We start from the raw sequence: 72,089 nt of genomic DNA, 5'->3' as shown, positions 1-72,089 counted from the left end.
ATAAACGGTGATAGAATACTTTAGTAGAGGTGATAGTATGCAGCCTTGCCTGACTCCTCTCTTTATTTCCATTTCCTCAGATGTTTCAATTTTAACTATTTATAATGGGAAATGAGCCACAATATTATTAAAAAATGATTTTTATTTTTTTTATATTTAATGTGGCTCATTTCCCATTATAAATAGTTAAAATTGTAAAAATGCCACAAGAAAATAGCTTCAGAACAACACTCAGGTGTTTCTTTTTCAATTCTTACTATTGCTCGCTGATTGTAAATAGAGGTGTATTATTAGTCTTAAATGTCTTTCATTTAGTTTTTACAATAACTTCACTTGTGTTTTATGCATTTTGCTGCAGTCAAAATAGTCACATAGACACTCCTGAGCATAAAATTTACTCAACAAATTTTCATTTCGAAACCGAATGCATACCTGGCAATAGAAAGTTTTAAACCCGTTGACTATAAAGTCGTCAAAACGTTGAGAAGATTTGCATAAACTGATATTAAATAACAGGTATAACGGTATTTTGAAGGTAGTATCTGATCTGACACTGGGTCACTGATGTTATTTATGACAGTTTTGTCAGTAGGCTGACTAAATCTCTGCAAAACTGAAAAGTCTGAGTTTTACAATGAAACTAAATTCAAAGAACAGATACTTACTCGTAAATATTTAGCTAATATTTACAAGACATTTTCATAACAATAAAATAGAGTTTAGGATTATTAGAATTACCAATAAAGATCCTACTTACTTTCTAAGAAACAAAATGTACCTAATTTCTTTCCAGTTGCTTCCAAATACCAAATATTGTGTGTTTATTGTAAAATAATATATTTATGCTACGTTTGAAAATTATCGATAGTCCAACTTTTACGTCACACATACACAGTTGTTGTTTTTGATATTATGTCTTCTTCTTTTTCCTCTAGCACTACAAATCTCTGACGATTTTCGCCTATTCAATTGCATTCAATTGCAATCAATCCCATTTAATTCCCTTCTGTCTGTTTATTAAGAACATCAATTTGACTACCTCGTAAAAAATAATTAAAAATTAAACACTTTTCACATAAAAATACGTTAGAAAGCACAAATCCACAAGGAAAATGATTTTTTGTAGGTGGCTTTATTTATAGGTATACCATAGATCACAAAAAATCCATAATATATTACAAAAGGTATTTAATTTATTAATAACAATCCCTTGAGGAGCTACATTACAAATGCATAAAGTTTTCGATCTATTATAGATCATCATCAGTGCTGAATCATCAAATTCACATGCTATGCCACCAAAATTAAAAAACATGAGTATAAAAACGCTTTAAAATGTTACAAAAATGGCAAAATTTACATTGTTGATTTTAAATAAATAGATGTTTGAAATTATCCTAGATTTATCACTAGGCACCATTTGACTCCCACGTGAGTTGAACACCTGAGGTTCAGTGTCCTCACGTAATGAACGGTAGGTAACAACAATTACAAAGCAAAAGAAATAAACAATCCAAGAGGCGTTGAAAATTACTAGGAGCACTCCCGAATCATAATCCAAATCATGATTTACAAAGTTTATAAATTGTAAATAATGATTCGGGAGTGCTATAACGAGGCATATTTGGTTATAACGAGGAAAAATGAAATCGAAGAATATGTTTCTTCACCTGTTTTTGGCGTGGTGATGGCCATAAATAAATACCATAACTGCCTCTATACAGGAATGCCCAACATCTGTGTGCTTATTGAGACCAGTGCTGTAATAAATTCCAGCGCCGATAATAAACTTTTTCCTTCTTATTTATCTATCGACCGATATTTAATATTGTAGGAAAGGACATCGCACACATCTTATGGAAAATATAATGTCACTCAAATTCAATAAAATTTGTACGAATAGATTCGTTTTAAATTAACGGTCAAATCTTATCATTGCGCCAACTCTTAATTATGATTAATTACGGCGCAAATTGCAATTAAAGTTTATCGAAATCACATTTTTTGAATCATTAAAAGTGTCAGTTACAATTACTACTGCTCTGGGTGCTATCCACAAGAGCTTAAACCCCGCTGGGTCTAAACGGATTAGTGAAACTAATCCGCTGATTTATGGAGTACCGACAATTTGGGTATTTTAAAATATTTTTTCTCTCTCATGACTTATGTACCTACCCATTTGATTTCAGATTTATTTATATCAATTTGTGCTCTTATTATTGAAAATATAGAGTTGGCGCAATGATAAAATTTGACCGTTAATTTAAAACGCATCTATTCGTATAAATTTTATTGAATTTGAGTGACATTATATTTTCCATAAGATGTGTGCGATGTCCAAATTTACGATGGCCAAATTTACAATTTACGATGGCGAAATTTCATTGTTGAGGTCGACCAGCGACACCTAATAAACTACGTAAGAGGCATCAAAACATTTCAGTGGTGGTGGTATGCACAACATTATTGTTGTCTGATATAACGAGATCCGCTTATAACGAGGTAATTAGTCCCCCGTTTCAGTTCTCGTTATAGAGGGAGTCTACTGTATTAGCATCCCGACATTGATTGTCGGGATGCTAATCCAGATTTATTTTGTATTTAATTCCATAGTATTTGTCCTCAGTCCTCAGTGATCCAATAGTACCAGGTGCCTTAATATTTTTTAAAGAACTGATTATACTTATAATTTCATCTTCGGAAGGTCCATGAATTTCTCTCTCAGCTAATAGGATTATAGGTGTATTTTCCACCTCTTCAACATTCTCCTGATTTAGTAGTCTTTCTTTCTGCCTTCTTAGAATGATTTCACCATCAGTCAGGGTATTTTCTTCTTTATCCTTAGAAAAAGTTTTCCTAGGTTTAACTCTTTTGTCAGATTTTTTGTATTGTTTTTTTTTTAATTACTCGTCTCTACCACTTTTATTTTAAATCGTACTGCTTCCGTTTCCTTGTTCTCCATCCTTTTGTTGCCTCTCGACTTTTGATGTTCTACTCTTCTTTGTTACTTCTCGAACGTGTTAGTTACGTTCAGTATTCAGTGACTAGTTAATTACTTTGTGATTTAAAAAATTTCCATATTTTTAAAAGCAGTGCCGGTTTAACCTAACTTCGGGCCCTGGGCACTGGATATTTAGGGGCCCCATTAATTGCTATTCATTATCAGTTTTTTAACAAGAAAATACATGTATTAACTATAAGTGTTTATTGTAAAATCCATACAATATTTTTTTAAAACAAACAAAAAGAATAGCAAACGTAAAAAATATTCCAAAAAACACATTTAAAAATATAAAAAGAAAACCGGAAAGTTCCACAAAACAACACATGACAAACAAAAAAATATATTCCAAAAAATACATAAGACAAAAATTAGATCACTTTTTTTCTTGACTATTTTTATAGGCATTAGCAATCTGTCATATAATACTATCACAATTCAGTTGCTCCAATTTCGCTTAACATATTTTTTACGTCTTCAACAAATCTCAAAATATATGTCATTAATTCTATTTACTCCATTAAAATGTTACATTTTTTAAGCCATACCTTGCATTTGTTAGAGGAGTCAATTTTATTTCTTTAATGTGTAAGGGGGATCAGTAGAAGCTTAAGTTCAAGTTTTTGGGGTCGCCACCCTTGTCCCCCGGCCGCCATCTTGTAAATGGGGTGCAAAGGGTCCTCGCGCTATATCTCGTAAACTACCAACCCTACGGAAAATTCAATTAAACATAAAATGTAGCAAATTAAATTTTCTACAATTTTGTTTCTATTACTTTTTATCGTCAAGTGACCAACAAAAAAGATATAAACAAAAATATGTAAAAATTTTTTAACAAGTTTCCTTTTGGAGGGTATAACTTTTTTTCAGTTCATTTTAAAATAAAATAACATTATAGCAATTTTGTAGAGGGTTTTTCAGCGAACAATTTCCACTATAAAGTTGTTTAATTCTATTTATTTATATAGGTTTTACAGCGCTCCAAACTTGACCAGATTCTCGAATGCTCATAGGGATACAATAATAAAAAAGTTAGGCTTACTTTTCTATCTATACATATTTTTTATTCATACAATTTATTATCATTTTAACATTCCTATGCTATTATTAATCTGTTTTGGACCTTTCTCCCCACTATAAAACTTATAACCCTAAGCATATATAGAAAAGACCCAAGAAGTTGTTTGCCGGTTCAGAAGAAGAATGACGCAACCGCAAAATTCAAAATTCTTAAGAAGAGCAAAAAACGAATTTTTGATATCAAAATCATAAAGTATGATCAAAATTAGCAATTCACCCACACCGTGGTCAGGATCTCGAGATACAACCGTTTTTTGGGATGTGCCGCTTGTCTATGAAGTAACATAACTTTTTTCCTATTGTATATTTTGACTTAAAATTTTCCCAAAAACTTCTTCATGAATTATATTTTATTGTTGTGTTGGTTAAAATTATAAACTAAAAAATTTGTCACTCAACTTTTTTAAGTAAACATGAAACTAACGAAATATGATGACAAAATGTTTAAAAACTAACAACTCCTTTTCTAATGTGTTTAAACATTTTGGACAAATTCCATTGTTAGTTACATACTTCAAAGATGACACAGTAAAATTTTCAAAAGGAAATATTTACAGCGACCAAGGATACAGCGAAGTAAATTTAAAGAATCATCAAAACTGATTTTCGGCATTTTTGTATAAAATCTGATTTTTGAATATGTTCCACCAAATCTAGATAAAAATAAACTTCATATTCGGATTCAGCGACCTTGAAAACATAAAAATAGACCAAAATTGGTCATTCACCTTAAATTTGATTTTTGCGGTCGGCATAACGATTGCTGCCGCTCGACTATAGAAAAGTATTTTTTTTTATTGTATTCCTATGAGAATTCGAGGATCTGGTCAAGATTGGAGCGCTGTAAAACCTAGATAATAAATAAAATTAAACAACTTTATAGTGAAAATTATTCATTGAAAAATCCTCTACAAAATCGCTATGATGTTATTTTATTGTGAAATGAACGAAAAAAAAGTTATAACCTAAAAAAGGAAACTTCTCACACAATTTTCTCATATTTTTGTGCATAACTTTTTTTGTTGGTCACTTGACAATAAAAAGTAATAGATATAAAATTGTAGAAAATTTAATTTTCTACATTTTATCTATAATGAAATTTTCTGTAGGATTGCTAGTTTAGGAGATACAGCGCAAAAGCCCTTTGCACCCCTTTTTCCAATATGGCGGCCGGGGGACAAGGGTGGCGACCCCAAAAACTTGAACTTAAGCTTCTACTGAACACCCCTACACATTAAAAAAATAAAATTGACTCCTCTAAGAAATGCAACCTAAATGTAACATTTTAATGGACTAATTCCAATTGACACGTTCAAGTCCACAGTTTCTTCATCACGTTTTGCTAGTTGCATTAACTCGTTCCACAGTTTTTGTCCAAATCATTGTCAATTGAAGCTGTCTCAAAGGTATCCATTTTATTCTGCGGTGTCTTAGCTTCATTTTAACTGCTGATTTTTCGTCTCTGTTATTGCTTAACTGGAAAAAATAGGTTTAAGTTTAATGGGTTCCTAGTTTTTAAGTAAAGCATTTAACGCGTCAATAGTTTTTACAAGTTTTGATTTCATCACTTCCAAGCATTCATTGCAAATTTGGTGAGACAGATAGCTAACGGAACCTTTCATTTATTCGCATTCCGTTGTAAATGCTCAGCTAAGAATTTGTCCAATTTAGCCTAGTATGCAAAAAAACTTAAGTAATTTCCTTGAGTATGATAGTCCATAAGAAGCAAGTAATTTAGTAGTGACAACTTGACAACAACTCTTCTTTCTTGATTTTTCAAACCAGCCTGTATAACTACAATTAATGATGAACTTATTATTAAGGTAACCATAGAGTTCAGATGAAATTTACTTTCTTCGTGAGATTTCAGAAAACTATTCAAATGTTTCCAGTGGGTCCATCCAAAATCAGTTACACAATTTTTTTCAATTAAAAATAATTTGCACTGGTAACAATTAAACAGCTTTAACACTTGCGTTGTATATTAGCCAATCTCTCTTTTCTTTGCCTCCATTGGGGTTTCCTCTATAAAAGTTACTTTCATTTAATCTTCTATAATAAGCTTTGTCTCCATCTTGATACATTTTTTTACAATTTTCTAAGAAATCACTCTCTGGTTTAAAAGTTATCACAGTTCTTATAAAGTCATCAGTCTTAAAATCAGACCATTACGAAATCGCAGATATTTCGTCGTCTTTTCTCTATTTCGGAAAATATGTAGATTATTTAGCGACTTTACTTTTTTATTAATTAAAAGAACGGGCCCATACGGGCCCCTGGGCGCCCGCCCCAAGCGTCCAGTGCATAAACCGGCACTGTTTAAAAGTTAGTATTTTTCTCATTTTTTATCCGTTAGACCCGTTAAATTAGAATCTTTTAGATATATTTAATCTAAGATTTATCAAACAAAAAAGATTCACGCGGGTTTAAAGCATCTCAACTTCATTTCTGTGACCTACAAAAATACCTACCACTTCCCATAAGTGAACAAAAGAAGACATCACCATTCATTGGAACATTGAATAGTGCAAAATTTATCGCTGTGTTGACATCGTATTTACCCTCGAATTATAAAGAAAAGTGTGGGAGAACGCCAGTAAAGTAACCCTTTAGCCCTTTGAACGCGTGGCAGCTGGATTTTTGGATTTTTACAAGTTTTTGTGTTTTGTATACAGATCCCGGATTTAGATGACCATTTTACAGTTACGGCATGTGAAATAAGTATGTTTTAATATTAGAAGGGATAAAGTGACCACTGTCCAGTAGTTTTTACACCTGGATAGTCGCTTTAAAGCGAAGTATGTAACTAATAATTCATTCCCTGGGAGAAGGAAAAGTAATGTTTCCATAGTGAAGGAGATTATTATTTTCAAAGATATTAGATACATATCCATCAGAAGGCTAAAATATATAAGCAAAAAATGGAATATAAGTAAAGTACGCACAGAAGTAAATCCAATTTTATATATTCACTTTGAATTTAATTATTAAAATAGAATTATTTAAGAATTTAAATGATTATTAAAATAATTCAAAGACTAAATTTAAGTTATTTTTTCTACAACCGTGTTAAAAATGCTACTTTTCCGTCGACCGTCCATTTATGATCAATTTTAACACCCTCAAAATCATTGATTAATGACCCCTATTAATGAATGATTTTCTATTAATGAACGATTTCATTATAGGCAACACAACATACATTGCTTGCATAAATTAATTAAACGCTCTGTGATTGGCAATGACCTGTGGTGTAGGCAACCAAACATATACCTATTTATATTTCCACTAGAAAATTTAAAATAAAGTAGCCGCTGTTAGTACTATCTGTAATTGTATATTATTTACTTTATTGTTTAAAATTCTGTGTATTTGAAAAATCAAAAGATAGATATATATTTATTTCTGAAAAGTACGGTCGACGGAAAAGTTTTGTAACGAACTCGTGAAGTAAAATGGCGATTAACAATCTCGAACATTAACGCGCTCGCTCGGCTCACGCGTTAAAATATCTCAATTGTTAATCGCCCTTATTAATACACTTGTTGGTTAAATAACTATTAGTGCTTTAAAATTTTTAAGGCACTGCAGTTAAAAGTGAATTGTCAAATTGTGAAACGTCAAAATATTTATATGTATTTCATTTATTAATATTAATAGTACAACTTGCGAAATTTGAAAAAGGTGGTTTAAAAGGTTTTTTAAAATTTAATTTAAACTGTATTATTGCATTTTTAACGCGTTTGTAGAAAAAACAAGTTTATGTAACGGTATAATATTTTCGCTAAGAATTTTTAGACATTTCCCTCGAGTGTAGACAGCCAGTTCTACCTTTTACTCGTCATAGGCATAGGTTTCATGGTTTCAGCAATTAACAAAAATATTGTATTTTATAAATTTATAACGTTTGTAAAAAAAATGTTGTATAATATACGTGTTAAAAAGTACATTTTTAAGACACTCATGTGAAACTTTTACATGCGTGCCTTAAAATTGTACTTTTAACACTTAAATGTACTTTAACACATAAATAACTATTTTAGTGAAATTTAATGAACTAATAAAAAGTTGTTGATATAAAGTCTGGCAAAGTATCTAAGAGATTCATTAATATTCAGTTGAGCGGGGTGCTATTTATTGTCCGAGTCCCGAGTTGAGAAATTCCATAAACAATTGATCTACCTGTTGTATAAAATTATACCTTTGTTTATATAATTTTACAACTCGGACAATGGCACCCCGCTCAGCAGAACTATGTCATTGTTTAAAAAGTATCCTTTGTTTAACAATGACTATTGTATATATATAAGAGAGTTATTATTAATATTCAGCTCAGCCGGGTGCTATTCTTCAAGGTGTAAAATTCTATCAACAAGGGATCTACGTGTTTTATGGAATAATCCGTTGGGTATTTAAGTACACATTTCCATCAATAGTACCCCGCTAAGCTAAATATTCATGACTCTCTTAGTTTGCTTGCACAACTATACAATACGTGTACACGGACGCCCATATAAAATTTTTAGGGACGACAGACGTGAAGATGTTTTAGATTATGTTTTGTATACTTTGGATAACCATATATAGTTTAAAGCACCCGAAAGCCAGGGGGCACGGACTCTCCCCTAGCTTTGTAGGTATTTACAAAAGAAAAAGGCAAGTTCTTGGTAAATATTTTTAATAGACAGATAGAATAACTGAAAATATGAAGACTACAAAAAGATAACAAAAATAAATATACCTACATAGAATCAACAAAAGCGTTAAAAGACAAATCAAAAAAGCATAAAAGAAGAAGCAAAAAGAAGAAGAAATAAAAATGGGCAAAGGACAAAGAAACACATAAAAAGAAACACGACAGTTTTAATCTAAAATGAAAAGATTAAAGAGATAACACATATTTATAAACACAAAAGATCTGCAAAAGCATGTCGACGAAAACAACATAAATAATCAACAATAGATAAACACGAAGAAGCAGAAATAACGGAGAATCTACATAACGGAAGGTTTTGGAAAACTAACGATGGGCACTATTTTAAAAATTCAATTAAAAAAAGGATGAGGTTTCGTCCTTATCTGGGTTAAAAACAACAACGTAGGCACAGTATAATCTAGAAGGTTAATGCCCTGTAACGTTTCAGCATAGGATTTTGTGTTCCTACTGAGTAGGTGCATGTGGCATGTGGCCTGACAACGACTACGGTATTTTCAAGGGACAAATTTAATAATAAACGTACATAGTGTTATATTCCTATTTGACATGAGAAATAAAAGACTATATTTATATTTAAAATTCAAATTAAAATAAAAATATTCATCTTTCTCAACCACGAGCATATAAATTTTGAACACCCTGTATAAGACAAATTTTGTAAAATAGTTATAGCTACTTTTTAAGAAAGTGTTTTCGCAGAATTATTGACTAGCCCCATGAACAATGCATTTTCAGTAAGCAATTAGGATGCTGCATCAGAAAGAAAGCCGGAACGAGTACTGTACGAGGCATAGTGAGGAAAGGGAGAACGAGTTTGCAGAGGAGCAGGGACATTATTGGAAAACGTGGACGAGTTTCTTTGGATCGCAACACCAGCAAAGAAGGAAACGTGTTTTGTGTGAAGACATTGTCGAATCATCAGCAAAGGTCAGTTTTATTTTTTGTTGAGACAGGAATGTATGGTTTTGCGTATTAAATACCACAGTGCATATTGAACTACACATTTCACTATTATAAAATCATCAAACCTCAATCAATTTTGTTACTTATAAATCATTATAGTCGGTTTTTTATATACAATAATATTGATAAAATAAAATTTTTTATATAAAAAATTTTTGAACAGGTAGAACATCCTGCATAGCAGAGGTATAGACACGAAAACTGTCAGATTCATAGTTAATTATATTAAAAAAAAAATAAATTTGGACACAAAAAGAAATAAGATTCCTATTTTCCTAATTGTTAGATAAAATAAAGATAGAAGAATAAATAAAATTTGCAATATTAAACATTTATTTCCGTTTGATAAAATAAACGACTTTTATAATTTCTAATTGAAATCCATATCATATGTGTTATTTTATTCTCTATTATCTACTGAGAAATATTTTGAAGCCACGAAAGCAAGTATTGATAGCATAATTTAGCCCTGAGATTTACAATTTATTTATGTTTGATTTGTTTGATAAATGAGATAATTAATTGACTAATTAATCAAAGTAGATCACAACAAAATAGATACCTTCTCAGGGAGGCATAATGCTAAGTCATGTCGGTGTCTGATGCACAAATATCAAAATACGCGTAGCATCGGTGGTTCAGTGGTAGAATGCTCGCCTGCCACGCGGGCGGCCCGGGTTCGATTCCCGGCCGATGCAATAATTTTAATATTTTTCGATATAGAAATATTGATGTTTATCCAAACGCATCAAGTTATGTTGAACTTTGTAGGTTAGAAGATTAATTTGTTAGCTCCCAAATAGGCTATACTTAATTGGTTAAAATATCAGAGTTATAAACGAATAAAAACCTTTATGTTGATATTGTATAAAATGCCTCAAAAATTTAATTTACGCAAAGTGGCTAGCCCCTCCATACAGTTTTCTATTCTTTTTCTTACACTGCAATCCATGTAAACATTCTTAAAACCTTTGAACATTGAAAACAAATTTTCTTTTTCCGTTCGTTTCGCTCACCTCAGTCATCTCGACTATTTGCTTTCATAAATTGCTCACTCCGTTTAGTCCTCTATAGCAGTTGTGGATGGAATGTCAGGAAGAAACATACCTAGACATCTGCCTATAAACCTCGAATACAATGATCATTACAAAATAACGGCCGCGAAATAGTCCAGGGCGCATCTGTTTTGAGATGGACGTTGAGAGGTGACTCAAATGTTTTTGCAGTAATTGCTTGAAAATAACTCAAATAATAATATTTTAGTTATCCTCCCACTCAAAATGGTACGGAACATTGTTTAAATACTCAAAATGTCAAAATATGAAGGAAAAATTCGATTTTTTTATTGGTTTTTTGATTATAACTTTAAAACTGTTCATTTCTGAGAAAAGTTGTACTGATATAAAAGTTGGGTAATTAAATTTCCTACAACATAGAATTGGTTAAAAATTTAAAAAATAGTTACCCTTGTTGCAAAATAGCAATAATTGAGGAAAAAACCATACAAGAACAAGTATTGGTATTTTACGTTTTTCAACCATTTATGCTACACTTAGGACCTTCATATTTTACCCAGAAAAACTTTATGATATAATAAAACAACACTGTAAATTTCATTAGGATCAGTTTAATAGATTTTGCAAAATAAATTTTGCAATCCAGCTTTCGCAAAAAAATTCATTTTTTTAAAATGTTGCAGGACTGAAAATAAAGCAGATAGCAAGTTAATTTTTTTTGCTTATAGAAGGTTACTGTACCTTTCATTTGCAATTTGCAAAATTAAAATCGATTAATTACCACGGCGTCGGGAAATTTTATAAATAAACATTAATTTTTGGTGCTACGCGCAGGACAGCGGTGTTCGATTCACACAAGTTGATTTCCAACAAAATTTCTTTCAATCTTTATCTAATATATTATTTTCTTATTCTATATTTTGTTGTATTTTAATATTTTAATTCCACAAAAATCAAACTAATTTTATTATTGTTTGTGAAATATTGTTTAAACAATTGCATATGTTTAAAAATAATAAACTTTTATTCGCTAAGTTACAATATATGAACAAAGAAAGTTTTTGCTAAAAAAAGTGTTATTTCAAAGGATAGAGTATGTGTTTTTCACTTTAACTGCTCACAGGTATGTTGATAACCTATAGTCAGGCTCTGGAGAGGTGCAACAGGAAAAAATTTAGTTTTATTGCATGATAATGGACCTCTACATACCATTAGAGTGACTACAGACATCATTGAAGCAGAAGGTATCCCTTGTTTGGAGTGGCCTGCTTGCTCACATGAACTTAATCCTAACAAAATATCGCACGGTAGTACAAGCTGCTCTTAAAGGATGGAGCAACCTACCACAACAAAATGTTGATAATTTGATTAGGAACGTACCCACGCAAACTGATGCTTGCATAAGGACTAGAGGTGATAACACTGACTACCACAAAATACAAAAAAAATAAGTAAAAACAATTTAAACATTATTCGTTTTACATTGAAATTTTGTATGCTATTGACTTTAAAACAACTACTTTGAATTCGTTTGTTAAATATTTTACTGTTTTATTTAATTGTTATGTATTTGTTATTAAATTGCTTTAAAATAAATGTTATTTGACTTCGTGTGTTTGTTTTTTTAAATTCGCACGAAATAGTAAGAAATATCAGATGATTCCATATAAGTTTGGGTGTGTGTGTATAATGTAAGGTTACAGTTTGCAAAATATTATGAGAAATTAAAATAAACCATTATAAATGGTAACTATAGGCCTCTGACCTATAAGCTATTCTATTCATCGTGAGATGTAAGTCTCCCTTAGAGGTCTACCCATTTATTTGCATCTATTCGTGACTGGCCATGTCCTATATAGACCTATAGATAATAATTGACCCCTTAAAATTACGCTCATCCCCAAATCTGGTTTCCGGCTCTGGGGATTTTACTTAGCTAAGTCATGGTCTACTTATTCCCAAATTTTGGTGCACTATCTCAATCTAGCACGTCGCAGAAAACCCCTTATATTTTTTATATTCACACCTACCCCCAACCCTTTATCGGCCACGCAGCGTTCCACCCCTGGAGATTGTACTTAGTTACCTCATGACCTACTTATTCCCAAATTTTGGTGCAGTATCTCGATCATGAGCGTCACAAAAAAAATAATAAATACGGCGATTTTGACCCCTTATAACTAGCCCCTTATAACTCTGGTTTCCAACTAATCCTGGTTTATGCAATAGAATAGAAATTTGAGGTCCCGAAACATTTCTACTAGATACTACTGATCGGTTATTAGAATATCCCATTTATAGGTATACTTTTGCTTGGCACGAAGGCTATTCTAATAAGCGGGTTCGACTGTAATACTAACTTATGACAGGTATACCTACTAAAGCTACAGGAAAACCGACAGGTAGCATATAATAAAGGAACTGGGATGAAATCAAGGGAGGCCAACCCAAGTAGTAATTTTACGACCTGCAACCAATTTTGTCCTAATGGGACGTTAAATTTAAGGACAAAATTGGTTCACAATAAGCCTTAACCAAGGACAACGTCTGTTTTTCCTATGGACCAACGTTGCTGCTAATAAGTAATATAATCTGATGACCAACCGACATCGGGAATAACAACGTCAATTATTAGGATAAGGTTTGACGTTAAGCTGACGTCGGCCTTAACCTATCTGTAGTATAAGTGCAATTAAGTGGCAAACATCAACGACTACTCAACGTCGGGAATTACAACGTATTTTTTAGGATAGATGCCAACGTTCAGAGGACGTTGGTGTTTTATCGAGTATGGTAGACGTATTTTTCGGGAAGACGACAACGACAATCCAACGTTGAGAATACCAACGTTAATTATTAGGTTAAGGTTTAACGTTAAGCTGACGTCGGGTATAACCTCTATACTACAATGTAATCTACTGGAAGACATTTAACGACTGCTCAACGTCGGAGATTACAGAGTATTTATTAGTATCGAACCCAACGTTCAGAAGACGTCCGGTGTTTTCTCAGTAGGTATATGGTAGATTGCTGCGTGTACTTGCGGGAAGGTTAGAACGACAATACAACGTAGGTAATAACAACGTAGTTGTATACGGTAACCTGACGTCAAAGTTTCTTTTATAACATACCTGTAATTTACTAAAAAACGTCAACGACTATCCAACGTCGTAAAGTAAATTTTCGACAATTGGTTGTTTAGTTTCCAACTACAAAACGACGTAAAAATTTGCGGATTAGGGCCTATCTGACTTGACTCATCTTGACTTATATGACTATAATAGGGAGCGTTCAAGTATTACGTAACGCAGTTTGGGGGGGAGGGGGTTTTTGTAAAACGTTACGGCTCGTTACATGGGGGAGGGGGGTTCGAACAGCGCGTTACGTAACATTCTTTTTTAATTTAAATAAAAAAAAACTACATAATTTCTTTTATGTTTTACATAGACCCCTGAATTGTATTATGATTTGTCCACTGATTTTTCAGTAGACCTACCGATTTGAACTCCGATCTACTGAAAACTGTATAAAACCTACTGATTTGAACTCCAATCTACTTATCTACTGAAAACTGCATAAAATCAACCGAAAACTCTGAAAAAAATTCATTGCTCAAATATAAACCATTTCTCATTCATATAGTATACAACCCAAAGCCCAACATTCAACAGCGCATAATCTTCTTTCGTTTCACTTCACCTAAATTATATTTGATGGTAAAGTTAGCGACATAGGATTTTCAGGGTAAAAAATGATGTCAAGTGCCTAACCTAAGATAACAAGAGATTCTTTCGTTGAGAATTGTTTTGTTTTCAAAAGACCATGTGTCATATTGTGTTTCCAATATCCGGAACTGTTCCCTCGGACTTATTTATGGGTTTATCTGATGAATAGATAGGTAGGTACTTTATATTTTGGTAAAAATGAAATGGGTAATTTAAATTTAAGTCCATAATATGCAGTATCGTTTTCAGCAGTAGGTAGGTATTCATTAATGTTTTAAATACGCAAATTTTCAAATTATTTAAAAATGTCTTTAAATAAAAACCATTAAATACAAAACCCACTATATTTTAGTTTAGAAAAGTGATAGATATTTTAAAAAATAATACCCTTATTTAAAGTGTGATTCCTGAATTATTAATTTCAAAGTTTTACGTGATTAACATCTTGACGAAAATTATACATAATTTCAAAATTTCACCTTGCATTATTCATAATGGACCCTACATAATACATATTTTTGAGATGAGGTTGTTAAGCAGCTTCTAAAAACAAAAATATGCAGGGTGTTTAATTAAAATTAAAGATAATGGACTTCGCTAGGCTTGCATGAATCACCCTGTACATTTAAATTTATGTTTAAAAAGCACACATTTTTATATACGAAAATCTACAAGTCCCAGCGTTTTTTAAACAGCGTTTTTAAAATTTAAAACAAGGACAGAAATAATTTTATTCCATAAGTGCCTTCATATACAAGGTGTTTCAGAAAAAGGTAACACGATCTCTAGGATAGGTGAAAAATTAAAAAATAATTGGGGTTTGCTTACTAAATAATTTATGTAACGGCATGCGTTTTCACGATACAGGGCGTTGAAGAACAAAAAGTTTTCACATTTTTTTCACTATTTTTCCGAAACTACTGGTAACATCGTATATTATTCGTTATACAAAAATTTTTACTAAGCAAAATAAAATGTTGAAATAATAAATATGTTATTTTATTTTAAGCTTTTATTAAAAAAGATAAAATAGAAGAATGCATGAGAAGAACAATAAAGAATGAAACCAAAAATGTATGTAAGGATGGGGCCAAGTAGGGAAAATGTAAATGTAAAATTAATAATAAAAGATTATTATTGTAAGTTTTGAACATATTTCATGTCATGGGACATGAAATTACGAGTGGCAGGGATAACCAGACACATGAACTGAATAGAAGAATTGTTCTTGGGTGGGCAGCATTTGGAAAACTGAGAGAAACATTTAAAAGTGAGTTGCGCACATGCCTAAAGAGAAAGGTATTTGATCAGTGAGTAAAGCCTCGGCTACCAAACTAAGAGTAACGCAGAGAAGAATGGAGCGCTCAATGTTAGGAATAACTCTGCAAGACAAAATCAAAAACGAAGAAATCAGGAAAAGAACAAAGGTGACTGACGTCATCGAAAGGCTAGCCAGGTTGAAGTGGAGATGGGCAGGACACATTGCCAGAATGACAGATGGGCGATGGACAAAAAGGTTATTGGAATGGAGGTCAAGCGAAGACATGAGAAACATAGGCGTAACCAGGGGGGGGGGTTTTGGGGGTTGTAACCCCCCCCATTGGGATGTACTTTGAGCTCTATACGCTTAACACCATAGCCCTCAGAGACCTTCCAGTAGTTGTAACCCCCCCCTTTCAGGTAGTTGTAACCCCCCCCTTAGGATCATCCTGGTTACGCTTATGATGAGAAACGTCGGTCGACCGCCTACAAGATGGACTGACGACTTAAGAAAGCTAAATAAAAACTGGATGAGAGCGGCGCAGGATAGACGTGGTTGGAAACGAGGAGAGGAGGCCTATGTTCAGCAGTGGACATTTAAAGCTGAATGATGATTGTAAGTTTTTATTATTACCCCAAATGCCATTAAAATAATAACAAAGTTCTTTTACTGAGTTTCCGGTACTTTTCGCAACCTCGTTTTCCATTTAGGTTCAAATGGCCACTTGGGTGTTACGCAACGTTTAGGTAGAGGGAGGGGGGTACAGAAAAACGTTACGGTGCGTTACATTGGGGGAGGGGGGGTCAAAAATCCTCAAAAATTGCGTTACGTAATACTTGAACGCTCCCATATGACAGATATTACATTGCATAACATAACCTTACTTTTTTACACTTGGTTTTTCTAGTTTTTTTATAAACAGTATATTAACAATAACAATTTATTGAATGAAAAACCACCAGATTAAGGCGTGTTCACGACGACGACCCGTCGTCGGGAGTCTGTCGTCAAGACCAGGTTGTTTGCGCTTACTTTAGGACGTATTAGGTATACCAATAGGTAAATTCGAGGTGTGCAAGGTAAAAATAGGTTATACTAAAGGTCGGCAGGGGATGTCCTTGTCCAAATCAGTTAAAATGTAGTGTACTTTAGGTCGCGAGTTGGCAATTTTTTTGCTAGATTTTAATGAATATTTGATTTTAATTAACGAATTTTGTTTATATATCAGTCAAGGATAATTTTGTATGGGTCTAGACATAATAATATGTTTTTTTAATTACGATGGTTATTTCTATTTTTACCGTTTTGTTCGATTTAACCTGTAAATTTCTGAGGAGCTTTCAGTTTTTAGCAATTTTTATACCTAGTTTAACAGTACACTTCCTTGCGTTTGTAAATTTTCGACCGCATTATGCAATGAGGCAGATGATTAATAAAATAATTATACAAGTCACTTAGGTTATATTCTGAATAGAGTAGGAACCTACTTAAATAAGTATCAACAGGCCGTCATGCATCTTAGTTTCTGATGATTTAATATCCTCCAAGATTATTAACCTATTTGGTAAAAATGAAGTGTGTCGGCCGTACTTCTGTGGTAGAGAATTTTATACTATTACTTTACACGACCAAAGTCCTAAAAACTAACGTATTTTGACGATAAAATATCTGGAGCTGAGAAGTCGAGAGGGGGACGTCGAGGCAACCCGTATTTCTATTCCCCACTTAGGTGCAAATAGCGGTTTTCTGACCGTCGTCGCAACGTCGCGTATTAACGTTGGGGCATTTAATCCAACGTTAAGACGTCGTAATATTACGTCCAATTGCTTCTTGGGAATGTCCAAAAGCCATTGCAGTTATAATAAAGATGCCATGAATGTTTAATAAAAACAATTAGTTCTCTAATGCTTTCCTAAGTAATCAACATTAAGCAACAAAATATCGATTTATAATACGAGTCTCGCCATAACAGAGTGTTATAGATATAGAATACAGATTACCAGTAGAACAGTATTCAACGTTATCTATATCTTTTTCCTTATTAGGAAATATGTGGATCCTGTGTGTGGTCATTAGCCGCTTATCTCAACAATTATAATTAAATAAGTATTGCGTGGATTTAATGATGTTGTAATAGTCGTTTTCATTTTTAAACATAATTTAGATTGTTGATGGCGTCTGATATAAGTATATTAGGCCAGGGTAATAAGACAAAAATATACAGACTTCAACAGCTAGGGTACTGAAGCGTTTTTTAGACCGGTAATACATATTGTAACTATTTCCTGCAACGGCGTAACCAGGATGATCCTAGGGGGGGGGGGGGGTACAACTTCAAATGGGCTTGATTTGTCAGCATCACATAATGGTGTTAAGAGGATCGGTACGTATTTTCGGCTGCAATGCTATTCAAATGGGGATTCATTTTTTTAAACGCAGAATGAAAGATCACGTTATTAGCGAGGGCCGAAAGTCCCTGAGAACTTCTATAATGTTTACTTTAATAAGTTACAGGGGTGAAAAACTAAGAGAAAATTTAGTGTGATTTTTAATTTCAAATATATCATTCAAAATAAACTTTTTATTTATTCTAAGGGACTTTCGGCCCTCGGTAATAATTTAGTCTTTCATTCTGCGTTTAAATTTTTCAAAAATATTTATTGGTTTTTTCAGGATTCGAAAAAAATAAACACAATGCCGTGGTAATATTTTCCAAATCTATCTTTGTCTTACAACGCACTCAGCCGAATATAATATTGTCAGCATAATATATTGTCAGTCAGACACTGACAATCAGTGACAATTTTTAATATTTGACATTGCATCGGGAATATGTTGAGTTATTGATTAAATATTATTGAAATATAGTGTATTTCATAAATAATTGATTTAAGACGTGAACTTAATAAAAAGTTATTTATTGTGTATTATTTGTGGAAGATCCAAGCAGAGAATACATCAGGATAATATATTCTGTGATCCAAGTATTTTGTTGTTAAAGATGTTCAAAATTGTAAGCGTTGCATAACAATATATTATTAAAAAATCACTTTAACACTTTTCCTCTTTTCTCGATTGAGTATTAGTCTTTATTGTACAAATAAATTATTACAATCACTAAATACATAGTTAGTGAAACATTATCACATTTATTAACTGAATTAATAATTTCCAATTATAAAAATAACAGTTATCCAAGAACATTCAAAACCCATCTCTTTAAATTAATGATGACATTTTCAAGTAGAATGACATTCTAGTAATGTTTACGTATCCATACCAGTGTGAATTTTACTACGCGTAATTTGCCGTGTAAAGACAGAAAAAAGTAGGGATACACGTAAAATATTTGCGAATTATGTACCCATAGCCTTAAGCGTTTAGAGCTCAAAATACATACCAATGGGGGGGTTATAACCCCCCAAAATCACTCCCGGTTACGCCTCTGATTTCCTGCGTAGGATCTGTCGGCCATTTTTATTTATAAACAATTTAGTGTCAAAAACGGCCTTTTTTCCTTTTTTTATCAAATCGATGGAAAACAGTGAAACATGGCGTTTTTAGTACAAACATCATCGAGAGCATGGAAAAAGCTTTAAAATGGCGTATTACAAAGTTTGATATTCTCATTTATTGTTAATATAATTGTCAAAAAGGGTCGAAATTGCAAAAAAATTAATTTTACAATAACTATTGTAAAGATTAGTGTACAGCTTTGAAATTTTTGTCAAATGAGGGTTCTTTGGTTTTTAATATGTGATAAAAAATATTTTTAACAAACGCTTTTCTTTAGTTACGAGTGACTGAAAGTAAACATATAAAAAAATCAACTAAAAAGCAAAAAATAAAAAAAAATTGAAAAATCTAACACATTCGTCAAAGAAAAGCATGATGGGTCTTCATCGAATAAAAGGTTTTCGCACCACTCTTTTCTTTAACGAATGTGTTAGATTTAAATTTTTTATTTTTTGCTTTTTAGTTGATTTTTTATAATATGTTTAATTTTAGTCACTAAAGAAAAGCGTTTCTTAAAAATATTTTTGAAGTTATACCTACTTATTTACGCGCATATGAGGGTGAATTTTAGTAGGATTAAAACCTTTGATCCCGGCGCAGTCGCATTACAACTTTGTTCTGATTGGAGGTTCAAATGACATGACAAAAATTATCCAATATGGCAGCTGTATCACAGCTGTGGGACTGTGGTTTGGTTATGTATGGTGTATGGTTGTTGCGTTTTAAAATTTGTAGGAAGAGAAATAACAAACAAAAAGTTAGTTAATGGTTATACTGCCTTTTTAAATAGTTTTCATATTATATTTTTGGACTTATTAACATAGAAGAGATGATTGTTGCATGTCAATGTGAAAGCCCATCAAACTGTGACTAGTATGAGTGCCGCAAAATTACTGATAAAAAACCTATTAGCTCGAAGCCGTAGAGAACTATGGATAACAACAATCAACCGGGACGATCTACGATCTCGCTTATTCAAAGCTAAAGAATCTTACACTGGCAAGTGTTGTAAAAATAGTAGATCAAATTTTGTTATGATATTGTCACATTGTGAAACGTCAAAATATTTATATTTCATTTATTAACATTAATATTAATAATACAACTTCCGCAATTTGAAAAATGTGGTTTAAAAGGTTTTTTATTATAATTTTGTGTCTTTGGATTTGTCTTCCTTGGGCGCAAAATAATAAAACATCTATTTTTATATTTCACTTGTCACCGTGATGTGTAAATATGTATATCTGACACGTTAATAGTATGTGCCTTGATGGTCTTGTTGGTAGAGCATTGGACCAGATATTGAGAATTCGCAAGGTTGCGGGTTCAATTCCTGGACGATTCATACTTTTTTCGTTTTTTTTTTTTAATATTTGGCATTGTTAAGTTTTGGTTAAATTTTGGTAATTATTGTTAATTTTTTGTATTGTAACTGTTAAGTAGGTATATTTATTTCGTTGAAATTATATTATAATAGAAGTATAACTTCTTACGTGCGTACAAAGTACACACACATTCTTTTTTTTTTCTTATTTTTTTATTTTTTACTTTTTAGTCTTACACTTTTCAACCATTATAAAATATATCGTCATGTTTATTAAAATAATATATGTATAAAACATATGATGTACAAACATGAAAAGTAGTCGGAATCGGCAAAAAATTTGAAACTTTATTGTTTATTTATGAAGCATAACGTAAACAAATAACTTAAAAAGTGAAATTATGTAAAGTTCATATAATTAGCTACAATCTGTAAAAGTTTCAAGTTTCTTCATTGTAAAAAACAAGAGAATTTAAGCATATTCCATTCAAATCGTTTTTTTAACAATTAATAAACATAATTTTTTTTATTGACTATTCGTGTATTGTTCCCACGAATGCATATGTCTACAAATTTTGATTCATTTGCATTGAAGAAAAGTCAGTCAAATTAACGTCTAAATATTTGATATTTGATGCAAACTATTGAAGTAAAATTGAAGCGTTTAAAAATAAAAAACAGATGGCCATAAACAAAATTTGGCCTGTCGGGATTCTGGCGTGTCGGGATTTTGGTCGTCGGGATTTTGGCTGTCGGTATTTTGGCTGTCAGTCAAAAAACATGTCAATTTGTATTGGAATGGGGACGAATTTTTATGCAAAATTATGCCATCAAATCTAACCCCCTGCATCAACCCCCAGCTTTTTTATTAATTAACAAGTGTAGTCGAGTGATACATAATTTGAAAGGTATTTTTTTCTCTACATGACCCTTTAACTTTTTTTTTAATTTGCGGAATAACTTTAAAGATAATTTTGGATTTAACTAATTTATAATAAATTTGTTACGTCCAAAAGTGTCTTCAAACTTATTACGTAAATTAAAAGACAATAGAGTGTCGTTTAGAGAAAAAATTACCGTTCAAATGATCTACCACTCGATCACACCTGCAATTAAAAAAAAGTGGGGGTCGATGCGGGGCAGTAGGGGGTTACATTTGAGTGCATTAATTTTGCATGAAAGTTCGTCCCCCTCCCATTATAAATTGACGTGTTTTTTTTAATTTTAAAGAAGCTTTTGGTTTCTGAGTTTCTGGGAAGATCAAATTTTCGTTGGAACAGACTGTAAACATATAGGTACTATGTATACCTTAAACGCTATTTCACATTATAAGAATTTCGACCGTGCGATGGTTAAAATCTACATAGTGGCTCGAGCAATGATATGAAATCTTTCTCCCTTTACCGCTTGAAATGTTCGGTGAAAGGAGAAAGATTCCATATGATTGTTCGAGCCACTATGTAAATTTCAACCATCGTACGGTTAAAATTCTTATAATGTGAAATAACGCTAATTCGGAGTCGGAGTTGTAGATCATGCCGACAGAAATCTTTTTCATTTTGATGATTTTGATTTATGCATCAAGATACCTACATAATATTTAAAAGAACCAGGGGCGGCTCGTGATAGTAGAAGGTGGTGAGGCACACTACACCTGAGCAATTTTATTATTATTGTTAGCATCTCTTTAATGGCCGGAAGGTCGATTTTGTGACGTCATAACGCTAGGACTAATCTAGGACCAATATTCCCGCACAAAAATCCTCACAAATTATCCCTGGACAAGAAATACCCAGACAAATAATCACTGGACAAATAATCCCCTGATAAAAAATCCCCACAAGAATCCCCGGACAAATAATCCCCGGACAAAAAATCCCCACAAAATATCCCAGACAAATAATCTACAAATTTTTTTTATTCAAAATATCCCCACAAAGAATTCTGGATAAAAAATCCTCAAGAAATATTTGCTGTCGATTAGTTCTGGTCGAGTTATTTTGAATTCCAATTCCATATCGAAAACTTCAAATTTTACATAACAAAAGAGTGTGCGTTTTTTCAAAAATCGTGGAAGCTATGGGGAATGAGCTAAGGCTGTGGGAATCATGTTGCAATATTATTCGCTTAAATCTTTTGCTCACTCTGATTTGAATAACTATGTTCAAAAAAATTTTACAAAAAAAACACAACCACAACATACAACATTCTTGAAACACTTAAAAACTACTTTTGTATGCAAATGTAACAAATAAATAAAAAGAATGTGTGTGTACTTTCTACGCACGTAAAAAGTTATACTTCTATTATATGATTTCTTAAAAATAAATATACTTTTTTGCACGATTGATCATTTTTGACTGTTTACCGTGACAGATTTTACGTCAGTAGGTGACATTTACTAGCAACTCGACGGTAAGTAATCCAACTCGACGGTAAGTACTCCAACTCGACGGTAAGTAATGCGCTTACCGTCGAGTTAAAAAAATCTCTTAATTTTAATTTATTTTTTGAAAGAATAAAGAAAACTAACGAATTATTTATTAATATTGAAACTTCTTAGGCCTATAGCCAACATTTTTTCTCTTCAAATACGCGATCAAAGTTGAAAACTTGGAAATATCAATGCCATCATAAAGAAAAACGGTGGATTTAATCATTGAATATTCTGACCAGAGGCTTCCAGGAGCTTTCAACTGCATATGTCTTTGAACGAAATATGCCAATAGAGTCTTTTCTTCGATTCTTAAATTCTTGCCTTCGCACCATTTTTTAAAACTTTGGTAGGTATTTTGATAACGGATTTTGGATTTTTCGGGAATAATTGCGGAACACCCTTCTTCCCAAGCCCGTTCAATTTCTTCAAATTCACTTTCGCTCATATTTTAATTTATAATAATCAAAATTGTACTTAAAATTATTGACAACTAAATAAAAACTCAATTCTCCATTGTTGTTATGCACCCTAGTTACTACCTAACAACCAAAGTATCTATCTTGATAAAATGAATGAAACTAGTCAATATGACGAAAATGTTTAATTTTATAATTTATAATGGTATCAATCGTGCAAAAAACGTTATAAGCATGTCGAACGTTAAGGGTAACCGATCTCAGACAATAATTGGAGTCGTCGCTCCGCTCCTCCTCCAAACAATTGTCTTCGATCGGTATAAAACCCTTACCGTTCTCCATACTTAATATACTATAAACAGATCGTTTTAATTTTTTTAAACACCAAACTAATTTTGTGCTTACCGCTTTCAAAAAAATAAAAAAAAAGTATAGGATTGCTCCGGATTCGAACTCAAGACCTCTCGATCTCTAGACTAAATGCTATACCAAATACGCTACGAGGACTGTGTCTGTATCGGTTCGGACGTACCCAATGATAATTCACGGTAACAAAGAGACAAGGTATAATAAGGTGAAGTATAATAAATATACAATAAAATGTTTTAATAATACTCATCTTACTCCTGAGGAAGACAAATCCAAAGACACAAAAATTATAATAAACATATTTACTAAACACACTAATATATTCTTTTCACACCTTTTCTTGCACTGATTTGCAAGATTGAGCAACTAAACGCCATACTGTCTGTGTGTGCATGCGCGCAGTAATATGAAAGTTTACTCTCAATCATTCCTAAAGAAGTATAACTTCAAAAAAAAATTTATTAGTTATATATTTTACAAAACAAACACAAACACAAAATACATCATTTTTGAAACACTTAAAAACTACTTTTTTTTATGTAAACGTCCGATGTGGAAGTGGAAACGTTAATAAAAAATCATTTTTTAAGTTAAATTGTGGCTTATTTCCCATTTAGAATAATAAATTACATAAATGCCACAAATAAAAATCTTTAGAACAATTATTTATTAGGCGATAATGAACAATGATTTAAAATGAACAATGTTTTAAATACATATCCATAAACTTCTAAAATATACCATATTATGTATGCATAGAAAGCTATGATCTGCAATCGACTTGGTGCTTGTAGTCGGTTCAGTTCCGCTATTCCTATTCCGTTCCGCGGAGCCTGAGGCCGTTCGGCTATTCCTATTTCGTTCCGCGGAGCTTGAGGCCCGCCTCAAGGATGAATTTTGTTCCTAGAATCGGTAGCACATTTTTCAAATTTTGCCGGTTTTACTGTTGGCGTTGTCCCATACTGTTGCAGATGGTGTGAGGCTAGCTTCAACTGTAATGATTTGAGAAAGTTGGAATGAGATGCTTGATGCATAGATGTATATAATACTGGCACGTGGAAGACGGATAAAAAGATAAAGAGTCAGGGCCGTACCGATTTTAATTTTTTTCATAAAAATAAAGTTTTTTAAGAAATTTTAAAAAGCTAAATTATATTTAAAAAACTGATTATAAAACAACGAAATAACGTAAATAGTCGATTGATATACTGATGAGGCAGTGCCTCACCTGCCTCATAGGACAAGCCGCCACCGAAAAGAACAGTGTGGGATTTAAAACAAAAACAATGATATATACTAGTCGGGGCCCCCGCAGAATTGGAAATGGGGCCCCCTTTAAAAAATTACTAAATGTGACATGTGTAGCAAATACCTATATGTGTTACAGCCCAGTAAATGAACGTAAAATATGGCGATACTGTGTAATTTTCAGTGTCACCACCGAAGTCGTCAACTCAAGACTTTTCGAGTTATTTATGAGTAAAAATGTTCATTGTTCAACAAAAAAACACGTTTTAGGCGATTTTTCGCAAATAGTTCAAAGAGTAAGTATTTGATCGAAAAGAATATTGTTAGCAAAAATGTAGTAAAAAATGAAATAAAAATGAAGTACCTACATCGACCCAGTAAAAGAAAAGTTGTAGCTCATGAAAATTTTTTCTTATTCGTCAAATTTCAAATCGAATATTTTATCATGATAAACCAAAACATGGGGATATACTTTTCGAGGAAAACTCATTAGAACTTTTTTAAAGTGTTTAAAAAAAGCTTTATTTGTATTTTTTACAAAAGTTTCTAGCATCAAAACTAAGCCAGTTACGCTCAAAATACAGTTAGTCCCATTTTTTGGTAAAAAAATTATGAAAATCTCCCCCTATTTGGCACCCCAAATGAAACTAATCCTTATCGCTTTACAAATTACTTAACTTTTTATATGACCTGTAAGTTTCACCGGTTCAAAGTGCTTATTTTTGAAAGGGTTCTAGTTGAAAGGGCTTGAACGAGTCACTAATCACGAGTATATGCAAATTTTAAACAGCCATAAAATCTTAACCAATTTTTGTCGTACAGAAAAACAAAATCAAGCTAAAATATTTATAAAAGCAAAACCTACATTTCTTTACACTTTAAGATTTTTCGTATCACTAATACTTTTTAAGTTATTTAAAAAAAAGGCATTTTTCCAAAATAAAACAATTTTTTTGCTATGAAACCAAATTTTTTCAAAAATAATAACTTCGAACCGGTCACACTTACAGATCATAAATATAAACAATACATATTTAAAGTAGTGATGTAACGAATGTCATTTTTTTAACATTCGCGAATACGAATACGAATGCGAATATCTGCTACTGACATTCGCGAATGCGGATGCGAATGCAAATGTCCAATTTTTTTAATTTGTTTCTATTTTTGTAATGTTTCCTAAATTTTTAATGAAAAGTTAATTGATATTTAGTGTAAATCAATCTGAATCTTAAGCTTTATTACATAATACCAAATAATTAAAAAAAAGTGAAAGCTGATAATGTGATTATACAAGGTTAAGTTCTATCTAGCTATTGCCCTTCATTTGTCCAAAGTTGAACGTAGACCTCCCCCTTACTTTTCCACTCTTCTCGGTTCAGTGCTAATGCTGTCGATCTGGTCGCTGCGTATCTCTTTAGGTCACTCGACCATCTCGTCTGTGGTCTGTCCCTTCCTCTTTTGTAGTCCCAAGGTCTCCAGTGAGTTATCGCTTCATTCCATCTTCCGTCTCTTTGTCTGCTGTTGTGTCCTGCATATTTCCATTTGAGAGTAGCTGCATGTTTGAGGTTAAGTTACCTTTTCTTAATAAAAAAAGATGAGAAGTGATTTGATTTTATTAACCTAATATTATCTTAAAATTATTTTTTTTCTGGTTTTCATATTCGCAAAACATTCGCATAAATTTCGCGAATGCGAATATGCAAAAACATGCGAATATTCGCGAATGCGAATGCGAATACGAATATTCGTTACATCACTAATTTAAAGTAAATGATAAAGCGCTAACGTTAAATTTTATTTGGGGTGCAAAATAAGGGGAGATTTTCATGATTTTTTCTACCAAAAAAACTTTATTTTGAGCGTAACTCGTATAGTTTCGGTGCTAGAAACTTTTATAAAAAAATAAAAATAAAGCTTTTTTTGAAACATTTAAAAAAATTTAACTAGTTTTTCCAGAAAAGTGCTTCATTTTTTGGTTATTTCAGGTTGAAATATTCGATTTGGAATTGGACGAATAAGAATAATAATTAAGTATTTTCTATAAGAATAATAATTGTTCATGAGCTTCAAATGTGCTTTTACTGTGTCAATGGAGTTCATGAATAAGTACACCATTTTTTTTTGTATCTTATATGCTACATTTTTGCTACAAATATTTTTTCGATATCAAATATTTAATTGGATAAAATACTTATTTTTGAGTTATTTGCAAAAAACCCGTCTGAAAACTTTTTTTTTTGTTGAAAAATAAACATTTTAACTCGCAAATGACTTGAAACGTATTAACATAGATAAAGAAATTCTATAGAACAAAAGTTGCTTATAATTAGTCAATTTATACATTTCCGGACTTATTTTAAAAGTATGTTTTTCACAACAAGAAGGGGTGTCACCCCCCGAAGTAAAAGCAACCAACGGCATAAGTCCAACTTTGAAGTGAAGTATAACTAGAACCTAAATCCAAATCGTCAAGCAAATACATCCGTCGTGACGCTGATAATTTCACTCCGAAACTGTCATGTATTGAGCTATTGGCGTATTCATGCATTGTTTATGACGACTTACATTTTTCATCTTTATTGGTATAGAACAAAAATTACTAAATGATTACATTAGTACATAGTATTATTCTATGAGATGAACAACTTTCTTCGTGCACGACTATCAGCGAATATAATATCTACAATTTTATTAATTCAGATGGGCAACTTCATTTTCAATACTGCACTGCTTAAAAAACGTATGTATGCGAATAATATAACAACACATTTTTACATATATTAGACGACAATATGGGACCCCTGACATATTGGGGCCCCGCCGTAAGCTTCATGCTGCGGGGGCCTCTGTTACGCCTCTGGATAATTGTATCGAAATACTAAACGTAGGTAAAGATTAAAGAGAAAACCCATTTCTAGATTTAGAAATATTGTTCTAACATTCGGCAAATTGCAGTTCTCAAAAATCTTCAATAGTCACATACAAAGCATTATAGTTTATTGTCGTCACCCTAAAAGCTCGGGAGACCGGAAAGGATTAAGTTTCTAGTTATGAGATGTTTCACTTGCCGAATACGCCTATTTAGAAATTTACGTTTTTAAATTTAAACACAAAAAATAATATACCTAACAATAACAGATTTTTACATAATATCAGACGACAAGATGGGCCCCCCGCAAGCTTCATCCTGCGGGGCCTCTGTTACGCCCCTGAATATAAAATAGGAAATATCTGAGTTACGCGGAATGGAGGAATTTCAACCGAAACAGAATAGAACTATTGGAAAAGAAACTAATCTGAGAGAGAAGATATATTAGAAATGAATTATGAGAAAAGAATAACTTTTATTAGTTGTTGTGTTAATTAACAAAAGCTGGAACTAGACGCACTGCATTGAAATCTAATTGTATTTCATACATAAATATAATATCGTTGTGATCGTTGTTCTCTGATATGTTCAAAATATTTAAAATTTAAAAGGGAAAACCCTAGTTGGAAGAATACCATCGTTAAAACAACAAAATAATGAAGTGATGTCTTCTATTGTATGTTAGAACTTAAATTTATGAATTTTTTTTTAATTATCCAAATGGATTATTACAAAGCGTTTGCTGATCATCCTGAGGATGGTCAATTTTACCGAAAAATGACTATTATCAAAAACTTTCTTCAAGCATCGGTGGTTCAGTGGTAGAATGCTCGCCTGCCACGCGGGCGGCCCGGGTTCGATTCCCGGCCGATGCAACGCTTTTTTGTTTTTTTTTTCTTATCAATATTGTCGCTTCTTATTATCATTTCTATTTTGTTTAAACTCTTTCAATGTTTTTGCTTCTGTTTATAAGACAAAACTAATTTGAGATATTTTATTAATTATGTATATTAGGTATTTTTGGAATTGTCATTCTGTGTTTTATAATATGTATATCATATCATAAAATTTCATAATAGGTTTAATAATTAAGATAGATTATCAATGTCTGTCTATTGTCTATTGTCTATGAAAAAGTGAATTGAAGAAGCTCTTTCATCACATCTACTTAATGTCCAACTCTAGTACCAACATCACACTACTACTACTACTTCTGATGTAAAACTTATTCATTGAAAATAATTCTTAAATTTTTTCATAATTTTAACAATCGTAAAAAAATAAAAAAAGATGCATCGGCCGGGAATCGAACCCGGGCCGCCCGCGTGGCAGGCGAGCATTCTACCACTGAACCACCGATGCGATGAATCTTGGATATCATCCTGATGGGGCGGCTCTAGCCCCGATGAACTATGTAGTCAATATTGTTTAATAATTATTGAAGTACTAATAATTATTAATATGAAATCATTATAGGGGAACTTGTATAAAATATTAAATTCGAAAAAAATGTTATAAATCACAACAAGAACATAATTTAAAACATGTATCAAAGATAATTATTTTTTTTGTCTTTCATTGGGTCCCTAAATACGATTAAAAATTCAAATTATACCAGCCAGCCCAAAACGCGTCGTGACGTCATCCGGTTATATCAGTGTTTCCCAACGTGGGGCCCACGCCCCACAGGGGGCAGTTTGATTTTTAAGGGGGGCAAAAAATGAATTCTAGCAAATCAACGAACTTATTAATATTTAGACGTTTCAAAGAATTCAATGAATTGCCTAATGAATTAATAGACCGCATGACAGTTAAAAGTTTTAAAGATAAATTTAAGGTTTTCCTTAAAAATATAAAGTAATATTTAAATGGGCAGAGAACATGCACAATATTTTTTGTTTATTTTTTATTTTTAGTTATATTATGTAACCTAATACAGTGGAACACCGTTAACTCGGATTAATTGGGACCGCGGCCGATCCGGGTTATCGAAAATCCGGGTTAGCCGGAGAAAATGGTAAAAATTAATAAAATATGGTATGCTTACAGATAAACTCCGTTATAATTGTCACACAGACACTGGTAAACCACGTTCGCATTCCACACAAAACCACACATACAAAGCGTCGTCAAAAGTCTCATTCTTAGCTTTATTAGCTTTGCACCGATTAAACTGTCTTTTGTTATCATTTTGAAAAAAAAATTCTTCGATTTTAGTTCTATTTTTCTTCCAATCCGATACTGTAGATGTACCGACACCATAATATAATGCTGCAAGATTCACCTTTATCAATTCTACTTAATGCTTCTAGTTTCTTTTCCATTGTCACTACAACATTTTTACGTTTTGTTGCCCTTATAGACAAAAGACACGCAAACACAAAATCTGAATAAATTTACGAACGATTACAAAACGGAAGCGAACAATAATACGACATTACTACACACAATACCGTCTCTGATGTTATGTTATTTAATAACAGTGATGACTAAGACCATTGTTAAAAAAAGAATTTTAATAGTCTTTTCTAAACAATGCTAACACAGACAGTTTCAAAAAAATAAAGGATAACACAGGTTCCTGTTGTTTTCGACAATGAATGTGGTGTACCATGAGTCATTTTTACTATGCTATATGTAGTTCAATCCGGTTCCATTATCTCTCAAATATTATATTACATAGAGTTGGTACAAAACCTCGTGAACCTTGAAAATGCGTATGTATAACCGAAATAAAATGAAGCCAAAAGCATACGACTATTTTATTTGCTGCGAATTGCGCGACAGGGTCCCATCTGCACCCTGATATTTTCAGTAATGTCGGATTCATCAATCGTTTCGTTCGTATATTGACGTCACCAAATGAATGAATTAGGTTCACGAGATTTTGTAACAGCAATACATTTTTATTGTTGAAATGTTTGTCTGATAAAAATCGGTCCGGGTTAGCCGGAGTTCCGGGTTATCGGGGGCCGACTTATCGGGGTTCCACTGTACTAGGATACCTATTTGAAATAAAGATATCTACCTATCATAAATCAATAATTCAAAAAGTTGTTTGCTTTTCACACATCCCCTAATCCTGGTTTATTTTGAGTAGGTATAAAAGTTCGCTGTGTCTAGGTACACGCTAACGTGTACGCAGATAAAAAGTTAGGTACGAAATTAAAATGTTACGAAACGTCATCAAGTCAGTGACGTCACTATTTAGCGTGCACTGTTACTGGTTTTTTTCATACTGTGCAAAGCTAAACTGTACGCTAACTTGAGCCGCTTGTATGCTGCGGTTACCGCGAGTGTCAGATTGTTAAAATTTGTCTAATCGCGTTGTGTTTACACTTTAATATTGATTAGTAACGAGTTTTCTTATTTTTTATTTGTTTAGTGTTTGTTTTTAAATTAACTATGGAGTGTGGACAATTATTTAGTTCTTTTGAGTTTAACAACATTTTTTACATTTACAACATTACAACATTACATTACAACATTTAACAACAGTATGAAAAAGATAAGAGACTATAAATTAATATCTATTTTTTTACTTATAAGTGAAATAGTATTACCGCCCAAAATTAAAATAAAAGGAAGACCTAAAGCTTTCACAATAATAATTAACTTACGTATAAACATTATTTTAACAATCTTTTGTACATGTCATGTCAACTAAACACAGATTTATTTTGCTAACCTGAATATATGTATACTTTTATATATGTACATTGATTTATGACAATTAAGTTTGAAACATCTGAATAGTTCTGCTTCCCTTCCCTTAATAACAAATATTTTTCTATCAAACAAACACTTAGCCCGATTTCATAATAAAAGTTAAAGGAGGCTTTAATCAATACAACATAATCAATAGGGCTTTTCATATTTTCATTCGCACTCATTTGTATCGAGCTTCTGTCATGTGTCGCCTAATATTAATATATCTACGTCATACGTCTTTAGTTTGTATCATTGGTATATACTATACATACCAATAACGTATGACGTAGATATATTAATATTAGACGACACATGACGGAAGCTTGAAACAAATGACAATCGATGAAAATCCCTATTAGTTAAAGCTTCCTTTAAGTTAAAGTATCCTTTAACTTTATTAGGAAATCGGGCGTAAGCATATCAAAATAGCGTGTACCAAATATACAGTCACTGCGCACGCTAAACAATGACGTCACTGACTTGATGAAATTTAACTCGCGTGTACCTAACATTTGATTTGCGTACACGTTAGCGTGTACCTAGTCAGACCGATAAAAGTTCGACAGATTAAAAGACTGTATTTTGTAATTTAAAAAGTTGTTTGCTTTTGTCACATCACCTAATTCCTAATTCTGGTGTATTTTGAGTAGGTATAAAAGTTTAACAAACTAAAATAGTGTTTTTTGTTTAAATCTTACTTTAAAAAATCTTTAAATTGATCTTTAAATGTACATCATGCATAATGTTTTGTAAAATTAATAAAAATAGAAAATTGAACTAAAACTACGAGCAATATTATTTAATTATGTAGTTTTATATAGTTTCTTCTGGCTTATTCGTTACACCACTGGCACTCGTGTTTGGTTCTCACTTGTTTTCAGTTTTGTTCTCGTTGCGGCCACTCCTGGGAAGTGTAAAATTCTACCTACTCTAAGGGAACTTTGTTTGATATAATTCTTCATTTTACAAATACCTCTACCCTTTTTTCTTACGTCGTTGTCATTTGGTCTAATATCTCATATCCATGAGAAGCTTATACTTTTCACTTTAGTTATAAATTGGTCTACATCCTGGCTGGAGCCGTCCCATCAAGATATCATTTTTTACATAGCATCGGTGGTTCAGTGGTAGAATGCTCGCCTGCCACGCGGGCGGCCCGGGTTCGATTCCCGGCCGATGCAATAAGTTTTTGGACCTTTTTTTGATACGATTCTTTACTACTTCACTAATAACTCTACCCTTTTTTCTTTCGTCGTTGTCATTTGGTCTAATATCTCATATTCATGAGAAACTTAAACTTTTCACTTTAGTTATAAATTGGTCTACATCCTGGCTGGAGCCGTCCCATCAAGATGTCATTTTTTACATAGCATCGGTGGTTCAGTGGTATAATGCTCGCCTGCCACGCGGGCGGCCCGGGTTCGATTCCCGGCCGATGCAATAATTTTTGAAACTTTTTTTTATATGTACAATTCTTTACCAGAGTGGCGGCTGGTCAGGGTCGGCAGCATTTATGGACACATTATAGATTTTTTTAAATATTTAATTTAATCAGAGTTGATGATATTCGTTTCTGTGAAATAAAAAAAATATCTGTGAGATAATACAGACTAAATTTTATTTATTGTTTTTAAAAGAATTGGATCGATCCCATACGTTAAGTGATAAGGGGCCGCTGTGCGTAAGAGACTTTTCAAAAATTATCCCATAGCCATGCATCCGATTGCGATTGTGTGTTTTCGGCAAGCCGTCCCCAGATTGAAGATTTGCTTGTATTAAGAAGCTATGGAATATTAGCCGATAGGCAACCAATTATACATTTACCGTATCTATTTGAATGGCAAGTATATACGTACCGAGCCACGTACCTTGATATCGCGCCCGAGATAAAATTATGAAATAGGTAAGTAGGTAGTTTTACGTCGTTTAATAATTGATATTAATGATATTGTAATTTTTTTAAGTTGTTAGGAATTACCATTTAGGTGACAGGATGAATCAGAGGATTCGTTACATCAAGTTAATTATAGAGAACAAATAAAATTGTTTAACAAATTTTCTAATTTACTTTCTGACTCGAAGACATTTAGCGGCGTACCTAAAACAGCACAGAATGAAAGAATCAATTAGTAGTTACATTCTGATGCTTTTCGGTAGAAGTAGGAGATAGAGGTAACATGTCATTCACAAGTATCAATAATTGATTGTTCTTCGATACGCGTTACGTCTAATATTTATGAGAGGTTTTTAGGTTTTCAGACGTGAGTAGAAGCTATAAGACAGAATATATTTTTGGTGTTTTAAAGGACATATTAAAATTTTTTGATATCAAAAATAAATTGGTATTGGTATTGGTGAATTGTATGGTCTCCAGGCAAAAGTTAAAACTATTGCACCAGGCAAAACTATTATTTACTCACTGTTATAAGTCATTGACCTCTTTGACGATTGAAAATTTAAAAGTTACGCCAAAGAATTTTCAAAATATCTATTAGACAAGTTCATTAAAAATTATCGATCATTCTTTAATCAAATAAAATAAGAAAATAGATTAACAGGTTTATATGCTGATCCAAATATTCTCGGAAGGTGGGATAAGTTTCAAAATATGTATAATTGTATATACTGCGATTCATTAGGTACAACAAACTGTTCCCGAAATTAATAAACTATTGTGCTCAAATGTGGGCAAATTCTGCCTCAAATGAACGGGATTTCTCTTGTCTCAAAAGAGTCAAAACGTATTGTCGAAACACCATGAAACAAGAGAGAATGTTAAACTTGTCTCAAATTTCAAATGTCAATAGAAAAAAACTTTTAAAATCTCTTCAAAGCAATAATAAATTTTACAATGACGTTATAACCCATTTTGCTACTTCGAAACAACATAGACTAAATAGACTTAATTTATAAACAGGTTTAGGTTCTAAATTTATAGGAAAAAACAAAAAAAAAACAAAAAAAAATAAAAAAAATAAAAAAACAAAAACCAAAAATCTCCTATGAAATTGAAGCCTGTTAATTAGATGGCGTACCTATCTGAGGAGACAAAACCTTGCCGACCCTGCCCCTAAAGCCACGTGACTGTACCACTATCTTCGTTAAAACTAGGTTGCACTAAGTTTCTTATTTTGATACAAATTCGAGTATTTTGCTCTAGTTTACTTTCCAACTACACTACAACAATGGATATTAGTCCACGTTTCCCTTCTGTTTTTTGTTATTATCACTATATTGATATTGATACCTTTTGAATTTATTTGGTGATCTCTGAATTTTTTGTGTTCTCTTTTTGTTGGTTCCATGTTTTAACTAATAGTGTTATCTTTCTTTTCTTTTATTTATTTTTGGTATTGTAGTGAATTCCTTATTGGAGTGCGGGCGAAAAGCATAGTAGGGAAACATTCGAGATTGGACTAAAATGCGCGGCAATTGGACTGTTTTTAGATGTTGGAAGAGAGTGAAGTAATCCGGTCAACTTAAGACATCAAAATGCTTGGCAAATAACAAAAATTGCCGGAGAGCCAAATTTTGGTGGAGAGCTAGGGTATACCATAACAAATAAAGTTTAAAAAGTGCCCATCGATCCCATGTGTGCGTCAAAAGTTATTCGGGGTCAAAGGTTAAAATTTGAGATTTTTTGGATTTTTTTCGAAAACGGTAAGTTTTATCAAAAAAACCTTAAACCAAAGTTGTAGATCTTAAAATTCTCTTCAAAAATAGTCCTTATTATTTTTTTCCTAATAGTTGCCATTCCTGAGATATCGCGATTCAAATAGTCACATTATACAGGATATGCATACGTTTCCACACCACCTGCACCTGTGAGGTAGTGTACTCGGCGCGTTTTTTTACCGTGGTTTCCCCTGTAGGCCTACTCCACTAACTGTTTTGACAATTTTAGGATAATTTAAGGAAACAATACCGGTCAAGTTCTAGATATTACCTTATTATTGATATTGATTATTGATATTGCTATTAATTATTAGGTTAACTATTGTTTTGATTTATTTAGATATTTTAATCAGATTCATATTCTTGAAAGTCTACTTTAACAGTCAAGTCTTCTTCGATTTCATCTTCTTCCTCTTCCTCTTGCTGGATGTTCAAAAATTGTTCAAATGTGACTGAGTCATTGGTCTCTCCATTAAAATCACAGGAGTCTTCCTCTGTTGTACTAAACTGGACATTAGGGTGGAGCGAAGTTGACCGATATTTTTCATTTTTCTTTTTTTGAAATGGGCTAGTACCGAAAAGTTGTCTATTAGGTAGTATATTATAGGGAAAAAAAATCAACCCCCTGTGTTGTAATTTGGAGGTTCCCCCCGGGACTTGAAATTTGCCTATAACGTTGTATACATTAATAGCAGCTCTTCATTTGTATTTTATATTTTAGCATTAAAATGCAACCCAGAACTCACCACGAGGAGGTGGCTGCTAAACGAGTTCCACCACCACCCCCTCCGCCACCGCCCTCCACCCCCAAAAATTCTTTTCACCACCTAACTCATAATGTAAATATGGTATTATGTAGTGTCTAGTGAGTACACAATGTTTTGTGTTAAAATGCGGCATCTGTTGTCGTGAGTCTAATCTTGATTTGATAAATCCATCCCTGTTGTCCTCCCCACTGACCGCCATAGAAGCTTCGGTAACCAGTCTGACACATCGTTCAACTGCTTGAGTATTACATGGATATTTAACAATTTCCATTTGATCTGGCACTTCTATCATAGCTAAAATGTCTTTGTTAGAAATATTAGCTAGTAATGGAGGTTCCGTCAGCCTGCAAGACTGCCAATCGATGAGTTCCACAAAGTCTGTGGCATTAAAATTAATTTTTGGAATAGTAAAAAATCTTATATAATGATTATTCTGATTTTGCTGACGAATTTTCAAGAGACGACGATAACCTAGCTCCCTTATGGACTTGGTTTCATCTGTTACCATCGCAAGTAACAGATTTTCTGGATGAGCATAGAAACCATTTCTCTGAATGACGGGATCAATAATTTCCAAAAGTTTCTTGTCAAAATTTCTGGATCATCTAATCATATTCAACAGATGACGAGGACCGTCCTTACATAACGGCTTTAGGTTAATATGGAACCATAAAGGTGCGTACACCTTTAGTACGTATTCGCTTAGAATTTGAAGATTACTTGAGACTTCATTTGTGGATATATAAAGTCTAAGTATCATATTTGCAGCTGTTAGCCAACGGGAATGGGATAATTTGCCCGGGTTTCGATTGGCTAGGCTCTCCGTGCAAATGCCAGAAGTAACAGTTTGACATATATCCCACAAATATTTTTGATCATCGGTACTTAGATCATCAGGAACAAGCACTGGAAAGTTTCCACTCTGTATTGGATTAAATGACACAACTGGCAAATTTTAACAGCTTTCTAAAGCTTTTCCAATGGTACCAGAATATCCGCTAGGTCCTGTTGAAGGTCCATCTAACTTTTGAAGTAAGTGCCTTAGGAGTAATTCATTTGCGTGAAAAAGGCAGATCAACCACTGCACGGGGCGTTTAAGACATAGTTCCATCATTCTTATGGCACCATTTTTATTTCCAGTATTCACAACTGTTCCGTCACATCCGATAGCATTTAAATGGGAAAAGTCCACCTTTGTCTCTAAGAACTTTACGATTGCTTGTTTAATATGAGATGCAGTTCCAGACTGCGGCGTCACATGTCCTATATACTTGACGGGGGAGAATCAAATTGATGTTGTAAACCATAAAAATACCGTGTATGTAATATATCTTATTATTGTAAAATTCGAAGCGTTCGGGGAACCTCGGAAATATTTTTAATTTATTTGTGCTTTTAACACGTTATTTTGTATACCGATAGACAACTTTTGCACACTACCCCACTTCAAATTTCGAAAATTGAATTTTTCGCTCCACCCTACTGGACATTTGAGCAAGACTGACCTTGGCAGTTGGTACGCACTAGAGAACACAGAAACCCGACTTTTTTACATCCACATTTGGCACTACAACCTTTTTTGCAATTGCAAAAAATAGTGTTAAGAAGTTTTTCTGGAGCAGGTGGGAGTAAGGTTTTAATCGGTTCCAGAGTATTATCTATTCATTTCCAACCCCAGTCTTCTGGATTCAGTTCATTGCCTAGCCATGTTTGAACTTGATAATATACTCGATACAAATGTTGAAAAGCAGATGCTGATGTTGGAGGAAGACATGATAGTTGTACTTGTTTCTTGTTTCGCGTATTTTTTACAAAAGTTAAGTATCGGTATTTATCAAGACAAATCATTTTTTTGGAGCAAGAAGAAAGCGAATTCCTTCCGTAATTACTGTTTGCGGTGTAGAATCAAGTTCTGTAAAAACTTTACAGCAGTCAGTCAAATCTTTTTTTTCGAATAATTTAAGTACTGACGTTTTGCCCCTTCTGTGCATTGCGGACGTAGTGTCGCAGCCGGTTATCGCATGTAAAAATAAAATGTACTTTTGGCATTTGGGATAAGCCGATAAACTATTCGAAGAATATATCTCTGTTCGCTGTTGAGCCCTTCCATGTTTCAGAAAATAAATAACTTTATCTACTGGAGTCCTTGCAGTAATCAGTACCAACAAATCAACACCTTCACCAACTACAATTGTGTTTGTTGCCTTAAATTTTTCAATTGCTGTCTCAATTATAAGGACATCTGCGTCATTTTTAGCTTGTTTCACTTCAATATTCGCAGCTGTTAATTTGTCAGTTAACATTTCAGCTTTTTTTCAGCTTTCTTCTTGCGGTTTATGGAGCTCCAAAAAAAATTATTTGTCTTGATAAATACCGATACTTAACTTTTGTAAAAAATACGCGAAACAAGAAACAAGTACAACTATCATGTCTTCCTCCAACATCAGCATCTGCTTTTCAACATTTGTATCGAGTATATTATCAAGTTCAAACATGGCTAGGCAATGAACTGAATCCAGAAGACTGGGGTTGGAAATGAATAGATAATACTCTGGAACCGATTAAAACCTTACTCCCACCTGCTCCAGAAAAACTACTTAACACTATTTTTTGCAATTGCAAAAAAGGTTGTAGTGCCAAATGTGGATGTAAAAAAGTCGGGTTGCTGTGTTCTCTAGTGTGTACCAACTGCCAAGGTCAGTCTTGCTCAAATGTCCACTTTAGTACAACAGAGGAAGACTCCTGTGATTTTAATGGAGAGACCAATGACTCAGTCACATTTGAACAATTTCTTCAAGAGGAAGAAGATGAAATCGAAGAAGACTTGACTGTTAAAGTAGACTTTCAAGAATATGAATCTGATTAAAATATCTAAAGAAATCAAAACAATAGTTAACCTAATAATTAATAGCAATATCAATAATAAGGTAATATCTAGAACTTGACTGGTATTGTTTCCTTAAATTATCCTAAAATTGTCAAAACAGTTAGTGGAGTAGGCCTACAGGGGAAACCACGGTAAAAAAAACGCGCCGAGTACACTACCTCACAGGTGGCGTGGAAACGTGTGAATATAATGTATAATGTGACTCTTTGAATCGCGATATCTCAGGAATGGCAACTCTTAGGAAAAAAAATAGTAAGGACTATTTTTGTAGAGAATTTTAAGATCTACAACTTTGGTTTAAGGTTTTTTTTTTTGATAAAACTTACCGATTTCGAAAAAAGTCCAAATAATCGCAAATTTTGACCTTTGACCCCGAATAACTTTTGACGCACACATGAGATCGATGGGGACTTCCTAAACTTTATTTGTTATGGTATACCCTAGCTCTCCACCAAAATTTGGCTCTCCGGCAATTTTTGTTATTTGAAATGTCTATATAGACCGGGTTAAAGCCTGTCTTTCCGAAAATTAGGAAATCGTATCAAAACAGGTTTCAAAAAGTAATGCATCGGCCGGGAATCGAACCCGGGCCGCCCGCGTGGCAGGCGAGCATTCTACCACTGAACCACCGATGCGATATCTGAAACGAAATTTTCATGGGACGGCTCAAGCTAGTCTACAATATGTAGGTCAAAAATATTTAAATTTCCTGAAGACCTTAGATATTATTTAGAATAAAAAACAATACGAACAATAAACTCCGTTCTTTTGTAAGACTAGAAAAAAGAGGGTTTCCTTGAGTTAAAGTTTCCATGAGAGAAGCAAAGATCTCTTCTGTAATGACAAGTGATAGGAGTGAAGGATAAGGGACGACTATAGATCTAAACCTTAGAATATAAAATAAACCAGGAAGAAGTACAATGCGAAATGACTTAGAGCCAGGAAGGAGGTTGCAAATGGCGATCAGCTGTAAGATTTGCTTTCTATCTCCAGTGACGTACCTTTGAAAGAGGGAAGAAAAGAAATTCTTAACGATTTTATTACATCTTTGATGTTAAACAAACAGCTATAGATCAAGAGAAAATACGTATTAATATAATATTTTGTTGAAAAGTCAGTTATATAACGTTTTATTATACTAATAACTTCAGTTAATTGATTGCATATACAGGAGTTTTACCAGATGGTACGCCTATGCACACAGCTGATCCCGTTGACAAAACTTATGAGTCATCCACAGACGTTCAAGACGGCCGGTTGCGCTAGAAATTTAAGGCGTTGTTGATATATGACAGACTCCTTTCTGTTTATTTTATATTCTAAGATCTAAACTTGAACCACCATAGTTATTTCTAAGTACCACCAGAGAACAAGGACCACAGAGAAGCGACACGCCTTTGATCGTTCGTGAGCACGCCGCCAATGACCTTGAAAGCAACCTGAACAACCAGCGTACCAATAGTCAGTGGGCATGTCACACAATACATATAAATTCGTGAATAAAATTAAGCATTTATGTTGACTTTCAATAAATATAAAATATTGCACCGAAAAAAAAGTTGCGTGCAGGGCCGACTTTTGTTGGCATTCTTTATAATAATGGAATCATTTTTGATTTACAAAAGGTTGCAAATATATCGCACAATGCAAAGTAATGGTGAAAATCATATTGATTGGAACCATAAATATAAATAGCTTTTTGTTTATCCTGATTTTGGCATTGAAAGACCAATAATAAAATATACCTATTTCCTACGGTAGGTGTGACATTCACTGATTGTTTTTGGCTTGGGCTGATACAAGATAAAATTGGTTCGTCGGGGTATTTCCTAATAAATTATATTTTTTAATATGGGTTATCGAAAAATAACACAGCCATTGTAACTTCCACGGAAATGTCACAAACTCTGAAAGTTCCAATTCTCTTTGAGTGACAAATGTTCGTGATCGATAAAAAAACTTTATGTTGAAATCGAATGTCAATATTGTTATTGTCTTGGAAACGTATACCTTCTCTGATATATCTTTGGAGCAAAAGTATGAAGACATTTTACATTTAATTCTCTTCATGTTTCATAATTTGACAATGTTTCTTTAAGCGGAATTTTATCTCTGTAAATATTTTAAATTGGCTCTAAGCAGTACAAATATTGCCGAACGTCAAGAACCTAAAGCTTATCACGCACGGAAAGCTATACTATAATATACGGTGATGAGTGTGCTAATATCCGAAAAAATAACGCAAAAGACGGAAAACATAATACGTTGTGAAATAAAACACAAGACTACAATATAATATCGATGTATCCACCTTTGTACCTTTGCATCCACAAAAGACATGTTAAACTACAAAATCGTCTACTTTCTTTGTTTCTAAAGATATTAGGTACATTCAAAAAAACAAACTATTCAGAAAACAACACTACAATACGATTCCGATGTATCCATATATATAGGTAACCTTTGTTATTTATATTTAAATAATTAAAAGTTGGCAGACAATTTTTGTATACTGCACTGCAAAAGGTAGATAAGTATTTAGTTTTTTCATTATTGAATGTAAGTTTGTTTATTTGCAACCGTGTTTTTGCAATTTTGAAGTCTTGTTCTGCTATAATTTTAAGATTTTCTCAATTATCGGCCCAATTATGTTTCCAACAATTTTTGTTTGAATCGTACTTTGTTTTTGTCGTTTAAATAAGAAATTCTCGTGTATAGAACTGTTTATATTTTTTTATTTCGTAAAAATAGGATATCTAGGAGTGCGATAACATACGGAAAACATCTGTTGAATTTTTGACCTGGCTGACCCTTCGTAGACTTGCGTCTGACACCAAATTTAATATTTTTAATTTGAAATATCCCTTGCTTGGCAGAGCGAAGTTTAGTTTTTTATGCATTACGTAGGGGTAATTAAATTCAAGAAAATGAATCACTTTCGTCATGATTTATTATCAATAATATTTAATCAAGTCAAATTAAGACTATTAGATACGTAATAACTAATATTTATGTAAAAATTACAAAGCAATTACAATTACCTGTTATTATTATTACCAAATCTAAATAAACTTATTTCTCTTCCTGTCGCAGATGAACATCCGTGAAACACATACGAGTAACCAGACATTTTAACTATTATAATTATATAAGTGCTCAAACAAACTTTTAAGTCGAGTATTTACCATACACGCCTACGGACTATTGTAAAACAACCAGGAGGGACAGAATTAGCATGCTGGTGATACCATTGTATAACTAGACCAATGTGTAGATAAACAATGGTGATACTTAAAGCAACCAGGTTCGCGCATGCGTCTTCAAAAACGGTACACGTTTTTAGTGCGGTTGTGTCGTTTCTCTGTGGTCCTTGTTCTCTGGTACCACTTTGAAATAGCTATCATCTCGTAAATATAATTTTCACGATGCTCATCCAGCGACGCGACGTAAACGACGAAAATACATCGTTTGGCCCAATTTAAGAGAGTACACTAAGATTGACGTTTACTGACACTTCAACAGCCAGGGTACTGAAGCGTTTTTTCTCCAGGTAATACCTATAAGAACAAATTGTAACTATTTCCTGCGTAGGATCTGGCGGCCATTTTTATTTATAAACAATTTAATGTCAAAAAACGGCCTTTTTTCTTTTTTTTTTCAAATCAATGGAAAACCGTGAAACACGGCGTTATTAGTAAAAACATCTTCGAGAAAATGGAAAAAGCTTTAAAATGGCGTATTACAAAGTTTATAGCCCAGTCGGGATAGCATTTGACCTTGCATTAGGAGATGCCCCAAATTTTATTTTTCTAATCTTTAGGGAGGGTCAATATTAGTATAAATTTAAAATCTCGACTGAATTCCACCGTTGCGTTAGCCGCTATCTTGATTTTAAACGAGAACCGTTTTTTTCAATATCTCCGCCATTTTCAATTTTTTGACAAAAAGTGTAGAAACTGAAATTGTTGAAAATGCGATTTTCTATAATTTCATTTATTATAATTTTTTTCGTGCGGTCGATATTTTCCGAGTTATGTGGGGAAAATAGTGACAGTTGTAGCATAATTATTGAATTATTGAATTATCTCGTTTATTATTAGTTTTACAACAAATATTTACCTATACAAAAATGAAGAGAATTAAATTTTGTACAATTTTGATGCCGTTAATTTTTTTTTGATAAAATCAATATTTAAGGTAGTACGTATGTGCTAAAGGTGCAAGCGTAAGACCTGATTGATTTCGTAGCAATTGTTTTTGTTCAATATCTCCGCCATTTTCAACTTTTCGACAAAAAGTGTAAGAACTGAAATTGTTGCAATTACGATTTACTACAATTTTTCGAGAGAACCAGTGGCGGGTCTACAAGGGGGGGGGAATGGGAAAATTCCCCCCAACAGGGTCCAAAATTTAAAAGAAAAATTGTTGGAACATCACGATATATTAGCTGACATAAAACTTAAAATATCGACAGACAAATTCAACCAATAAAACCCGCTAGTTAATAATATTAAGTGAACTTAATGTATATAATGTCCTTTTAGGTCTTTTATATATTTAGTTTGGTTGATGTTTCATTGGAAGTGTCAAAAATTGTATAAAATATAATTCTCTTTATTTTTGTTTATGTACAATTATGTCGTAAAGTTAATAATAAATGAGACAATTCAATAGTTATGCATCCCCTCCGCTTCCATTATTTTCCACCTTAACTCGTAGAATATTGATCGTATAAAAAAATTGTGCCAAAGAAATTTTATGAAATTGCATTTCCAACAATTTTCTTTCCCACCATTTATGTCGAAAAGTTGAAAATGGCGGAGATATTAAGCAACAACCGTTCTCATTTAAAATCAATATGGCGGCTAATGCAACCGCGGAATTCAGTCGAGATTTTAAATTTACACTACTATCGATCTCTCCTAAAGGATATAATTATAAAATTTGGGGCAGCTCGGATACAAAATTCAATTCAATAATTATGCTCCCCCATCACTTTTTACTATTTTCCCATGTAACTCGGAAAATATCAACCGCATGAAAAAAATTGTTAAAAATAAATTGTAGGAAATTATATTTTGAACAATTTTAGTTGAAAATGGCGTAGATATTGAACAAAAACAATTGCTATAAAATCAATCCGGTCTTACGCTCGCGCCATTACCGCATACGTACTACCTTATATATTAATTTTAGCAAAAAAATGAAAGAGATCAAAATTGTGTAGAATTTAATTCTCTTAATTTTTGTACAGGTACATATTTGTTGTAAAACTAATAATAAACGAGATAATTCAATAATTCAATAATTATGCTCCAACTGTCGCTATTTCCCCTCATAACTCGGAAAATATCGACCGCACGAAAAAAATTATAATAAATGAAATTATAGAAAATCGTATTTTCAACAATTTCAGTTTCTACACTTTTTGTCAAAAAATTGAAAATGGCGGAGATATTGAGCAAAAACGGTTCTCGTTTAAAATCAAGATGGCGGCTAACGCAACAGTGGAATTCAGTCGAGATTTTAAATTTATACTAATATTGACCCTCCCTAAAAACTAGAAAAATAAAATTTGGGGCAGCTCCTAATGCAAGGTTAGGCCTGTTATTCGTCTAACCCGACTGGACTATTAATACACTCATTTATTGTTAATATAATTACGAAAAGTAATTAAAAGTAGAAATTAAAAGTAGAAATATAAGTAGAAATTAAAAAAAAAAAACAATTTCACAATAAATATTGTAAAAATAAGTGTAAAGCTTTGAAATTTTTGTCAAATGAGGGTTCTTTGGTGCTTAATATGTGACAAAAATTTCAAAGCGATTCCTTCAATTGTTTAAATTTTATTCAAATTGTTTATGCCAGAGTACTTTTTTTGCAATAATATAAGTCAGAAAAAATAATGTCAGAAGCATTCTACAGGTGTCAAATGAAAAAGCATGAGCTAAACTTTCAAATTGGTTTAAAAAAGTGAATAAACAATGCATTTATTAGTAATAAATAATTATGCAAAAGTATGTTCAATTTTTCTTTATAAACTTTTTATTTTTTTGTATAATAAATTATATATATTTGTTACAATTTTTCATCAATTATCTTATACATAACGTTACTTGGTAGTTGTGCACCTAAAAACGGTAAAAAAATACATTTTTTTGAAAAAAGTTATTCAAAAAGTCTATAAGGAAAAGTTGACGATACTTTTGCATAATTATTTATTACTAATAAATGCAGTTTTTATTTACTTTTTTTAAACCAATTTGAAAGTTTAGTTCATGCTCTTTTATTTGACACCTGTTGAATGGTTCTAACATTATTTTTTTTTTGACTTATGTTATTGCAAAAAGAAGCTCTCTGGGATAAACAATTTGAATAAAATTTAAAGAATTGACTGAATGGCTTTGAAATTTTTGTCACATACTAAGCACCAAAGAATCCTCATTTGAAAAAAAAAAGAATGTGTGTGTACTTTGTACGCACGTAAGAAGTTATACTTCTACTACATATTATGTGATTTTTAAGACTTATAAAATTTAAAAAAATAAAAGAATAAAACGCACACAAACACATTGAAAAATGCCACAAAGAAAAAATGATTTCTGAACGATAATAATTGTTGGCAAAAATTATAAATACGCATTTTCTGAAAAAAAAAATTATATAACAAATATACTTACAATCATAAAATGCATAAAAGAATAAAAAAATAAAAACTTGCATCGGGAATTGAACCCGTGAATTTCGCTTTGATTCGTAATCGAAGCCTAGACTCACTCGTCCAATTCCACATTATTTGTCATGTGGAAAAATAGGGTAACTGAACGTTTTACTGTTTGACAGTTGTTTTGAATATAATTAAATTATGTAGTTTAAATTTTGTGGAAGAAAATATTAAAATATAACAAAACAGTAAGAAAACAATATATTAGATGAAGATTGGTAGAACTTTTGTTGGTAGTCAAATTAAGTATGTATATCAAAGCATTACATACCTACTAGATAAATAAATCTACGCCAAAAAATCATAATTTAAAAATAAAAATCGGACCTAAATTAGGATTTCTCTCTAAAATCCCCATTCTTGAGAAAATAAATGTACAGTAGAGCGTCGATTATCCGAACGTCGGTCAACCGAACGACCGCTTATTCGAACTATCGACTCCCGCGTCCCGCACTCGAATACCGAGCAAGCGTTAGTAATTGACGCTTAAAATATCTTCAATTTTCTTCAATATTGTATCCAAAAATAATTATGTTGTTGCAAAGACTGCACTTTTTTGTTTAGTTGCTATTTGTCATTATCAAGATATAAATAAATATGTAGGTATATAAATATGGCTTTTATTCACTTGTGGATAAATATGTATGACTATAAATATGTATCAATATATTGTAGTTCGATTATCCGAACAAATCGGTTTTCCGAACACCTATGTCCCCCAATTAGTTCGGATAATCGACGCTCTACTGTATTTCAACCTAATCCAAATGTATAATTACAATATGATTATAATAAAAACTACTTACCAAATTAGAATGAGTTTTCCTTGTCCAAAATAGTCCAAAAGTCCAAAAATATAGGTATATGAAAACTATTTAAAAAGGCAGTATAACTATTAACTAACTTTTGTTTGTTGTTTCTTTTCACACAAATTTTAAAACGCAACAACCATAAATAATCTAACTACAGCTGTGCAACAGCCGCCATATTGAATAATTTTTGAGATGTCATTTGAACATCCAATCAGAACAAAGTTATAATGCGCATGCGCCGGGATCATAGGTTTTAACATATAAAAATTCACCCTCATATCGCCGGTAAAAAAGTATAACTTCAAAAATTTCAAAGCTGTACACTTATTTTTACAATAGTTATTGCGAAATTAGTTTTTTCAAGGCTGTACACCAATTTTTTTTTCAATAGTTATTGTGAAATTAGTTTTTTTCGACCTTTTTTCGCAATTATATTAACAAAAATCAGTGTATTAAACTTTGTAATACGCCATTTTAAAGCTTTTACCATTCTCTCGAAGATGTCTGTACTAAGAAAACTGTTTTACTGTTTCCCATTAATAAAAAAAAGGAAAAAAGGCCGTTTTTTGAAACTAAATTGTTTATAAATAAAAATGGCTGCCACATCCTACGCAGGAAATAGTTACAATTTGTTCTTATAGCTATTACCTGTCGAAAAAACGCTTCAGTACCCTGGCTGTTGAAGTGTCATGAACTGGGTATATTTTTGTCTTATTACCCTGGTCTACTATTCTAACTCAAAAGTGATTCCATCCATAACAATTTTGACCACCATGAAGTTTACATAAACTATTTGAAATTTGATATTTTTCATAGAACCCTCAATAACAGAGATGGCAAAAATTTTATAAACGATTTAAAAGTCAACAGGGAATTTATGTTTTTCTGAAGTACGATTAACTATTTAGATGGGAAATAAGCCACAATTAAATTGAAAAAATAATTTTATTTACGTTTCGACGCCCAAATAGGGTGTCGTTGCCAAAATACAAAATATTACTAAATTAAACAAAAATGTTGTTGGTAGGTAAAACATTCTTCTAATAATTTATTTAATCTGACTCATTTATATTGGCAATTCAGACGTATATTATACATTTTAAAGTAGAATACTTTAAAATGATATCGCCAATATTTATGAGTTGCGTTCCTGGGACGACTTTACTAAAAGATAGTTAATTCGATTACATGAAATCAATCCCAACTCAAGAATATCCGTCACAAAAAAATCATAGCATGTTTGATCTGTCTTTAAAAATACAACCAAATGCAACGATGACAGTAAAATTCTCGCGTTAGAGATTCCATAGTAAATCACGAGGGAAAACCAGGAAAAAACCTCGTGATACTATCCCGACATCGTAAGTATTTGGTCTTATATTTAATTTACTTTCAAAAATTAATACCAAATTCTGACTTTAATATGTTTAAATTATAATTATGAATTATAATTTAAACATTTATGTTGCTTGTAAACCCGTTTATCAAGTGTTTAAACATAATGTACATATTATATAGAGCAGGTAATCCAGAGATGTGTAACTGTTTTAAAACTTTCAAGACAAAAAAAATGTGCATCGGCCGGGAATCGAACCCGGGCCGCCCGCGTGGCAGGCGAGCATTCTACCACTGAACCACCGATGCTATGTTAAAAATGAGATTTTGATGGGACGGCTCTAGCCAGGATGTCGATCAAATAATAACAAGATTTAGAACGCTAATCAACAATGATCACTATCAAATATTTAATTACTGTCACCAACTGTCAATGTCAACTTTGGTTGGGTTGCTGAAAACATAATTGATTATAATTATGAGATTAGTTAATCAATTAACATAACAATTATAACATAAATGATTAACTAATTTCATAATTGTAATCAATAATTATGTTTTTAGCAACCCAATCAAAGTTGACATTGACAGTTGTGACAGTAATTAAATATTTGATAGTGATCATTGTTGATTAGCGTTCGAACAACCGGCCCTTAGAGTTATAGGTTTCTGACGAATATGCGATATTAAACCAAATGACGCCGAAAGCACGGGCGTAGCCAGGGGGGGGGGTTTTGGAGGTTCAAACCCCCCCCCCCGAAAAGTTAAGATATTAACATGTTTCAAATTTTTATCATGAACATAAAGGTTATTTTATGTAGTTTTAGTCGTTTTATTTTTTTTGAACCCCCTCCGAAACTAAAACCTGGCTACGCCCGTGGCCGAAAGGGTAGAAGCTAGAATGGTAGAAAGGAGAAGGTTAGAAGTAATAGCAAAGTAAAGAATCGTATCAAAAAAGTTCCAAAAACTTATTGCATCGGCCGGGAATCGAACCCGGGCCGCCCGCGTGGCAGGCGAGCATTCTACCACTGAACCACCGATGCTACGTAAAAAATGGGATTTTGATGGGACGGCTCTAGCCAGGATGTCGATCAAATAATAACTAGATTTAGAGTTATAAGTTTCTCACAAATATGAGATATTAAACCAAATGACGACGAAAGGGTAGAAGCTAGAATGGTAGAAAGGAGAAGGTTAGAAGTAATAGCAAAGTAAAGAATCGTATCAAAAAAGTTCCAAAAACTTATTGCATCGGCCGGGAATCGAACCCGGGCCGCCCGCGTGGCAGGCGAGCATTCTACCACTGAACCACCGATGCTATGTAAAAAATGGGATTTTGATGGGACGGCTCTAGCCAGGATGTCGATCAAATAATAACTAGATTTAGAGTTATAAGTTTCTCACAAATATGAGATATTAAACCAAATGACGACGAAAGGGTAGAAGCTAGAATGGTAGAAAGGAGAAGGTTAGAAGTAATAGCAAAGTAAAGAATCGTATCAAAAAAGTTCCAAAAACTTATTGCATCGGCCGGGAATCGAACCCGGGCCGCCCGCGTGGCAGGCGAGCATTCTACCACTGAACCACCGATGCTATGTAAAAAATGGGATTTTGATGGGACGGCTCTAGCCAGGATGTCGATCAAATAATAACAAGATTTAGGGCCGGTTGTTCGAACGCTAATCAACAATGATCATTATCAAATATTTAATTACTGTCACCAAAACTGTCAATGTCAACTTTGTTTGGGTTGCTGAAAACATAATTAATTACAATTATGAGATTTATTATTAATTATGTTAATAATTATTGTTATATTAATTGATTATAGTCTCAGAATTGTAATTAATTATGTTTTTAAAGTTGACATTGACAGTAATTAATTATTTGATAATGATCATTGTTGATTCGCGTTCGAACAACCGGCCCTTAGAGTTATAAGTTTCTCACGAATATGAGATAGTAAACCAAATGACAACGAAAGGGTAGAAGCTAGAATGGTAGAAAGGAGAAGGGTAGAAGGAATAGCAAAGTAAAGAATCGTATCAAAAAAGTTCCAAAAACTTATTGCATCGGCCGGGAATCGAACCCGGGCCGCCCGCGTGGCAGGCGAGCATTCTACCACTGAACCACCGATGCTATGTAAAAAATGGGATTTTGATGGGACGGCTCTAGCCAGGATGTCGATCAAATAATAACAAGATTTAGAGTTATAAGTTTCTCACGAATATGAGATAGTAAACCAAATGACAACGAAAGGGTAGAAGCTAGAATGGTAGAAAGGAGAAGGGTAGAAGGAATAGCAAAGTAAAGAATCGTATCAAAAAAGTTCCAAAAACTTATTGCATCGGCCGGGAATCGAACCCGGGCCGCCCGCGTGGCAGGCGAGCATTCTACCACTGAACCACCAATGCTATGTAAAAAATGGGATTTTGATGGGACGGCTCTAGCCAGGATGTCGATCAAATAATAACAAGATTTAGAGTTATAAGTTTCTCACGAATATGAGATAGTAAACCAAATGACAACGAAAGGGTAGAAGCTAGAATGGTAGAAAGGAGAAGGGTAGAAGGAATAGCAAAGTAAAGAATCGTATCAAAAAAAGGTCCAAAAACTTATTGCATCGGCCGGGAATCGAACCCGGGCCGCCCGCGTGGCAGGCGAGCATTCTACCACTGAACCACCGATGCGATGTAAAAAAATGGGATTTTGATGGGACGGCCCAAGCCAGTCTGCAGTATGTAGGTCAAAAATATTTGAACTTCATAAAGACCTTAGGTATTATTTTATATGAAATGAAACCACAATTTTGGTTGTAATGAAAATTATATTTTATATTTTGTTTTTACGTTTAGATTTCCAGTCCAGAAAACGTTTTCAAAAATTCTAAAATAAAGTTTATAATGATCTTAGTCTGTTAATCCCCAGTTCTGTTTAAAACAACAAAATTAAGACTAGTTTGCTATTTATCATTTGAATAATTTATTCCTATATCTGATCAGACTAGTAGAGAAATTAGTGAGAAAATGTCGAGATGTGGTGACTGAATGACGGTAAAAAAATAAGTGCACTTGTTTTCGCAAGTAATTGCATGAAGATCTTAGTCACAAGGAAATTATACCAGAAATATATGAAGCAGCAGCAGCGGACCTAAAATTGAACACGCAAAAGGAAACGATGAAACGTTGAGAAATTAACTTACAAAATAGCATAATTAGAGACCAGAAAAAATTTAGGTCTCTCCCTCCCCTTCCTCTCTCTCTCTGTCTCTCTCCTGTTGTTTCCATATTACTGAAGACCATGATTTCCTCAAATTCACCTAAAATTTTTCTCCTTTTCTATATTTTCCGCTGGTCTAAGGGATTCGCAGAGTGACCCGCTGGTTGGTTACCGTCATCTTGGTCGTCTCCACGGAATGTTTATAGAAACAACTAATTTCTTTAAATTATCGTCACCTCTGCGAATCATGTGACCAAAAAACTGTAGAATTTGCTGTAAAAATGTTGTGGACGGCCTTTTTTGATTCCTTCAAAGTTAGATCCTTCAAAATAATGCAATCAATGGTCAACGTGCAGAGATGCAAGAAATCATCCGCGTAGAAATAGAAAAATGTATTAAATCCTTTCCTCAGAAGGTTGCACCACCGGTCAAGTTATACATTATTATAAGTCGTACGTCGTACTCGTACTACCTAGATAAAAAAATATAACAAAAAGGTAGTTTTAAGGCAAGAGTCCACAGACCCGCATCGTACGCATCGGACGCATCGTACGCAACGGATTTTAGTTTGCGTTGTACAGAAACTTATGTATCCGCGTCCACTGATCCGCATCGTACGGATCGCATTATCGGCAATCTAGACCAGGGCGCATCTGTAAAAATATTAGTACATTTGGACGTTGAGGGGTGACTCAAATTTTTTTGCAAAAATTGCTTAAAAATAAATCAAATAATAATATTTGAGTTATCCTCCCTCTCAAAAAGGTCCGGAACATTGTTTAAATAAACAAAATGTCAAAAAATTAAGGAAAAATTTGATTTTTTTCTTGGTTTTTTTATTATAACTTTAAAAGTATTCATTTCCGAGAAAAGTTGTACGGACATAAAAGTTGCATAATTAGATTTTCTACAATATAGAATTGGCTAAAAATTTAAAAAATAGTCACCCTTGTTGCAAAATAGCAATAATTGTGAAAAAAACATACATTAACAAGTATTCGTATTTTACGTTTTTCAACCATTTATGCTACACTTAGGACCTTCATATTTCACCCTGAAAAATTTTATAATACAGTAAAACAATACTGTAAATTTCATTAAGATCGGTTCAATAGATTTTGCAAAATAAATTTTGCAATCCACCTTTCGTAAAAAAAATTCATTTTTTCAAAATGTTACAGGACTGAAAATAAAGCAGATAGCAAGTTAAAAATTTTTTTTGCGTATAGAAGTGTACTGTACCTTTCATTTGCAATTTTGAAAAATTAAAATCGATTAACACCACGGCGTCAGGATATTTTTTAAATAAACATTAATTATTGGTGCTACGCGCAGGACAGCGGATAGTTTGCTCTGATTGGGCATTCCAATGACCTTTGATAATGATTGATACATTTTAATTTTTATTACATTTCGATATAAATAAATAAATTTGTTTATTGCAAAATAAAAACACATACTCTATCCTTTGAAATAACACTTTTATTAGCAAAAATTTTCTTTGTTCATATATTTTAACTTAAATTTAAATAACAAAAGTATTATTTTTGAACATATGCAATTGTTTAAACAATATTTCACAAACAATAATAAAATTAGTTTGATTTTTGTGGAATTAAAATATTAAAATACAACAAAATATAGAGAAAGAAAATAATATATTAGATAAAGATTGGAAGAAATTTTGGTGGAAATCAACTTGTGTGAATCGAACACCGCTGTCCTGCGCGTAGCACCAAAAATTATTGTTTATTTCAAAAATTTTCTGACGCCGTGGTAATTAATCGATTTTAATTTTGAAAATTTCAAATGAAAGGTACAGTACACTCTATAAGCAAAAAAAAATTCAACTTGCTATCTGCTTTATTTTCAGTCCTGTAACATTTTGAAAAAATGAATTTTTTTTGCGAAAGCTGGAATGCAAAATTTATTTTGCAATATCTATTAAACCGATGTTAAAGAAATTTACAGTATTATTTTACTATATCATAAAGGTTTTCTGGGTGAAATATGAAGGTCCTAAGTGTAGCATAAATGGTTGAAAAACGTAAAATGCGAATACTTGTTTTTGTATGTTTTTTTTTTCGCAATTATTGCTATTTTGCAACTAAGGTGACTATTTTTTAAATTTTTAACCAATTTTATGTTGTAGGAAATTTAATTACGCAACTTTTATGTCAGTACAACTTTTCTCGAAAATGAATACTTTTAAAGTTATAATCAAAAAACGAAGAAAAAAATCGAATTTTTCCTTCAATTTTTGACATTTTGATTATTTAAACAATGTTCCGGACCTTTTTGAGAGGGAGGATAACTCGAATATTATTATTTGATTTATTTTCAAGCAATTTCTGCAAAAAAATTTGAGTCACCTCCCAACGTCCTTCTCAAAACAGATGCGCCCTGGACTAATCATTGTAAGGCAAACTAAAATCCGTTGCGTACGATGCGGGTCTGTGGACGCTTGGCTTTACTCGTCAAAAACTTTATTACTTAAGATATGCTTTATAATACAAGTACCCTTTCAGACTAAGACAATAGTGTCTGACACCGGTGTCCGCCACCGCCAGCAAAGCATTGTTGTAAATGAACGACTATAGACGAGCCAGTTTGAGTGTCTGGCTGATTTTAGTGGCTTAACAATGGGTGCGTTCGGACGACCATAGCGGCTGGCGGTCAGCAGGAATCGGCTGAGTGGCGAGTGGTTGTATCCAGCCGTGATAGGGAAAGCTTAGTAAATCTCTCAGCGGCTGGCTTCCAGCGGTGACATCTGACAGCTACTGCTGGCTCAGCTGTCCAGCCGCTGTGGTCGTCCGAACGCACCCAATGCTTTGCTTCAATTCAACACCAGTGGCGGACACCGGTGTGCCGGTGTCAGATACCAGTGTCTTAGTCTGAAAGGGTACTAATTTGAAAGTTGATCTAATTTGATAAAAGAAATACATTTTGTAATAAAATGGTTATGCATCGGCCGGGAATCGAACCCGGGCCGCCCGCGTGGCAGGCGAGCATTCTACCACTGAACCACCGATGCGATGTTGGGTATGAGATTTTGATGGGACGGCTCCAGACAGGATGTAGATCAAATTAGGGATGGCGGTTTTTGACAAAACACCGGTTTTCGGTTATACCGGTTTTTTTTGCTTACGGTTTAACCTGGCGGTTATAACCGGCCAAAAAAACCGGTTTTTGGAAAAACCGGTTTTCGGTTTTTTTAATCCAATAGGTTACAAGAAATGGGATTTAAAAAAATAATATCAACATAAATATTTTACTTAAAAATAAATTGGATAATGCAATTTATCTTTTATTTTTACTACCATCAAAAAAAATTTATCATGCATTACTTTTAACACGTTTGTATATTTGTAGAATAGATACATTTTAACTCATTTAATACTTCCTGTATGGGTGTATCGTTTTGAAAACGTAGGGAAATTCTTGGAGATTCGTATTCGTAATCAGTAATTCGATATTCATAGTCAGAGCATTATTTTTGGTAATCAGAAAAAGTCATTCACCCACTTTCAATGTCAAGAGTTAAGTGTGAAAAATAGATGATGTTTGCGTCTAATTCAACCAGGTGACTTCTTATGTAAATGTTGTGATTACAAATACCTTTTCAAGGAAATATTATAATAAAACTTAATAAATGTTTCTGGTTGATGTGAGATTGCACTTTCAGTTTGCTTCTGTATTTATAAAATAAAATAAAATTTGAATTATGGTTTTGTTTGGAATAATTACTTGAGAATAATAATTATGATTGGGATCTAAAATAATACCTAACCTAATCCTAATCACCGTAAAAACCTAATAACCGGTTTTTACTTTAAAAAGAAAAAACCGGTTATAACCGGGATAAAAAAACAACCGGTAGAACCGGTTATTGCGAAGTAAAAAAACCGGTTTTAGGTTTAAACCGGTAGGTTTTTCCCATCCCTAGATCAAATAATTACTAGATTTAGAATTATTATCAGTTGGATCTTATGGTTGTCCTATTTTGGTGATATTTACCCAATTATCGTATAATAAAATCTTAGATTCTTTCATAAAAGTAATTTATTTAAAGGAACAAAAGGAATAAGTAAATAAAATAAACTATAACTTTGTACATAATAATACAGGGTGTAACAAAAATACAGGTCATAAATTTAATCGCATATTCTGGGACCAAAAATAGTTCGATTGAACCTAACTTACCTTAGTACAAATGTGCACGGAAAAAAAGTTACAGCCTTTGAAGTTACAAAATGAAAATGGGTTTTTTCCAATATATCGAAAACTATTAGAGATTTTTTATTGAAAATGGACATGTGGTATTCTTATGGCAGTAGTATTTTAAGAAAAAATGATAATGAAATTTGGAGACCCCATAAAAATTTTATGGGGGTTTAATTCCTTTCAACCCCCCAAACTTTTGTGTACGTTTCAATTTAATTATTATTGTAGCGCCATTAGTTAAACACAAGTTTTTAAAACCTTTTTTGTCTCTTAGTACTTTTTCTAAAAGTCAGTTTTTATCGAGATATTTGAATATGTATTTGTCAAATCCACCACATATTTGTATATGGTAAAGTACGATTATGGAGACTTGGTAATAATATGAAAATTTATTTATGATTGACATTTTTAAGTATATTTTGAACCGCATTAAAAAAGAAGCCACATCTCGATAAAATATGCTTTATAAAAAAAAAACAAAGAGGCAAAAAAGTTTTAAAAACACTGTGTTTAACTAATGGTACCGCAGTAATAGTTTAATTGGAACGTACACAAGCATTTGGGGGGTTTAAAGGAACAAAACCCTCATAAACTTTTTATGTAAACATATTAAAAAAGAAGCCGCAACTCGATAAAAGCTGCCTTATCGAAAAAATACTAAGAGGCAAAAAAGTTTTAAAAATATTGAGTTTAACTAATGGCACCACAATAATAATTTATTTGGAACGGACACAAAAGTTTGGGGAGGTTTAAGGGAACAAAACCCCCATATAATGTTTATGGGGTGCACAAATTTCACTATAATTTTTCGTTAACATGTTCTTTCCATAAGAATGCCACATGTCCATTTTCAACAAAAAATCTCTAATGGTTTTCAATATATTCAAAAAAATCGATTTTCATTTTGTAACTTCAAAGGGCTGTAACTTCTTTTGTGTGCATATTTGTACTAAGGTAAGTTAGGTTCATTCGAACTATTTGTGGTCCCAGAATATGTGGTTTAATTTATGACCTGTATTTTTGTTACACCCTGTATAGTGGGTTCGTCTTTTCGAAATTAAAAGAATCGTATAAAAATAGTTAGACCACAAATTAAAGAAGGCACCATTGGTCAAATTATGAAATTATACATTATAAGCTGTACCATAGAGACAAAATATATAAATATTGGAAATAAAACAAAAAAGTAGTGCATCGGCCGGGAATCGAACCCGGGCCGCCCGCGTGGCAGGCGAGCATTCTACCACTGAACCACCGATGCGGTGATATAAAATGAAATTTTCACGGGACGGCTCAAGCCTGTCTGCAATATATAGATCAAAAATATATGTTTGAACTTCCAAATACATATGTTAGATATTATGTTATACACAGTGGTGTCATGGTGTGGGAACGCGTGGGAACGCCGTTCCCGCACTGGTTAAGAAAAGAAAAAAAAATAATAGAGAATTTAGGCTTTGTAAACAAAAATTAGCAGTGCGTTTCGGCACTGCGTTCCCGCACTGATAATTTTGCCATGACACCACTGGTTATACATTTATACTATACGAGATTAAGTAATAAACAATAAGTACAATATGTACGTACAGTTGTTCCGGCGCATCTTTCCACAAGCACGAAACTGTTTACTAATTACGTTTTATACTAGGTTTCTTGTTATACGCATTAGCGCATTTGTTGTGTTTACAAATGGTGTTTCATATTATTTCAACTTTTAGTCTTTGTTCATTTCATTGTAATTTTTCAAACATAATATTTTCAAACATAATAGGTCCGAAACGCTTTTCTACAAGGAACATGAATGCCTGGCGTATGCTGATGATGTGGTCTTATTGCACGAAGAGGAGAAGAACTGACAAGTACGGCGAAACGACTGTTTCTGGCTAGCATAACCTCGGACTGAAAGTGAATATCAATAAATCGAAGTACATGAAAATTACGAGAAAAAAGAAGGAAACAGCATGGGGCAGTTTAAGTTGGAGGACAGAAGTGGAGGATGGATCAGAGGTAGAATTTGAGAGACTGGACGAATATTTTGGGTACACTTATCGATCACGATCAGACATGTAAGGCAGAATTCCGTTATTACAGGGTGATATGAACCGACTTTGAATATAATTTTTTGATATTTTTGATTTTCATTTATAGCACATGGTGCGGAAAGTTTTTCAAAGAGAAATAATTTTTTTGTTATATGCACCTTCATTTTTTTGTTGACCGTTTCAGTTTTCTTTGAGTTCTTTTTCCGATTTCAAAATGGTTTGCACGAAGTTGAAATCGTGGGGAGGCAGTGAAACAGTCTCAAATTCATCGCCTTATAAATGAACCAGTCCGTCCCTGTCGTGACGAATGAAATAGATGCAGTGTTATACTGCGGAAATTTTCTTTTAATATATCCCACGATATGTGGTGATAATATATTTTTCGTTTGCCGTTCAAATACCAAGAAAGAATACGCTGTGTGTGTGTTTCGGCTGGTATCAAAAGAATTTAATGACTTTCTGAGACATAAAGACTAGGAAATATTTATGTTACAGTTCAAATGTTGATATAATAAATTCTTTAAGCGTTGATAAAATCGTCGAGTGCTTGATTTCTCAAAAATGACCGTTATAATTGACTCAGCGATTTCGATGAGAAACAGAGATCTGTTTATGGAAAATAAGCATTTTTCTATTGGCTAAGAAGAAGAGTCATAGCATCTGTGGGATGTCTGATTATCATTTTCTCGCTATCTTATTGGCAGAAAAATGTTTGGGTAATTATTATTGGACAAAATATTCGATGGTTACCGGAATGGGAGGTGAATTCTGCTGCTAGAGAGAAAATATTCTTGTCCGGAATTAGGACAGGAGGTCAATTAAGTTTCAGCGGACATGCAGCGAACAAGTCCAATTTTTGTTGTCTGTGCCAAAGTGAGGCTCAGATGGAATCTTGAAAAATTCTGTAGTGCAAGTCGCAAGTGCGATGTGTTTGTTATAGATACCATACCGTTGATGAAAAGTGTCACTAATAATCAAAATAAGCAGTTACTTTTTTTAAATATAAAACAAGACTATGGAATTTCATCTTTCGTATAAAAAAGAACAAGTTGTGCAATAGTACTGTAGATTCGAAATTGTAAAGTGTAAGTGAAGTTCGCCGTACCAGCTCCAGCGAGCTATACCAGTCCAGCAGCCCACAGAACAATCACCGCAGGTCATCATCAGGTATATGTAACAAACTGTTTATTTCTTTGTAAAAGGTATAAAATTTTTTTATTAAAAATCCCTTAAAAGGGCTACATCACAACAAAACGTTTTCGATTTTTATAAAAAATCATCATCAGTGTTCGATCTAAAAATAAGTATAACCGATTTAATGAATATAAAGTTATTATTTAAATTTTGACAAAGGTTAGAGCAAGTTGGTTATACTTACAAACTGGATGCTAGCTGAGCCACAAAAGAAAAATATCTGGGTAAAAACCCTTTACATAAAATATAGATGCCTTAAAAGTGCATACTTCAAGAAAAAGGCCTGTGATGGTCACATGGCAAACAGGATAATGCCCTAAGGTAAGGTATACAGGTTTCCCAACACGTGGGATCCAAATTGAGTTGATCACATTTCAATGACTTAATGGCAACTGAATGCGAAATGAGTGATGTTTCTGAAAGGTGTCAAAAGACAGATGGACAACGTGACGTGGAATTTACCCTGTATTACGACAGCCAACTAATTGTTAGTAAAATATTTAATGAAAATTTACATAGTAATAACAAACATCAACAAAGTTGTGGCTATAATTACATTTAAGTAAGTACCTTGAATATGTAAGATGAACGTAAAGTATGAAATGATTTTTATAATGAGAAATAGCCAGAATCTATGCAGCCATCTATACATGTTCCTATTCAAATTGAAGTAAGTCCAACTGTGCTGTTGAAAATTTGATTTACTATGAATTAAAAGGAGTGTTTGGTTTAATTGTACCAATGGCAGAGTAAATTAGAGAGTCTGTGGTAAATGAAAGTCTGATATTAAAGTAGTGTTGAAATTAAGATAAGTTGTATGAGTCACAGGAGGAAACTGATATGATATAATGATATGTGAATTAATTGGTTAAGGTACCTGAGTGTTGATATTGGAAGTGAAGAAGAATATCAATTGAACTAATAACCTGGCAAAAGTATGAGGTCCTTTTATGTAACATAAGCATCTAGGGCTAAACATGTTTATGAAATAGGGATTTTTTCTATTTTTTATTTTTTTATACCAAGTTATCGAGTTGAATTGAAAAGGTTTAAAACTGGATGGATGTATGAAGGTGTATTGGAAAACAAGCAATATGTGTAAAATTAGAAGGTAGTGAATAATTTGTGATTTGATATCAGAATTGTTTACTGTAATGAGGTGTGATGAAAAAGGCTGGGCGCCCCAGAAACCAGACCCCACATCCTATGGATAAGAGAGTGGAAGAATTAGTATAAAAACCTTTTATAAATATTTTTCTGAAGTTTAGTTGGACCTATAACGAAAACCTGATCAAATGGCAATAAGTTACGAAATTGGGTGGAAGAGATCAAATAGTGTTAGAGTTGTGACTGGTCGATTTAGTAAAAACTGTGGAAAAAGTTAAAGTAGATTATTTTGGAAGACTAGTAGAAGTTAAGGGATAATGAGTTGATGTTAGAAATGTCATCTGTTAAATAAGTAAATATGGAGGAAAAGTTAATATAAATGAAAAAAGAGTTTGAAAACAGCAAAGAAGTTTGGAAATTTAGGTTAAGAAAAAAGTTGACGATGTAAGGGATTGAAGTCACGATTGAAAGACACATGGCGGTTAACACAGTTAGGGCTACTTTGCTTTTCTCTAATTATTTCCAAGTCCTCGTATAGGTCCAGTCTTAAGAAATTCTTTTGAGGTATGTTGTGTATTAGAGAAACATTTTCCGGAATGTTAAGAGTATGACTGTTTTGTTTTAAATGTTGAGAAAAGGTGGAAGTGTTCTCTCTTTTTGTGTGTTCAAGGGAACGAGATGCTAGTGACCTACAAGTTCTTCCTATGTACGTAGCATCACAGTCAGAGCATTGAAGTTTATAAACCCCACTACGATTCATGTAGTTGATAGGGTCTTTGGAGTTGGAAAGACATTGTCTTAAATTATTGGAAACTTTAAAAGAGATGTGTATGTTGTCAACTGATCTCTTGATAATATTACTGATATCACCGGAAAGGCTCTCTTGATGGAAAGGTAATGAAGCATAAATGGGTCTGGTGGTCAGATCCCTGGGAAACGCAGCCTCCCTCAGAACCCTCAGTTGTCTCTTATGAAGGAGTTTGTTTATAAGGTTTGGTTTGTAACCGTTATTGAAAGCAATTTGTTTGATAGTGTTAAGTTCTTTAGTGTAGTTAGATTGAGATAGGGGGATGGATTCTAGACGGTGTATGTAACTATGGAAGGCAGAGTATTTATGTGACATTGGATGGTTTGAAGACAAGGGTATGACATGATCAGTCTGTGTTGGTTTCCTATAAATACTAAAATCGAAGTGGTCATTCAATCTGGTGATGGTGAGGTCGAGAAAGTTAATTGAATTGGATGATTCAAGTTCCATAGTGAACTTAATGTTGGGGTGGATTTGATTAATTTTAGAAAGCAATAGCTCAGCTGATGTGGAGGGTCCTGTTAAGAAAACTAGACAATCATCTACTTATCGAAACCAGTGTAGAATTTCAGGATTTTTCATAATCTGTGTGGATTCTAAATGATCCATAAATATATCAGCTAAGAGAGGAGATAGACAACTACCCATAGCTAGGCCATCAGGTTGCCTGTAATATGTATTATTAAATACAAAGAAATCTTGAGATAAGCAAAATTGTAATAATTGGATGATTGAATTGGTAGTAGACATAGTAATGGAGCCGGCTCTAAGAAGAGAATGTACCAGATTAATAGTTTCTTGTTTGGGGACTGAAGTAAAAAGGTTGCTGACATCGAATGAAAGCATAGTAATGTTGGGATGAAGATTAATTTGTTGAAGTTTATTGACTAGATGATTGGTGTTTTTGACTGAGAAACGAGGGGAAAAATTCGTCATAGTGTTGATAAAGTTAAGTATGAATTTAGAAAGGATTGACACTGGAGTGTTTATGAAACTAACCACTGGACGAATTGGAATACTCTCTTTGTGTATCTTAGGTAAACCATACAGTCTGGGTGTCAAAGGGTTGCTGGGTGTTTTGTAATAAGGTGCATCATGTTCTGAAAAAAATTCTGTGAAAGGTTTGAGGTTGTCTTTAAGTTTGTTTATGAACTTTTTGGAAGGATCCTCATGAAGTAGAGTGAAATTATTATCAGATAGAAAAGTAGTGACTTTTTCATGATAAAGATTTTGGTCTAGAATCACTAAACAATTTCCTTTGTCTGCTTTACTTATGATAAGATTGTTGGATTTGACTTTGTTTTTAATAGATTTCAGGGTGTTGAGGTGGTCTAAACGTTTCTTATCTGAAAGTGAAGGAAAAGAAGAGGTGAAGTAAGTGTTTTGAGAAGTAGGTGGTAGATTGAATGAGGATGTATTATTAGGATTATTTGATGAGATATATGCATTAGATAAGTTAGAAGAAGTAGCAGATGGAATATATTTATTTTTGAATTTATTGATAGTTTTGTAACATGAGTTTCTAATTGAAGTTTTTTGATTTAATGGGACATAAAGATTTTGTATGATGATATCTAGCTCAATGGATAGACTTTGAAGGTCCTTTTCAGAAATCTTTCTAGGAATGGAGTATTTTAGTCCTAGATTAAGAAGTTCTAGTTCATTTTTGTTAAAGACAACAGATGAAAGGCAAAAAAAAACCTTTCATCTGTTGTCTTTAACAAAAATGAACTAGAACTTCTTAATCTAGGACTAAAATACTCCATTCCTAGAAAGGTTTCTGAAAAGGACCTTCAAAGTCTATCCATTGAGCTAGATATCATCATACAAAATCTTTCTGTCCCATTAAATCAAAAAACTTCAATTAGAAACTCATGTTACAAAACTATCAATAAATTCAAAAATAAATATATTCCATCTGCTACTTCTTCTAACTTATCTAATGCATATATCTCATCAAATAATCCTAATAATACATCCTCATTCAATATACCACCTACTTCTCAAAACACTTACTTCACCTCTGCTTTTCCTTCACTTTCAGATAAGAAACGTTTAGACCACCTCAACACCCTGAAATCTATTAAAAACAAAGTCAAATCCAACAATCTTATCATAAGTAAAGCAGACAAAGGAAATTGTTTAGTGACTCTAGACCAAAATCTTTATCATGAAAAGTCACTACTTTTCTATCTGATAATAATTTCACTCTACTTCATGAGGATCCTTCCAAAAAGTTCATAAACAAACTTAAAGACAACCTCAAACCTTTCACAGAATTTTTTTCAGAACATGATGCAAAATGTTGTTGAACAACAGTGTTTATTACAAAACACCCAGCAACCCTTTGACACCCAGACTGTATGGTTTACCTAAGATACACAAAGAGGGTATTCCAATTCGTCCAGTGGTTAGTTTCATAAACACTCCAGTGTCAATCCTTTCTAAATTCATACTTAACCTTATCAACACTATGACGAATTTTTCCCCTCGTTTCTCAGTCAAAAACACCAATCATCCAATAAACTTCAACAAATTAATCTTCATCCCAACATTACTATGCTTTCATTCGATGTCAGCAACTTTTTTACTTCAGTCCCCAATCAAGAAACTATTAATCTGGTACATTCTCTTCTTAGAGCCAGCTCCATTACTATGTCTACTACCAATTCAATCATCCAATTATTACAATTTTGCTTATCTCAAGATTTCTTTGTATTTAATAATACATATTACAGGCAACCTGATGGCCTAGCTATGGGTAGTTGTCTATCTCCTCTCTTAGCTGATATATTTATGGATCATTTAGAATCCACACAGATTATGAAAAATCCTGAAATTCTACACTGGTTTCGATACGTAGATGATTGTCTAGTTTTCTTAACAGGACCCTCCACATCAGCTGAGCTATTGCTTTCTAAAATTAATCAAATCCACCCCAACATTAAGTTCACTATGGAACTTGAATCATCCAATTCAATTAACTTTCTCGACCTCACCATCACCAGATTGAATGACCACTTCGATTTTAGTATTTATAGGAAACCAACACAGACTGATCATGTCATACCCTTGTCTTCAAACCATCCAATGTCACATAAATACTCTGCCTTCCATAGTTACATACACCGTCTAGAAACCATCCCCTATCTCAATCTAACTACACTAAAGAACTTAACACTATCAAACAAATTGCTTTCAATAACGGTTACGAACCAAACCTTATAACCAAACTCCTTCATAAGAGACAACTGAGGGTTCTGAGGGTGGCTGCGTTTCCCAGGGATCTGACCACCAGACCCATTTATGCTTCATTACCTTTCCATCAAGAGAGCCTTTCCGGTGATATCAGTAATATTATCAAGAGATCAGTTGACAACATACACATCTCTTTTAAAGTTTTCAATAATTTAGGACAATGTCTTTCCAACTCCAAAGACCCTATCAACTACATGAATCGTAGTGGGGTTTATAAACTTCAATGCTCTGACTGTGATGCTACGTACATAGAAGAACTTGTAGGTCACTAGCATTTCGTTCCCTTGAACACACAAAAAGAGAGAACACTTCCACCTTTTCTCAACATTTAAAACAAAACAGTCATACTCTTAACATTCCGGAAAATGTTTCTCTAATACACAACATACCTCAAAAGAATTTCTTAAGACTGGACCTATACGAGGACTTGGAAATAATTAGAGAAAAGCAAAGTAGCCCTAACTGTGTTAACCGCCATGTGTCTTTCAATCGTGACTTCAATCCCTTACATCGTCAACTTTTTTCTTAACCTAAATTTCCAAACTTCTTTGCTATTTTCAAACTCTTTTTTCATTTATATTAACTTTTCCTCCATATTTGCTTATTTAACAGATGACATTTCTAACATCAACTCATTATCCCTTAACTTCTACTAGTCTTCCAAAATAATCTACTTTAACTTTTTCCACAGTTTTTACTAAATCGACCAGTCACAACTCTAACACTATTTGATCTCTTCCACCCAATTTCGTAACTTATTGCCATTTGATCAGGTTTTCGTTATAGGTCCAACTAAACTTCAGAAAAATATTTATAAAAGGTTTTTATACTAATTCTTCCACTCTCTTATCCATAGGATGTGGGGTCTGGTTTCTGGGGCGCCCAGCCTTTTTCATCACACCTCATTACAGTAAACAATTCTGATATCAAATCACAAATTATTCACTACCTTCTAATTTTACACATATTGCTTGTTTTCCAATACACCTTCATACATCCATCCAGTTTTAAACCTTTTCAATTCAACTCGATAACTTGGTATAAAAAAATAAAAAATAGAAAAAATCCCTATTTCATAAACATGTTTAGCCCTAGATGCTTATGTTACATAAAAGGACCTCATACTTTTGCCAGGTTATTAGTTCAATTGATATTCTTCTTCACTTCCAATATCAACACTCAGGTACCTTAACCAATTAATTCACATATCATTATATCATATCAGTTTCCTCCTGTGACTCATACAACTTATCTTAATTTCAACACTACTTTAATATCAGACTTTCATTTACCACAGACTCTCTAATTTACTCTGCCATTGGTACAATTAAACCAAACACTCCTTTTAATTCATAGTAAATCAAATTTTCAACAGCACAGTTGGACTTACTTCAATTTGAATAGGAACATGTATAGATGGCTGCATAGATTCTGGCTATTTCTCATTATAAAAATCATTTCATACTTTACGTTCATCTTACATATTCAAGGTACTTACTTAAATGTAATTATAGCCACAACTTTGTTGATGTTTGTTATTACTATGTAAATTTTCATTAAATATTTTACTAACAATTAGTTGGCTGTCGTAATACAGGGTAAATTCCACGTCACGTTGTCCATCTGTCTTTTGACACCTTTCAGAAACATCACTCATTTCGCATTCAGTTGCCATTAAGTCATTGAAATGTGATCAACTTAATTTGGATCCCACGTGTTGGGAAACCTGTATACCTTACCTTAGGGCATTATCCTGTTTGCCATGTGACCATCACAGGCCTTTTTCTTGAAGTATGCACTTTTAAGGCATCTATATTTTATGTAAAGGGTTTTTACCCAGATATTTTTCTTTTGTGGCTCAGCTAGCATCCAGTTTGTAAGTATAACCAACTTGCTCTAACCTTTGTCAAAATTTAAATAATAACTTTATATTCATTAAATCGGTTATACTTATTTTTAGATCGAACACTGATGATGATTTTTTATAAAAATCGAAAACGTTTTGTTGTGATGTAGCCCTTTTAAGGGATTTTTAATAAAAAAATTTTATACCTTTTACAGAGGATTTCTTTCCAATTTTGTGATTGATGGTATACAGCCAACTACAGGAAAACTTTTTCTTTTCCTTATGGATTTTATTATTAATTTCTTTTCTTTATAACAAATATTATTTCAAAAACTCACTCCTTAAATTCTCTGAGGCTGTAGCTACCGGGGTATTACAAAAAGTTATGTAGCACGAATTTTGCCAAGCCTATGATCTAACATTAATGTCTTAAGTATATTACTTTTATATTTATTTAATTTGTCGTGCTTCATGTTGGGCATCAGACATTGGAAGCAGACAGCTAAGAACAGAAAACGATGGAAATTATCCATCCAGCAATGGGCTTAAAAGGACTGTTAACGCTATAAATACATACAAATACTTAATCGAATTCTATTCAACTTAATATAAAAATAGAAAAAATCTTTCTAACTATTCAATGTATTTTAGTAGAATGATGTTTAAAAGATAATATTTGTATTTCAACATTAAAACCCCCCACAAACAAAGAGATAGACACACTTTCTCTAAACTCAACTACACCCCGTGGACATATTTCTTCACACTTTGTGTTGAATAACAAACTCCACACAAACTTTCAGTGAATGGAAACAATTGCTCTTTTTACACCGTGGTGTTAATCCTTTTCATTAAAAGTTTGAAGAATTGCAAAGTCCAACTTTTCTACACCAGTTATTTCGCAAATCGGATTTACGTCAGATTTTTGAGATGGTCTTTTAGATACAAAAAAGGCTTATTCATAGATAGAACGGAAGTTGTCGAATTCAATGTGTATTCAAACAGTACATAACAGTTCTGGCGATTGTCTAGATTTGGAGATATCTTTATTGACGTGGCAAGTATTGTATATTAGTACAGAAAATTATGAATTTTATCAGTAATTACAGTTTAGGTAAACTTACGCCCGGTTTCCGAAAGGATGATCATCTCAAAAATTATGTAATCGACGATTAACAATAGATTAAATGCGTCAGAAACGTCAACCAAACTAGTTTTAACAACAGTCGATCACCTGACAAAAGATTAATCGTTAGTTAACAGCCGATCATGAGTGTTTTGAGTCTCCGAAAGGTCGATTAACCAGTTTCGCTTGTCAAATCGCGGTAAAAACGGACTGTTACCTAATCTGCGACTATCCGTCGATTAACGGGCTATTAATAGTTTTTTTTAGTTTTTTAATTACTGTAATTAACAAATACCGGGAAAAAATTGTCAAATAACACATATATAAATGATATAAATCATATTATTTAATAAAAATAAGATTTTTTTATGGAAGAAATAATTTAAAATATTTATTTAACTTGCAGAACATGGATATCTCGGACATTTTTTATATTTGATTATATACCTAATTTATATTTTTTTACTTTTAAAAATGTAAGATAACAAGGATGCTAGACTCATAGAGCTATTTTTTGAGAGGCCAGAGCTCCAAAAAGCAGACCATAATGATTATAGCTATGTAAATAAGAGAGAAAACGTGTGAGAAATTATAGCAGCTAACTTTGAAGACAATAAAACAGCCGGTAAATAAATTAAAAATAAATATAAAAAGTAAATATATACACCAAAAATAAAAATACGATTATAAAATATTATAGATCATAAATAAACTGTTTTATATCTCCAACTCTTGTCACATTACCTAGCCTCATTTTTAAAATGCTCTCGTTCAATTCTTGCTCCAAACAAAAGTGACAGTACGTAAGAGAGAATGCACCTTTAGAATCTAAAGATACAAGTTTGGATTTAGAGATTAATATAATTGAAATTTTGAAGGATAACAGCCAATTGTGACAGTATCGCTACCAAATCGTATGTCAGATCATCGATTACATGATCTATGATCATGCAATTTTACAATAATTGGCGTTTGAGAAACCTATCACAGCTTAACAGTTGATCAAATCTGACAGCCGATTAGATGATCGGAGATTTGAATAACGTTTCGGAAACCGGCTGTTATTATCTAGAACCAAATTTTTTTAAATCCATTCATTTATAATAATTTGTTTTTTTTTAATTTTCTTACACATTTCTTTTATAGAAGATAATAATTTTGTTGAAACGTCAATATAATTCGTCTGCATCTGCAGAATTTGAAATTGTCTCTTAAAAGAATGATTATGATTATGTAGAATCTACTTTTCTATTATTGAAAGCCTTTTGTGTTCTGCTATACATTTGTTAAAGGTTCTACCAGCTTGACCCATGCAAGTATTTGGGCAGTGATATTTTTGTGCCATTGTGAGAAGTGTTCGTCTGAAGACTTTCTATATCCATTTTTGGCCACTTTATAACTCCAAATGAGTATTTAATCACGGAACAGGCGTTATTATTATTATCCAGATTTAGCCATATGGCTCACACTCCCTCTAAGGCAGTGGTTCCCAACCTTTTTGTGCCATGTCCCACCTTAGCAATTTCAAAAATGTTTATGCCCCCCCTGTAACATACATAATTTTGAATATTAAAAAATTCAATTGTTTACATAGAAGATTAAATGATAGGTTTTAAGAAAAAATCACTAGGAAATTTTTAACGAAACAGTTAAGTAAATTTTCAAAAAATATATGTAATGAAAAACTCAAATTCAGATTCCAAACAATTTTAACATAGATTTTTCTATATGTATTAATTTGTTCTTTTAATTTAGTGAGATCCTTGCTCTTGATTCTCGATGCACAGAGATTTTATAATAGGTTCCAATTTGGTTAGTGTCGGTCTCAAGTGCCAACATTGTGGTATATTCAGCCGATTTCTATTTTACCAGTAATTCATTTACATCACTAAATCTACATTCAGCTAAATATGAAGATTTTTTTTTTTTGTAAGCATTTATTAACAATCAGAATTACATATTCTATAAGCTAATTTGATAACAAGTACAATAACATATATCAATGTATTAGTGTACACTAAAATGGCGTTATGAGGTACATCACCCAGCGGTTTCACCTCAGTTTCAGCGAAGATCTATGGGCCATAATCTTCGCAATCTTCTGTTGTTTAGTGGCTGTAGTAATGGTAATATTAATTGGTTGGGGTGGTCTTCCAATTTGTCGTGATGTCTGTTGGCTCTTTCTTGAATTACTGTGCTGACTAAAAATATGAAGATGAAATGATAGCTATAGTTTTCATGCACCTTTGGTTGAATTTGGGTATTCGATTTCTATTTTCCCACAAAGCCATGCCATCGCTCCTTTTATATTAAGTAAAGTTTTAATTGATGCATACTTTTGCAATTCTATGAGTTTTTCTTGATACTGCGTATTTCTTTCTTAGATAAATCCACTAAGATTGGCTGCATCATCCGTGTTGGAAAATCAAATTATATTAAATCAGAAAATCTTTCTTTTAAATCAGCCGATAGAATATGCAGATGATTGACAATAAGAAATTAAGCGGTATCAGTTACTTCACATTTTCGGTGCCAATTTGGTACTACTTACCCTTTCAGGGCACAGTTCAATAATTTAAGAAGCTAGTGGATTCTTTGTTATCACTGGATAACAAATCCAAATTTATACTTACACCCCTTTGAACAAACAACTAACATGCTTATAATTTTTTTATTTATTGATTGCAGGTAGTGAATAATTCATAATAAAAAAAATTTTTTTGGTGCCAATGAAACTGTTCAAAGTTTTTGTGGTTAATAGGTTTCTGACATAATATGGATAATGAAACCAGATATCTTCGATTTTACATCGACAAGAATTTTATTTGTTCTTTGAAGTTGCCTATTTAATACATTTACTTTTTCAATGATGTCTAAATAACTCACAAATATTTTACCATCGATTGTTAACAGATACTTAATTTCAGATGTGTGGCATAAAAAATCACTGATAGTATCAGACAGTTCCATAAATTTTTTCAAGCAGTTCTATTCAGATAGATGTCTTCAGGGCCGCGTTTAGGTCAAATGACGCCCTAGGCAATTCTCTAGTAGCCGCCCTTCAAACAGGTACCAATTTTGCGAAAAAAAAATGCAAGCAGAATTTTTTATTTAAATAAGAATGTTAGGTTCTTCAAATAATGTTTGGAAATGTGTTAAAAATATTCTTTATTTACCATCAGGCATAATATTACATATTACTATTATTTATAAGTATGTTTGAGCGTTTTGACCTGTGTCCAATGCATGCGTTTTAACGCATGATACGTAGAAATTGCCTGTTTGTGGGCGCGCCTACTTGTTCGATTTTTAAATGAGAGATGCATTGAAAACATTACTCAAGCACTATGTGTTTATAGCTTTGGTTCACAATAAAAAAAATTAATTTTTAGCAATGCAAATAATCAAAACCGGTATAATTTGACATGAACTTTCAAATGCGGTAAGCGGAATTGCTACTTTATTTTTTAATCAAAAGTTATTCGGGTTTAAAAATTGCAATTTTTCGATATTTTGAAAGTTCAACCCCGTTTATCTCGAAAACTATGCATCCTACGATAAAACTTGTAACAACATTTTTTGCTTAGAATGACGCAAAAATATAGAAAAAAGGTTTGTTTTGCTAAGAATCGCTGTTATGTAATTCCTCAAGTTCTTTGTTTATAACAATCTTATCGACATCCGGAACAACTGCTAATCAAAAAAATTCGTGTTTTGGATGTTTTAGGTTTTTTACTATACTTTTTACTATAAATTTAGGTTTGGTGTTAGCATTTTTTACTATATTAAATAATTTTTTATCTTTTATTAATACATTTTGATAGTATCACTTTTCTACTTTCATTTGACATACGCAGAATAATTGTTCTATCTTCATTATATTCTGTCATTTGTTATTACAAAACAAAAGTCTCTGGGATAAACAAATAGAATAACTTTTAGACTAATTAATGGATCTATCTCAAATTTTGAGGGTTTGTTATGTACCCCAATACCCAACTTTGTGTGAAACACTACAGTTCTAAGTTAGTTTTAGTAAAAGTTATTAATAAATAACGATTTTCAGTTATTTTGCAGTTTACGAAGCAACAAATTAACTTTTTGACTTTCAAAAATCGTCATTTTGAAGGTTTTTCAATGTTTTAAAAAAATAAATTTTCTAATTTTATGTCAACTATTTAGCTTTTTAATTGAGTGCAAAAATTGAAAAAAATCGCGTTGATTGCACTAAATTGATAATAATTAAAAAATGGACGCGATCTCTAGGCAGAAAACATGTATATTTTTATCCTATAGGTCAACAGTCAACAATAACTAAAAAAGTAGCCAGCTACTTCGATATTTCAGTGTTCCGAACATGGTCTATTTCTTGCTTATTTCTCTGGAGTATAATCTGTGCGACGACACGAACCTTATCTACTTGTAATAATACAGTTTGAAAATCCCAACTCTAACTCGATGTCCTACTGTAGACAATTCACATCTTTAGTTTCTGCAAAATAAGCAATATTGAAGTGTTCAATGGCCCACCGCCTTTGCCCAGCTGCCAGTGGCCTAATAATCACTAAATTTATGACTTCCCTCATTTTGAATAAATAGTGTTAAGATAACAGAATACTATGTTTGTTTTATTTTTGTTAGGAATGCAATTTGTTTGATTCTATTTAGAAATGAATTCCCACTTTTATTTCATTGATGGATGAACATTCATACTTGTTATTCGATTTTAATTTTTATATACAAATATTTTTTTGTACAGTATTTTTGCCGCCCTCTCACAATTTTCCGCCCTAGGCAACTGCCTATATTGCCTAATGGATAAAGCAGCCCTGGCTGTCTTACTTCAGTATGAAATAAAAGTCTCAGGTGGTCTTCATTTTGTTCTTCACAAAATAGCTTGAAGAGATGCTCACATTTGATATTAGATTTAATAGCATTAACACATTTTCTTACGGAATGTAGTATGTAGTATGTACTTCATATAGAACAGGCGAGATGTTTTTAGCTATCAAGTTTTCCCTATGAATAATACAATGCATAAGAATCATTTATGGATTCGCATCTTTCGTCAATTTTAAGTAAGCATTTTTCTTGCCCAATTTCCCATATTATTAGGAGCATCATCAGCAAAACAATATTTTATATTTTTCATTATTAGGCTTTCTAACCCTTTAGAGAACAAAATTTCTTCAACAAAATGAACTGTCTTAATATATCTTACGTAAGTTATCAATACTGCCTCACTGTATCTCAAAGTTGATTTATCCGTTTGCACTAAGAAATTTCTTGTTTTCAGCTTTTCAACAAGTTGTTTTTTAATATCTTCACCCATTTCGTCGATTCTTCTGCTAACAGTATTGTTACTGAGGCGTAGTTTTTACATTTTCGTCATCTTTTTCAAGAACCGTT

The 72,089-nt window shown here is 32.7% G+C and overlaps 15 non-coding genes across 15 annotated transcripts; 4 read left to right on the top strand and 11 right to left on the bottom strand.

The window, feature by feature from the left end:
- The first annotated feature begins 10,388 nt into the window (after positions 1–10,388).
- Positions 10,389–10,459, top strand: Trnag-gcc (transfer RNA glycine (anticodon GCC)). Its single transcript has one exon. It is a non-coding gene; the product is annotated as a tRNA-Gly (tRNA).
- Positions 10,460–28,749: 18,290 nt separating this feature from the next.
- On the top strand, positions 28,750–28,820 carry Trnag-gcc (transfer RNA glycine (anticodon GCC)). Its single transcript has one exon. It is a non-coding gene; the product is annotated as a tRNA-Gly (tRNA).
- A 416-nt stretch (positions 28,821–29,236) lies between these two features.
- Trnag-gcc (transfer RNA glycine (anticodon GCC)) lies at positions 29,237–29,307 on the bottom strand. Its single transcript has one exon. It is a non-coding gene; the product is annotated as a tRNA-Gly (tRNA).
- Positions 29,308–32,766: 3,459 nt separating this feature from the next.
- Positions 32,767–32,837, top strand: Trnag-gcc (transfer RNA glycine (anticodon GCC)). Its single transcript has one exon. It is a non-coding gene; the product is annotated as a tRNA-Gly (tRNA).
- A 188-nt stretch (positions 32,838–33,025) lies between these two features.
- On the top strand, positions 33,026–33,096 carry Trnag-gcc (transfer RNA glycine (anticodon GCC)). Its single transcript has one exon. It is a non-coding gene; the product is annotated as a tRNA-Gly (tRNA).
- A 6,453-nt stretch (positions 33,097–39,549) lies between these two features.
- Trnag-gcc (transfer RNA glycine (anticodon GCC)) lies at positions 39,550–39,620 on the bottom strand. Its single transcript has one exon. It is a non-coding gene; the product is annotated as a tRNA-Gly (tRNA).
- An 8,474-nt stretch (positions 39,621–48,094) lies between these two features.
- Trnag-gcc (transfer RNA glycine (anticodon GCC)) lies at positions 48,095–48,165 on the bottom strand. The gene has a single exon. It is a non-coding gene; the product is annotated as a tRNA-Gly (tRNA).
- A 663-nt stretch (positions 48,166–48,828) lies between these two features.
- Trnag-gcc (transfer RNA glycine (anticodon GCC)) lies at positions 48,829–48,899 on the bottom strand. Its single transcript has one exon. It is a non-coding gene; the product is annotated as a tRNA-Gly (tRNA).
- Positions 48,900–49,103: 204 nt separating this feature from the next.
- Trnag-gcc (transfer RNA glycine (anticodon GCC)) lies at positions 49,104–49,174 on the bottom strand. Its single transcript has one exon. It is a non-coding gene; the product is annotated as a tRNA-Gly (tRNA).
- Positions 49,175–49,378: 204 nt separating this feature from the next.
- Positions 49,379–49,449, bottom strand: Trnag-gcc (transfer RNA glycine (anticodon GCC)). Its single transcript has one exon. It is a non-coding gene; the product is annotated as a tRNA-Gly (tRNA).
- A 475-nt stretch (positions 49,450–49,924) lies between these two features.
- On the bottom strand, positions 49,925–49,995 carry Trnag-gcc (transfer RNA glycine (anticodon GCC)). The gene has a single exon. It is a non-coding gene; the product is annotated as a tRNA-Gly (tRNA).
- A 204-nt stretch (positions 49,996–50,199) lies between these two features.
- Trnag-gcc (transfer RNA glycine (anticodon GCC)) lies at positions 50,200–50,270 on the bottom strand. The gene has a single exon. It is a non-coding gene; the product is annotated as a tRNA-Gly (tRNA).
- Positions 50,271–50,475: 205 nt separating this feature from the next.
- Trnag-gcc (transfer RNA glycine (anticodon GCC)) lies at positions 50,476–50,546 on the bottom strand. The gene has a single exon. It is a non-coding gene; the product is annotated as a tRNA-Gly (tRNA).
- A 3,492-nt stretch (positions 50,547–54,038) lies between these two features.
- On the bottom strand, positions 54,039–54,109 carry Trnag-gcc (transfer RNA glycine (anticodon GCC)). Its single transcript has one exon. It is a non-coding gene; the product is annotated as a tRNA-Gly (tRNA).
- A 2,380-nt stretch (positions 54,110–56,489) lies between these two features.
- On the bottom strand, positions 56,490–56,560 carry Trnag-gcc (transfer RNA glycine (anticodon GCC)). Its single transcript has one exon. It is a non-coding gene; the product is annotated as a tRNA-Gly (tRNA).
- Positions 56,561–72,089: the final 15,529 nt, after the last annotated feature.

Source organism: Diabrotica virgifera, chromosome 5 (assembly GCF_917563875.1).
Source record: "Diabrotica virgifera virgifera chromosome 5, PGI_DIABVI_V3a".
Classification (NCBI taxonomy): domain Eukaryota; kingdom Metazoa; phylum Arthropoda; class Insecta; order Coleoptera; family Chrysomelidae; genus Diabrotica; species Diabrotica virgifera.
The sequence above is the reverse complement of the archived record's forward strand: the minus strand, read 5'-3'. Positions and strand labels throughout refer to the sequence as shown.